General features: G+C 38.9%; 4 protein-coding genes across 13 annotated transcripts in view; 3 read left to right on the top strand and 1 right to left on the bottom strand.

Moving 5' to 3' along the window:
- The window catches only part of LOC130579001 (uncharacterized), an 8965-nt gene extending 2620 nt beyond the window's left edge, over positions 1 to 6345 (top strand). For 2 of the 4 annotated variants that reach the window (XM_057375480.1, XM_057375479.1), the window contains 3 exons: positions 1 to 81; positions 184 to 345; positions 3762 to 5241. The exon at positions 1 to 81 is cut by the window's left edge and continues 15 nt beyond it. In XM_057375480.1, the coding sequence (XP_057231463.1) occupies positions 1 to 81; positions 184 to 345; positions 3762 to 4164 (646 nt within the window). In that variant the 3' untranslated portion in view covers positions 4165 to 5241. Of the gene's footprint in view, positions 346 to 3761; positions 5242 to 5783 lie in introns of those variants that run through there. The other 2 variants (XR_008965938.1, XM_057375481.1) reach the window with 2 other exon arrangements.
- Positions 6346 to 11029: 4684 nt separating this feature from the next.
- On the bottom strand, positions 11030 to 26034 carry EIF2S3 (eukaryotic translation initiation factor 2 subunit gamma). The gene is made up of 12 exons (XM_057375469.1): positions 25906 to 26034; positions 23637 to 23700; positions 23042 to 23169; positions 22805 to 22926; positions 21363 to 21457; positions 19986 to 20144; positions 18638 to 18772; positions 17641 to 17735; positions 16602 to 16746; positions 16009 to 16178; positions 15050 to 15222; positions 11030 to 12878 (listed from the first exon to the last, which is right to left on the bottom strand). Exons 1-12 carry the CDS (start codon positions 25972 to 25974, stop codon positions 12815 to 12817), a joined length of 1419 nt encoding a protein of 472 aa, XP_057231452.1. The 5' UTR covers positions 25975 to 26034; the 3' UTR covers positions 11030 to 12814.
- Positions 26035 to 26092: 58 nt separating this feature from the next.
- KLHL15 (kelch like family member 15) lies at positions 26093 to 49139 on the top strand. Of its 5 annotated transcripts, XM_057375465.1 has the most exons (6): positions 26093 to 26305; positions 27187 to 27271; positions 29275 to 29371; positions 31082 to 31192; positions 39213 to 39924; positions 47985 to 49139. In XM_057375465.1, exons 5-6 carry the CDS (start codon positions 39220 to 39222, stop codon positions 49092 to 49094), a joined length of 1815 nt encoding a protein of 604 aa, XP_057231448.1. In that variant the 5' UTR covers positions 26093 to 26305; positions 27187 to 27271; positions 29275 to 29371; positions 31082 to 31192; positions 39213 to 39219; the 3' UTR covers positions 49095 to 49139. The 5 variants fall into 5 exon arrangements, with proteins under 5 accessions (XP_057231448.1, XP_057231451.1, XP_057231447.1 ...); XM_057375468.1 differs by lacking the exon at positions 31082 to 31192 and having other exon boundaries at positions 39213 to 39564; XM_057375464.1 differs by lacking the exon at positions 31082 to 31192.
- Positions 49140 to 64801: 15662 nt separating this feature from the next.
- APOO (apolipoprotein O) overlaps positions 64802 to 71749 on the top strand; it is a 27864-nt gene continuing 20916 nt past the window's right edge. For 2 of the 3 annotated variants that reach the window (XM_057375472.1, XM_057375470.1), the window contains exons 1-3: positions 64802 to 64855; positions 68766 to 68873; positions 71106 to 71225. In XM_057375472.1, the coding sequence (XP_057231455.1) occupies positions 64847 to 64855; positions 68766 to 68873; positions 71106 to 71225 (237 nt within the window). In that variant the 5' untranslated portion in view covers positions 64802 to 64846. Of the gene's footprint in view, positions 64856 to 66973; positions 66995 to 68765; positions 68874 to 71105; positions 71226 to 71749 lie in introns of those variants that run through there. The other variant, XM_057375471.1, reaches the window with a different exon arrangement.

Raw genomic sequence — 71749 nt, 5'->3', positions numbered from 1 at the left:
AAAGTGTAATGCCATTAAAAGACAAATTACTGGATGTTTTGCAAGACTGAATCTTAACTTGCCTGGCTGGCAATTCATCCGGTTTGCATATATCTGTTTCACCTTTACCCACTTGTTCTTTACCACTCAGGAGCAGGACACCAGCTCATTTTGAGTCATTTGTGTAATTTTTGTCTTGATCAGGCCATTACCTCAACATTGTCCCCAGCCACTCTGGTTTCTAATAGGCCACAAACACCCTGGTGTGATCAGAAACAGGGTAACTCCCATGGGTGCTGCTGCCAGGAAGGAAGCCGTGTTTGCTGCTGATATTCACAGCTCTTTCTGCTGCCACAGTCAACTGAGGTAGGAAACACACTGGGAAACAGCAGGTACCATGGGTGTGCTGGCATCTTTGGAACAAGATAGGTTAACTTACCCACAGAAATGKTTTTGTAACTTGTGCTTTCTGGAATTCAATAGGCAAAGGGTAAAATGCATTGTAAGCAGTCGGATTTCTGGTGTTGATTGGTGGTTAGGTTGTGTCAGATTTGGTGCAACAGAGACAGAATACAGCTTGTATGTAGAAGTTTATAGCTCATTTGTTCTCAGTACAGACCCCTTGCAGTCCAACTCTAATTTTATTTTTGATTCACTGTTCCTTTGTATTWTTCCCTAGAGTTTGTTTTGGTGCCACTTAGGAGTAGGTAACTGTGCTCTATCTTTTTCCTCACAAGAGCAAATGAAGTTGGTGGCTTTTGCTGAGTGTCCTCTTCAAATTTGACTTGAACTTAGCAGTCATTGAGGTCTGGAGACACCTGCTGCTAATTTCATACTCAGACACTTAATTATCACAATGGCTGTTACAATGTTGTGATCAGATTCCATCAGGTAATCTTAAAAGGAGTTTCTATGTCCGTCAGGTCATGAAAAATGGCCACAGCTCCAAGTCAGAATGACTTGATAATGTTTTCATCCATCTCGTTGATAATTTACTCCTCAATAAATTATAAAACTTTGTAAMGAGCCGTTTTCAGTCACAGTTCCTTCCTTTTTGTCTTGCAGCTTAAAAAGAGCCCTTTCCAGGTATTGGCAACATGCATAGCAAGCACCATTGTGCCGAATAACACTCCCAGATTTCTCAAACTGGCCTTTATTGCTAAGCCCCAGCTTATAAGAGAGCAAGCTGAGGTTTGTCAGCTTTATGGTGACTGATCTTTAAGTAGAAATGTGTTTTCTTCTTGATCTGTGATGACCTAGAGTTATTTTACCATCCAGTTACCTGATCATGTTTCAGTAACCATTTTTTGACCCTGACAAACACATCAGCTGGTGATGAGGGTTCAGTGTGAGTTGACTACATCACTGTGCAGTGAATATGAGCCTGCTGAAGTGATCTGTTYGTGTTTTTCCTATGCAGCCACAGTGATGGAGGTTGGGTAGGAAAAAAAGTGAAGGGAGATTGTTCTAATTTCTCCCAGAATAGTCCTCTTATTCTCATGGAAATTCTGGAATAATTTTTCTGTCTTCCAACTTCTATTTGAAACTTGTCTATAAAAAGGGAATACTGCCATCTTRTCCAAGGATCTAATGTTCTGTAATGTTCTCTTTTGGTTGTTAATAATATTGCAAGTGCACCAATATTTACCTGCAGTCATTGGACTAAAAATAAAGGAGTAAAGAGAATTAACAAGATTTCTCCTAGCAGTGGTAAAAAGTTTACTTCATGGCTATAGTAGCTGCTGGCTTTCAAACCAAGTGTATTCAGGACATTTACACTGAAATGGAATCCTTGTAAAAATACGCCCCAAAATGAAGGAAGTGCGAGTGATAAGCAGTCATTCTATTGACAATTTAATCTRCAGGTCCAGATAACCCTGGAGTCTTAAAATTGAGTACAACAAAGGAAAAGCTGTCAGACCAAAAGTCTGTTAGAGCTCATAAAGTGTTTCTGGTCACTAATCAGTAGGAAATGCCTAGAGAGAAGTAAAAGTATAGGGAAATGTAGAGTGTTAACATGCTTTAAAATGCACTCCTGCCTGCCTTCTGTCAGCAGAAGAGGTGGCTGGTTCATTTACAACAATAAATGTAAATATCAAAAGGCTTGAGCCACTTCAGAAAGGGTGATACTGGCCAGTGCCCATTTGCCAGAGCACATAAGCCAAGATGAGTTGGGTAATAAGTTAGCTGTCTTGTTAAAGTCAGTCCTGTCAAAATAAAGGAAAAGAAAACATGGGATTTCTTTAATAAGGAATAAAAGGGTAGAAATATAACTAGTACCAGTAAGTGTGGGTTAGGGAAAAGTGATCTTGACAGACACACCAAACTTCATTACTTGAGTAAGATGAGAAGCTTCAGCTGAACATTAATTGCATAGATGGAGCAGACTTGGSTAAGGAGCTTCAAGTCTCCCTTGTTTTCGATATCAAACGTTAAATGGTTTAAAAGCTGATGGACTGACAGTTCTGAAGAAATACATAACATTGCAGAAATAATTGGATTGTTCACAGAAGTGGAACCTTAGCAATGGCCCAAAACTTTGATCGTGGTTTGGAATTCATCATAGAGTCACCCCTGTTTTAATTAGTGGCTGTGACAAAGTTTCTAGGGTAAGTACATTCAGGTGATGAGGAAAAGACAATAATGAAGAAACTTCACACAAACTTTGTAAATTGAACCACTATCTTAGTCTGTCCAAATGCAAAATCGTGTCTAGGATGAATGAATGCAAATCATGTACTTAGAAAATATTCCTGAATCCTGGAAAGCAGAAACTTCAGAAAAGATTAAAGGAACACAATCACAAGACTCCTCAAAAAGAGTCTTGTATACACATGGGGTAGAAAGGGCTGGTGCTGTTTGGGGATGCTCAGRGTAGAGTAGGTGGTAGAAATAAGGTGAGTGGTATCTGCTGGATCCTGTTTTTTAAATAGACCAAAAACTGGAGACACCACAATTCTAAAAGTATTTTGATGCTTAAAATGTCTTTAGCTTTAATACCAACAAGAACAAAAAAAAATACACATTAATTATATAGTGCTTTTCTGGTAATGGAGAAGTCTTCAGTCTAGAAAGAGAGACATGGATAGCTGGAATTTAAACAAGGTGGATTCAATCAAAAAACATAGACTTCTTAAATGATAAATCGTGACCAACCACAAGCAAAAAATAAGAGATAGGACAGGCCTTCCTCCCCTTGATGCCTTCACCTCCAGATTGGATGTCACTGTCCAGCATTTCTGGCCAAGTCCTTTGGTTCACAAAAAAGTGAAATTTGATGGCTAATGCCATAGAGATGTTGACATTAGGCCATCTTTCACAATCCCTGCCCGGCCTCCTTGAAGTGAAAGGAAGCAGAGCTATCTAGAAAATATAGTTTCTTGAAGTACTATTTTTAGTAGACTGATGTTTTCTATCTAAGAATAGATTCAAATAATTCCTTTTGCTCTGTCAAGACATGCCCTGGCCTAGTTGCTGTTAATAAATAGTAGATTTTCTTGTCCATTTTGTAGTCTTTATAGCGCTATTCAGAATTTCTCAAGAATTCTCCAGACATTAATTGGTGCTTGTAAGTTAAACCACTGTAATTATCCAACACAAATCTGTGGAGACAGTGAATTCTGTAGAATCCTCTAGTGTCCACACTGYGATGCTTGTTCTCAGACAGCAATGCCTGTTTCTCCCCTCTCTTTTCATTCTCAAAATTGGTATTTCCAAAAATTGCCCATCCTTTAATGGCAGACTGACATCCTGTTCCTGTTGGTTGTTGTTGACTGGTTTAGGAAGATGTCTTTCTATGGCCACCACAAGCAAATATTGCCATCACTAGTCCTTCACTATCTCCTGGCAATTACCTGGTCCTTCATGAAAAAYGTTCTGGCTACATGGTCTCCAGGGTTTCCATGCAAGACCAGTGAAGAATGGGCTCTGACCCACAGAAGGAAATATGTCAGGAATAATGGAATCACAGCCTCTGTGCCTAAAATGGCTCTGAAAAGAATGTTCTTGAACTCCTCTCACTTGGGGCAAAAATCATGGTTTTTGAAAAAGAGAGAGAGAAAAGGGTTGTTGGAACCTCCCAAAGTAGCACTGRTTATTGCTGTCTGCTGCGACAGAGGTATATGGCCATGCACAAAATCTCAGTGCATGAAGCAGATCCCCATGAAACTCCCTACAGAAAAGTGAAGACAGCTGAAGTAATCTGGAATTCACAAGATATTTTATCCACAGTATGAAGCATTATATCATGCTATGGGCAAGGAACCAACATTATGGAATKAAGCAAAATCACCACATAGAAGAGGTGCAGTCAGAACAAAAGGACGTAAGATGCTCCAAGTTGTGAAGCGATGTTATGAGGAGTCAGGCCCTGGCATTCATGATGGACAGGGGAATGAGACCTACATGATTAATCCTTCTGGTGGGTAGGAGATCCCAAGACTATAAAACTGCCCAGATCTCAATCAGTGTATGTGACAAGTGCTTTATAACCTTGCATTCCTCTCCAAAGGCACAGTTCATAGAATCATAGAATGGTTTGGGTTGGAAGAGCCCTTAAAGATTATCTAATTAATTGCAACTCCCTACCACAGGCAGGGAATCTTTCACTACACCAGGTTGTCATTATTGGTGGCAGGCTGCTCACAAGTACAAGCTTGCCTGTTCTCCAGCCTTCTCTGTTATCTGCCTCATTGAAGATACAGAACTTCAGGACAGTCACCTGCTGGTCCCCTGGCTTCAGCAACTCCCAGTCCTGGCTTTGCTGCAAAACCTGTTCCCAGCAGGCAGTATCCTCACCATGGAGCTCGAGCACGACACTGCTGGGGCTTGGTGTGCTGCCTGTCACCATCCCCTGGGAACTGTGGAGGGGCTTTGACCCATCCATCTGCACTTTTCCAATTACTGCTGGTGTTCAGGATGCTYCCCGAGAGAGTTGAAGAAAGAACTGTCTTGGTGTTGGCAGGAAGCTTCATATAGTTTCTGGGAAGCAAGGCTTGGAAAGGAGCCCAGGCTGTCACAGTGCCCGTGTTTTGGGTAGCATCTGGCCTGATGTCTGACAGAACAAATGGCTGGCCACCAAAACAGGCACGTTACAGCCAACACTAACACATGCAGACAAAGCCACCGACTCGCTTCAGCCCACGATGCTTGGGGACAAAAATGCCATATGCACTTGTCCCCAATTCTAGGGTGAGTTTAGACAACCAAARTTGGGATGCTCGCTGAACTGCCCGTGCACACAGGCAGCCACAACACTTGGGACCCAAAGACTTATGGGCAAAGAAAGACTAATGCATAAGAAATACTTCATTTTGATGAGAAAACTAGTTGCAATGAATTAAGTAATGAAACAAAGATTGACCTTTACGATCGTGTGTTAGTACACAAAATTATTTTGAAGAAATTACCTTTAAAAATGGTCATTWAAAAAGTAAAAGTATTTCAAAGATTTTCATGACATTAGAAAACACAATTTTACCTAACCTCAACATAGACATTCCTGGGATCTGTGTAGCACTGAAAAATAAGGTGTTGGAGGAATATCTGTGAAACAACTGTGGCAACATTAATTTGGAGAAATTTCTTCATAAGGCTGGGATATTGATTAGCAAAGGAGTGGGAAACAAACAACTGTGAAACATGATCTGAGAATCTTACTTGTTGCTTGGAGTCTGAAAAACATATTTGAATTTAAACCTTCTAATGGTTCCTACTTATAAAAAAAAGTATTTTAAAAATGTGTTCAGATATAGCAGGCTGATGATGGACTGACGTGCTTTTTATTCAAATATTATGTACCCTAGAGAACCGTGTCCAATGTAAAGAATCCTGTGTTTGCTGGGACCCAGAGGAGGAATGGAAGACTCTCATCTTTGGTCTGCCTGCACTTTGCTACACAGGAAAGTTGTAAAGAAAGATCAGAAGAGGGTCCAGACATTCAGTCTTTGTCTTTTCCACTTATACAAAGTCTTTAGTTTGGAACTGACCTCATAGGTTTAAATCAGTGAAAAYGGTGTAATGCCAATATGAAATCTCTAGAGCTGTGTATCTCTCAGATAATCTCTCTACTTAAAAAAATACCAGCAATGTGCAGTGTAGTGTCACTTACTTTGAAACTGTCTGACATTTTGCATTGTACAGGTTTTCAGTTGCTCGTAAAACTTTGCCAGCTTTCACAAGTCTGAAGTTTTCCCTAAGGGGTGTTGGCTTCAAACTGAATTTTTTTTTTGAAGATTCCAGGCACAGTTTTTTCAGCTGCCTAGGATCAAAATGCAGAGTGTTTGCCCTTTTGGAGAGAAGAAAAAATAGAAGAAAAAAAAAAAGGAAAAGAAGAAAAGGAAAGAAAAAGAAGAAAGCAGAAAAAAAAGAAGATGAAAGCAAAGCAAAACAAGATAAAAGAAAAAAGAAGAAAAGGAAAAATGTAAGAGGATTTTTTTTTTAAATTGAAAAGCTAGATAAAAAAACAGATCTTACATTTAAGCAGCAGGGTGGTCCTTGTATTGAGCAGGAGTCCCTTGTATCCTGTGGAGAACTGTCTACATTAAAATCTCTGAAATGTCTTGGTTTACAAATATTCAGTAGACTTCTTAATACTTAGTTTTTAAAGAAAGGCTTTCACAGGCAACTTTATTTCCAATTCTTCCTGATTAAGTGCTGTGCAAGCTTAAAGGAATTTTAAATTAGGTAGGATGGTTAATTATTTATTCTGCAATTTCAAATCACATCTCTTCGTTTCAACTCTCATTGTTTGTGGGGGGGAGGACATTAAAACTTTAATTTACTCTGTAATCCTGTAAGCTCACAATTCATTTGCCTTATTTGCTGATGAATCAGAGATACCACCTAGAGTTGTTGGTAACAAAGGTAAGAGGACCAGTAAATGTTCAACCCGATATGTTGTTGGAAATCAGCACTGATGGATCTTGGAAAAAAGTAGAGAAGATTCAAAGTGGTAAAAATTCCTTTTCTCTTCTTGGCTCATAGAGCTGTAGGTGGCCCTGAGGGTTATCTGTTCCAGTGACTATATAAGCATCGTGTTTTGAAATACGACTGTGCCAGCCCCTCCCTGTTTCTCTAGTAAATTTAGTTGAACAAGAGAGCAGGACATTACAAAACAAACCATTCCACTGAGGGACCAACCTTCTTTTTGGGGAGACTTTAATGGGACAACACTGCTTTTTAGGGTTGTATTTGTCAGTTCAAAGCTGTGTTATTGGTCTCTTTCYAGCAAAACTCTTCTGTATATTTATTACCTGTACTCCCCTTAAATTGCTGGGAGTTGGTGATTGCTTCTATGTGGAGCTGCTTTCACCAGTCCATAAAGCTGCCAGGTTGCTCTGGAACGTACCAAGAGTCCACTTTCCTGTGATGTTATGTGTCAAAACAGACACTTTCCCTTATGGCTCCAAATGCTTTCAAAGGTAAATGTCAGGTTTTAACTGCAAAAATAAATTCCCAGCATGAGCACACAGATTGGTAGAATAGCAACRGCATGAAGTAGCAAGGAATTTACAGGAGGAATTAAGCTTTCAAAAAAAAATGGAAGTAATTTAAGATACCAGTTTCCATAACACTTAAAACACAACCTCACCTTCAAGTACATAATGGTCCCAGCAGTGCTAACAGGACAATTTGTGTGCTTGAAGCACACAAGTACATGGTTTGCAGGCTGTACCAGTGTTTGCTGGCTCATCGTGTTTCATGTGTGCTAACAGACAGAGGCAAAGAGCCAAAACCATATGGAGAATATGTGAACRCTTGTGATTGCTGTGGAAGGGCTAATTACACCCCCATACCTCTTTTTGCTGTGAAGAATGGCTCCACGTTAGATTTTTAAAGGATTAAGTTGTATTACTGCCTATTAATGCCAAAGCAATAAATAGGAGACATTTAAATAAATAAAAATACTTATTGCTAAACTTTGTTATCTATAGCATCTTGGCTGTAGCCAAGAAAAAGCAAAAAAAAAAAAAAAATTCTATTTTTGTATGGCCAGGGCTAGTCACCAAGATAAAAACAAAGCTGTTTTGATGAAAACTTGCAAAAGTTGCAACTTAGTTCTGTTGTGTGGTAGTTAGGATGATGTTSCAAAYGAAATATTTTGAGATACATAATAYATTACATAATCAAATAGATGATTAAGCAAAACCAGGAAGACAAAAGAGTTAAGAGAACCTTAAGGCACATTTGCAGGAGAAAACACCTTTCAGGTCTTCATTGAACACTAAATAAACCAAARTAACTAAACATARAAGGATGTYATGTTTGGCACAGAAAGGGGCTTTCTWAGTAACATCATGAATCCAGTCTCATATGTTGGATTTCTTTACAAATATCCACACCAAGGCAAAAAGGGAGAGCTGATTCAATTGAATTGAATCCTTAGGATTCTGTAACATGAGACTTAATTAAGTGAATCTTGATTTTTTTTTTTCCCAACTGTCCCGAAATATTTAAAAAAGGCTTTAGAAAAAAACTTGGAACGAATAAGTTGATTTATAAATGTATATTCTACAATTTCTTAACRAAGCCTTCCTCAACACAAGTAAATAGCATATATATTAACATTACTTTGACTAAAATATTTCAAGTTTYCATCTGTATTTAATCACAGTGTTCTAGTTCCTTGTTTTATGGAAGTTTTTAAAAGTAATTGAAGAATATGTATTTATTTAAATATTTGAGATAATTCCTTGAACAAGATGTGTGTTCCTTGGCAACGAAATTATCTTGCTTATTCTTTCTCTCTTCATTGCATATATAGTGCCCATGTTTGGAGACTTGTTTGATTGGTTTTTAATCCTTTCAAGGCAAGAAAGGAGAAGAACTTATTTACATACTTGTATTTCTTACATGCAGTTTTTGACTGTCACAGCTGCTATGTTATTCACCATATACCAAAATCTCTGTAAAAATGTTTATTCARCCTGGGTTTAGTCTGGAGAGGTATGAAATATGCACTTTTACTACATCACTGGGACAGACTGGAGAGGTATGGAAGATTCCATGAGCATGTACAGATGTAGCTTTACAGAAACAAAAGCCAGAGCACATCAGTAATTTTAGCACTATGTCAAGAGAACATAATGAATGTCAGCCATCCAGCCAATTGTGCCAAAAGAGTTGTGGCAGTGGAAGAACTGATGAACGAGGAGTGGTGTCCACAGGGTTTGGTGATGTCAAGAAAAGGCAACTACACTTGCTGTGGATTATTTTGTGCTAGTATATACAAAATCCAAAAACATWTTAAAATTATGATTTTATTGCATTYGTTATGTAGCACGTGGCACGGCCAGGAGAGGGGCAGGGGCTGGGAACCAGCAGTGGTTGCTCTGTAGTGGAGTTGTGCTTAAGGGAGGGCAGGAATTTGAAACTATAAATGTTTAGCCCCAGCCTGGCAGCAAGAAGTGACCCAGAACGGCAGGGGTGGCACAGCTGGGACTTTACACTCACAGGAGCACTGGTGGGAAACGGAGCCGGGGCAGAAGTTTAAACCTTTCCTGCAGGCAGTCTGGAGGCTCATCCACATGACTCAGCATGGAAAAACAGTAGAAACATTTCTGCAGCAGTGACCTAGAAGGAAGCACTTTTTAAAGTGCTACATAAAATCATAATTTTAAAATGTTTTTGGATTTTGTATATACTAGCACAAAATAAGCAAAGATGTTAACTGAAAGTTCATTCTTCACCCYTTCAGAACAAAATCAGGTATTTGGCTGGAAATGGCATTTCCCAAATAACACATTGAARTCTCAGGAATAACTACTGACATACYACTTMAACTTTGTACCACWGCACAAGATATCTACATATTTGTGTTAAAGCAGCACAATGTATTCATCATGCTGTCTTAATTATTGAAGTAATGCATGGTAGAGCCAAAGTGGTTGAAGAAGCAGGATCTTTTGGCCTTTATAGTTAAGATTACAAATCAACTTTTCCTAAATCCTGTTCTTTTAAAAGTATACAATGCAACAATTTTTCTCAGTCTAAGYCTACCCATCCTTTTGAATGACTGTATCTTTCTTTATAGCTGTTTCTTCAAAGAATGAACCTCAATAAACATCATACAGAAGTATAAGCTCTTATCTCTTTTTATTATCACAGAATTACTCTATTTAGTTTCTGCACAGCCATTCACTGATAATTTTCTGCTGAGGTAGTGTTATTTATATGCAACGATGTAAGTAATGTATATACTAATGCCTTAGAGAAAACTTCAGTATGAATTAATATGATTAGTCTTCCCACATTTTCATGAAACCAGGCTTTTGAAAGCCAATATTGGTAACAACAAAGAAYAAAACCCAACCCAGTAGGAGTTGTTAACTTGCACTAGTCTGGTGGATTTCTTAGATGCCAGAARTCTTTTGTGAAATATTGAGGCAATACTCTTTGCTCCCAATAGCAAGGTGATACCACTGTACTGGCAGTCTCCTCAAATCAGGTTCTGACAGATGATGGAAGAGGTGCAGTGACCAATGTGTAAGTGCTGGTTCCACCAGCTACTGACCCAGAAAGTGGCAAGGGTGACACGTGTGCCCTGGCTACCAAACCATTTGAAATGCAAATGTGCACCTATGTTCAGGGAGCTAAATGTGACCTACAAAGGGTAAAATAAAAATATAATTGTCACTCTGAAGCAAATCCTTGGGAAAGTGAGAGACCTCACAATGTATCTGTCACTACTTTCATCCTGGTCAAGAAAATCAAAATAATTTTCAGCTTCCTTAGCTGAAAATGATCCTGCTTTCTCTTGTCATTCAACATCATCTCAGCATCACAGTTCAGTGACATCAGCACACAATGTATTTGCACTTACACTGTTCACACTTGGTTCTCTAACGCTGCAGAGACATGTTCCATGTGTTCAGCAGTCTGAAAATCCCATTACTCATCACTRTATCAACAGTCAAAGCTTTCCATCAGAGGAAATTTTACATTTTGGTGGCAAAAAAAGAACTCTGTAAGTGATCTTCCTCCCAAGCCCTCAACCTGGTGTGACAGGATCTACAGCACAGTGGAGGAGCCTTGTGAGAGAGCCACTGTGAAAACAGGCTGATGTGCAACTCTGGCACRATTACTGCACTTGTGTTTTTTAACTTCAGGTCAAGAGAGACCYAATCTCCAAAATATCTGAAAGCCTGAAAATGTCTGTGGGTGCTTAACCAGTTTCACAGAAGCATTTCAGCGTGTGTTTCATCAGACCCACAGGTGCAGTGCACTGAGGAAGGTCTCTGGACCAGATTTCACCCTGGTGCTGGTGCCATTCCAGCACTCTGCTGTAGCTTAAGTGCTCTTTTGTGCTGATCCTCACACTCCCAGACCAGGTAAGTCTTAGAATTCAAGTTCCTAGAATTCACAGAATTATAGAAATGAGCTGCCAAAGCATGCAAGRTTCAGTCCTTGAGATAGACACATTTAAAATTTTACATTGATCAAGTACCTGGAGAGTCAGAGAGAACTACAGCTGACTCTTGCTTTTGAAATGGAAAAGCACTATACAAAAATTAATGTATTTACTCTTAACACCATGTGAGGTAGTACTTTACAAATGGAAAAACTGAGTACAGGAATGTAGACAGAATACAGTGCACAACCAGAACAAAATGCAAACTGTTTCATCAAAGTCCAATTTGATAAGTGAAATAGCTTTTACCTTTAGTAAGCCCCTGAAGATATTGAATAAAACCGAAACCAAGCTTTGAAAAACAGAGTACTTTGTATGAAAATATGTTAAGTAGCATGACTTGCTAAATAGTCTAGTATATAAAATAGCTAGAACTATATATATATTAGTACAAATGAAGAAGTAAAATCTAAATGSATTAAAGTATAAGCACCCTACAGTAAGTTTATTACATTATGTTTCATCCTGAGGCATGTGATTCAGAGTAGCTAAGCAAAAGTGGTTTTACACCTTTTTTCCTCATCCTATTCACAATTCCATCACCATTACTCTGCCCCCACCCCAAATCATTCCTTTCTACAGCCTCTTACAGATATTTTATATTTCCTCAACATAACTTTGAAGCAGTTTACTCTTATGTATAAAGAACTCCCAGGTCACCCACACAGAGTTCCATGATATTTCAAATGAATCTCATTCTTTTCATAAATCCAYACTAAAATAGGCCAAAACCAGTACTGCCAGTTCAGATCCAGTTTACTTGTGGTTTTCATTTGGGGGTTTAAGAAAACATGTAGTAATATCAGAAATGACAAATTTAAGTCAGTCAACATTGCCATCCTAGTTACAAAGTGTAATACTGTAGAACCCTAAAATCAGAACCATAGAAACAAAGGAATGAACATTTTTGTTGTAAACAGCWGTCTAAACAAAAGTTGTTGTGCAGAAAAGGTACTAGTCTTCCAAGAAGAGTTTGGTTGCTTGTTTTTAATTATTWTACTGGTTGAACAATCACTGCAGTCTTTTGTTACTCAGAAAACCTGTATGAATTAATGAAAATAAGCAGTWTTTTATTTCAATACCAGATTTATGGTTTGTGTGTTACACTGGGGCTGGTTTGACTGATATTGAACAGATATGTCTGAAACACAAAGTAACATAAATTAGACATGCCATGAGACATGTACAATTAATTTCTACTAAAATRTGGATAATAAAACCCATTTCTATGCCAATTCTTTTACACTTTTAATGGTGATAGTGACTAGTATTTTAGTAAGAGGGTAAAGTTCAATAAAACATACAAGGACAGCCATACAACTCTAAGATACAGTTTGCACAGCTTCCAATTCCACTGTGAAAATACACCCCCTCCAAAATAGAAATAGGCACTTCATCTTTAAAAATGAAGCACTCTTTTGTTCTTCAGTCATCRTCAACAGTTGGCTTGATTGTCACTCCTCTTCTGATCTGACCCCAACCAATTAAACTGTAAAAAGAAAAGATTTATATTACATTTAATAGTAGTCAGAAATATCCTGGATAAGTCCTTCTGTCCTTCATATGCCTTCAGTTCTTACATTTTGAATTTTCCACACTTGTCTCCCACCCAGAACATACTACAATTAGAACTGCTTAGTGGAAACACAGAATAGAAAAGGGTGAAGGACAGAGGACATTTATAACCAGCTAAGGGTATACTCCTGAACAGTAAGCTGAAAATCTGCAAATGTTCTTATGTTGTGTTGGTGGATGGTAAATCTATTCACAGCCTGAACTCTTTCACCTATGCCTGAAGTGTTGCAATACTTTCAAAGAAAAATGAAAATTCAGTAAGATTACAAATAGCTGTAACACTCAACGAACATGCAACCTGTGACAGTAACTCAACTCTCAGGTAAGTGCTGCTATTTATATCAGAAAAAATCAAGGACTTTTTATAGGCCTTTATTGCTGAATAGAAAAATATACTTGTAAAAAGAAATTCAGATTATGTCATTTCCAAACTCATTTCATGTTATTAACAAGACGGTGTTCAAAACCTTTCCAGTTTCTGGTGAGAAACCACACGTGCATCTCAATTTACCTTCCTAAGCAGTACAAACTGTCTTGGGACACCAGAAAAGGAAAGTTTATTAGCTCAGCACTTTCCACATTTTGCTGTCATACCCAACATCATAACTTGTCCATCTTTGAATTCACTGATCCTCAGAATCACTGCTGTATCTGATTTGCTGTCTAACCTCTCTTTATGCCTCTGTAACTTCCTTTTTATTTTATACTTCCTTTTAGTCTTGCTTTATCAACTTTCTTTTGTATTTTCAGCACTCTCACTGCCTCAGGCTGCAAGTTCCTTTTCACAGTACCAACTGCATATTATCTTTACTTCAACTGGATTTTATGATGCTGCTCTTCCCAGTTTGCCTTCTTTCCCTTTTCTCAACTTTCAGTTTCCTTACATTGTCTAGCTTTTTAATACAGCATAAGAATCAACTTTTCACTAACTATCTTTACAGCAGGCTGCCACTATTTGCCCACCTCATAATCCAGAGACAGGTGGGCTTTTGGGCAAAATTTGGTCAAGTTTTTCAACTGGGAAGGAATCTACAGAGCCAACAAAAGACACATTATAATTTGCACAGGCCATCAGTCTACAGCTAAAAAATAAAAAAGCATTATTTCAAATATAGTTTCTCCTTTCCTTCTTCTTTACCTGACTTAATTTGGGTGCTGCTTTTTTTTTTTCCTCCTGTTCAAGACATGGTATCTTTTGCCTTGGCTTTTTTTTTTTTCAGAGAATAATCTCTTCCCTAATTTGTCATCTTGATCTGAGACAGCAAGCACTAAATTCCTGTCTACACTTTCTTGTCATCTGAAAAAGAAACATGCATCCATGGATATTTAAAGCTTGCTTCCTTTCCATACAAAAGTACAGACTTTTTGTAAAAATGGCTGTGCTCTCTCATACTACAAGGGTTGTGCAGAAACAACAAATCTAAATACTCTTATATCCCTATCAACAGAGTCTTGTGAAACACRTAACAGGTACAGAATGTGTAATGACCTAAAGAGAGTCTGGCACTATGATAAAATGAATCACCAACAATTCTGTTCATCCTTTTTAGCCTCCAGATGCTTTTGTGCRGTCAGAGATTTTATATTTGTAATTTGAATGGATCAATACAATTGATACWTCATTCTTTCCTCTCTGCTYRTAGCACATAAAACATTCAMAAATCCCTTCTCTGTTCCCCTGCTATTACTTCCAGGTTGCCCTAGAAATCACATGCAGCTCCACAGGTAGAAAACCACTGAAGTGCACATAAAGACAGGTTTTGGCTTAACATTGTCAGAATTTCCCAACCCCTCTGCCAAGATTCACTACTATTTACAGCTTGGCAGTTTTGGCAACAAACCACAAACCTCAGGTTTCCTCRTCTGTTAACCAACAGGTACCCTCCCAATCATAGTGGGTGTTTAAAAAAAAAGGCTAGCAATGAAATGAAGCATTCCCCAACTACGTTGCCAATGTGTTAAGGGAATCCAGAGGAATTTTAAAAACACACATACACTTACCTATTCTAGCACAAAATCAGATCCATGTATTCCTTTGTTAACAGTGTAGCAACCAGGTACTCTACCAACCCTGCACCAACTTACCGCCAGTGTTTCTCAACTCTTCGACTCAGAGCAATTTTCTCTCCCACTTCTGTGCATACAGGGTTGGTTAGCACAATCTTCCCCAAATCAGCCTTTACAGCACTGACTCTCCCTCCAGTGGATAAGGATCCTATGTTTACCATTAGAACTTCATTCTTCGATAATTTTTGTACCTGAAGAGAGACATGCAAAACTCTGTAAGCTTTAGTACTAAAAAAGTACTAGACAAGAACCTTCTGTTGCCTTCTTGCCACACAAAAAGATATAGCTGAGAAATATTATAAATATACACACAAAACTATGGGAAACAGTGTCAGTAGATAAAAGTTTTATATAGGAAAAATACATAAAGATGTGTGTGATGTTATACATATTATTTACAAGAACGGTGTATTCTCATTTCCYTTGTGCCTACATATAAAAAAATCAAAAATCACAGGATAAGAGTGCTGAGTGCACTTTACTTACTGCTGGCATGAAGCAGTTTGTAGATTTAAATGCTAATGGGGGAAATTATGATCTTTTAGTTGATTTGTGCACACAAGTCTTTGTTGTGCTCCAAGTTCAGTTTCTTTTCAACTAGAGTATTTAGCAAATACTTCACTTAAAAAAATCTTAAGTGAAAWAAATCTACAAAAAATATGTCAGTAGGAAGTAGATCAGTACCACTGTAAAACTAATTCCTGTACAAATGAATAGGGTGATAGCAAAGGAAAACAAGTACCAGCATGTTTAGAAGAATACCTGACTTAATAAATAAATACTTCATGCTACTTTAAAGTACTCTGAYATGAATTTCTACTTTGAAAAGCATTCTTCAACAGTATTAAACAAGCAGGTAAATTTAGTGATAAGTTCACATCAACAGGGAGACAAAATTTCTACATATGAACAAAGAAATATATTAATTAAAGAAACTTAGAAGCAAAATCAGGAATAACAAAAGAAGGGGAACAGACCTTTGCAGCTTTCTTGTCTCCTTCAGTGCGCACACCTAGGAGTCGTCTCAGCAAGAAGTAGGAAATTTCTAGCTCTGTAAATATTTCTGGCAGTGCCCCAACTGCACCAAGAACTTGGCCCACCATACGGTCAGCTCGGCACAAAGTGGGATCAATCTTAGTGCCAACACCTATAACACAATAAGGGAARTCACAAGGAATAGCTGGAAGGTAGYTGTCATTTTGATGTGCTAAAATATTTGAAGACAATCTAAAAAAACAGAGAATGTACTAGGAATTCCCTATGAACTGGACAGCACTTTCAGAATGTCAGCAAGACTGTGAGCTCTGTCTAAACAGATGAAGAAACATTCTACTCTTAAAAAATGGTACAATTAACAGTGCAAATTGATCTGCATTGGCCAGTGACATTCAGAAAAACTACTTCTTAAATATCCATTTTTCACACCAACCCTGTCTCTCTCTACGTATATAAACTATCTAAAATTGCTCATTGTATTTTTGTCAATTACACTAAAATTTGTTGCTGAATGAAACCAACTGTTTTCAATAAGCATGAAGGAATCAATCTTTTCATAAGAGAATATTCTTACCTATAAGGCCACCTGGAGCAGCATATTGTAGATCATTGTGTTCAGCAAAGAGTGACACTATTTTGGAAAAGATGGGCTTGCACATGAGTTTTCCTTCACTGTCCTTGGACACAATACCAGGCCGCACCTCAATTTCCTGGCCCACCTAATTACAAAAGTGCAAAAGTAATTAACTGGTTATTCTACAGGAAACAAAGCTGACTAGTCACAGATAACACATAACCCAAGATCTATTTTTTATACAAGTCCTTGGTTCTGGGCTGTAGAACTACTAGGATTTATGTTGGACCGTTTACTGCAACTTGAACAACACTTAAAGCAAATGTCACAACTGATTTTCTTCTCACTACAATTTGAAAAACTGCTTTAGCAAAGGATCTTTACCAGCAAAAAATTCCAACATTTAAATTTCAGTGTAATTTTTAAACACTGTATTTCATTTAAAAATATTTCAGCACTGAGAAAAATTAAGTTTATTCAATCAGTGTAATTGACTGACATCACTAAACTGTAAACCAAAGAAAACAGAAGCTGTATAAAGATTCAAAGATGTAGTTTGCTCTCCAGCCTAGCAGAGCAACTTTTAAAGTTTCCATCTATTGCTGGCAAGCAAGCAAAATAAAAAAAATCAAAATATAGAGAACAGTAAAATGTGGAATTGGGACCTATGAGAACCCACAAACACTTCCAAGGTGTTTCTAAAGTTCTTTTGCTCTCCTCTTCCCTGCAATAGTTCAGCAAATAAAAAGTGGTAGACATGAAGAAAAACAGCTTCTTCCATTTTTATAAGGGATTAAATCTGTTATCAGTATTAGCAAAAGTTAAGATTACAATAGTATATAAAAAAATTAAAACCAGTGCTCCTTGTTCTGGTATTTTAAAACTGTAACGTAAAAATGAAGTACAGACAGAAAGGATAAGTGCCTGACTGTATTTAAGTTTTAAAAAAATCAGTTATATAGATACATTTTGTAGTAAGCATGGCAAAACTCCACTCATTGTCATTACAAATTTCCAGTCAAGGAGGAGAAATGGTTACCTTTAAAACACCCTTTAGAATACTGCCACCAGCTACACCTCCCTTAAGGTCATCAACTTCACAGCCAGGCTTGTTGACATCAAAAGATCTAATTACTGAAAAGAAGAGACCATAACCAGATTTATATTTAATATCAGATTTTTAAATAGTCTTTGTTTACAAACTTTGACTGCTTCTCTGTTCTTATGGAAGTATACACATATTTGAAAATATAACAAAAACATAACAATCAATATTTTATTCCCAAATTTTAGGCATACAGTTGATTTTATTCTCAAAACCATTTAAAACTGCTCATATTTGGAACTGTTTTTCAAGACCTTTTCTTCACAGAAGAATATAACTTAAAGATCTGTATCTAAAAMAGAAAGCAATGATCAACCATTTTACAAAACCCCTTCAATGTTCACAATGTTAACAGTGAACACTGGAACCTTGTCCTAATGTACTCATAGTTGGATACTGTAACCTTGTTGTAATGTGGTCAATTTTTATGCATTTATGCAATGTAGGACTCCCTTGGTTTAATTGGAAGAAAAGGCAAACAAATTCATAGTAGGAACTGCATTTCACAGTATGCTTGACAAGAACTGAGACTTTGACAATTACAACCAGGAAACAGGAGACTAACACAAAAGATCTAACCAAGCTACTCAAAACATTTCCATGAACATAATGCAACTATCAAATTCATCAATTTGTCAATATTTTGTTAAATCAAAACTAAATTCATAGGAGCTAAAGGGATGTCTTTAACATACAGATAAATTTCTCATTTTTATTGCATTTTAGTGCTGTCTTATGCACAGAATATACACAAGACCAACAGCAATTAACACTGAAAAAACAGAAACTATACAAGTTTTAAAATAAGAGCACCCTAAATACTTGTTTTAAACCCACCTCTGTTTAGGACACTCAGTAATGTACTATTCTAAGTGCACACAAGCTCAGAAAATGTTTGGCCACAGAAGCTCAGGCCTGAGCATTTACATACCAATGAGCCTTGGTTCAGATGTGAAGTCTCGCAAGGGGACTGGGATTTTCTTCACTATGTACTCACAAACCACCTCAATGTTGTATTTCAGCTGTGCTGARATTGGAATTATTGGAGCTCCTTCTGCAACTGTACCTAAAACAAAATCAAATTCAGCCTYAAGTCTTAATAAGGGTACAACATGACCAAGTGTTCTGTCCTTCTTAAAAATATTAATGAATTTCATGGCATGTTCTATGTGTTTCCCAAAGCAATATCAGAGCACTTATCCTTCCCTTCAACATTTTAGCTCAAATAAGCCACACCTACTTTTTTAAGCATTATGAAAATGCGCAAGATAATCTTCCAATCTAAAGAAAATTCACTTCCTACACTCTGATCAGAATTTTTTTAGGATTTCCTAAGAGAGATTGGWTATCTCAGTATTGGATACATCAGTATTAGTTTTACAGTCACATTTCATTATGACAAACCGAATTTCCTATTAAATTAATAATTTGTGTTTTTTAAGTTTTGCAATACAAATAAGTATTTTAGAAAAATCCTAATTTTACAGAAGAATGCATTTAGTTATCCAGGTTTCTTAGACATAATTTGTTTTTATTATGTCTATGCTTCTTGTGGTAACTCCAGCACTAAAACTCCAAATTTACACATCAAAACACTGTGACAGAGTTGTTATAAACAGCTTCTGCAAGGCAACAGTGAATTTAAAAAAAAAAAAAAGGAGAAAAAAAAGAAGGGGAAAAAAAGACTAATTGGCTACTTCTGATGGTGACAATCTAGCTCTGCAGCTTTCATATGCCCCACCTACTGCAGATAAATAGRGAAAACAGTGGAAGCTCCTGGGAAAGACAGAACTTGAAGTACTATAAAAGTAAGCAAACTTTACAGACAAAGCAGGATAGCACTGCCCAAACTGGATTTACACAGACAGATTAAAGAGCAATCTTTTGTCATTAGACAAAAAAAAAAATTAATGTATTTATACCTACAAGGTGTCCCTAACAAGAACAACTTCCTTCTGTCTTGCACTGCAGTAAAATTACAGTGAAATCTCTACCCAAAGAAGCAATCCAGGAAGAAATCACAAATCTTTTGAAAGCTACTACGTAAGAGCTACTGCTGTTAGTTTTACATCTARAGCTCTGACCAAGTGCCATAAAGCAATTGTGTGTAAGCAGTTTGAMACAGGCAAGAGTCACAACTCACAGGGTATAGTTTTGGCATTAACAGACCATGTACACCAGCACTAAGACAAGCTTTTCCATGAATCTACAGAAAACCACTATRTCCATGTCTCTACACTGAACTTCCACCACTAACTGGATTTTTCTTGAAAACTTACCCTGTACAAATGCAAGGATCTGTTCATACTGTTCTTTAGCCTGGCTCTCCTTCACCAAGTCAATCTTATTCTGAAGAATCAAAATGTGCTTCAGTTTCATGATTTCTATAGCAGCTAGATGTTCTGAGGTCTGAGGTTGAGGGCATGACTCATTACCAGCTGAAAGAAAAGAAGTAACTGGAATACACRAACTACAAAGATAGATGAAACTCCTACAGTTAGGATATCTACTTTCATGTATTATCTTTGTATATAAAAAAGACAGTTGTCTCCCAATAATCTATATGTGAAGCAACCAAGTCAATAAGCATCTTTTCTCCCTCTTAACTGCTGGCTGTAGCCTCCACARAATGTAGGACAGATGAGAGGCTGCCAGAGAGGTTCCCCCATTCTATTTGCTCCCAGCAGGAACATCCATGTGAAATTTCCAAAGATACCAACTGCTAACTTATGTCTACTTGATTTAATCCTTTAGCTCTTGAGACATCTCAGTACTGACTGTAGCATAATGAACAAATCASCTTTCAAGAAATACCATAAAATTKTCTTATCAGTAMAGTTATAATACCAAGATCCCCAAACTCTGGAATATTATCTCAAGTGTGAGAATAGGGCTGCTATCAGTATAGCTTAGATTTCAGCCATCTAAGAAGTCAGATGTGGCTTGAGTGCCATTATGGTGGTTAATCTTGCTTGAAGTTTGGTCTMTCACACTTTCTAGAGATAAACAGGCAAAATAAATGACAGCTCATCATCTATCCCAGACTGTTGAGACTAAAACATCTGAAGCTGTTTCTCTCTTTTGTTGACATGCCATATCTAGGTAAGATAACTGCTATTTATCTCTCGAGAACACGATAATTTTTTATACATGTACAAAAATTTGTTTTAATTACTTCCTGTTGCTTGCAAATCAGAACAAAATTGTCTGAATCATATTAAGCCCCCTGTACTTTGACTTAGCTTTTTTTATCTGGGTTTACTGTTTGTACTGCTGTTTGTGAACTCTCCTATTTGGCAAAGACTACATGCATAAAGGAAACTGAACCTTCAGAAACTCAAAATGTACTTGCAACTAATCTATTTCCATAAAGTGATCACAATTTTACAGTACTATACTACTACAAGGTTTCATGGTACCTATCTTGCATCAATGGGGCCAGCTACCAGACTAGTGGGTATAGCTAGCCATGTCTAAAACAACCCAGCCTGTTAGAGTACAYTGCCATTGATGCAGCACTTCATTTTCTTTAACACATCTCAAAAGCATTCACTTGTTTTAATTGCTCACCACATCCCAGGAGAATTTAAAGCCCATATAAAGTTGCTTCATGATACTACAAAAATGGAGCTCTGCTTTTGGGTAGCAATTGTTACCTATCAACAGTAAAGCTGCATCCATTACTGCTGCACCGTTCAACATAGTAGCCATCAAAATATCATGGCCAGGACAATCCACAAAAGARACATGCCTGTTGAAGGAGAAGGTGAAAGAGAAATCCAAAAGTCCATTATCAACAATTCCTCTGACTGATTTATGTCAATGAGTAGGCAGACACAGAAATTAAAAGCATCCTTAAAATAGATAGATACTTTGAAACAGATGCTGAAGAGCAATATGTTAAAAGTATTTTCAAAAAAGTCCTAAAAGAACACAAAGACTTCTGAACAGCTACCAAATACTTTTTCTGAGTTATAAGATTTAATATCACATATCCATTTTATGTACTGTTTTAATATTTCACCAATTCACTAGTAAATTAAACTTGTAAATTAGATTTAAATGYACCAGAATAAAAAAATGAAACCAAACCAACCCACTACCACTACTGCAACACATCACATGGGATTTCTTTTATCTCTTTTAAAAGGCATCTCCCATTCTCCAATTTTAGGAAATTATACACCTTTAGTTACATGGTTATAACTGCACTTCAAAGACTTGTCAACAGAGATGATTTTCCAACCTCATGATTTTATTATGCAGACCAAGACAGTTGGTTCTATATTCTTTCCTGAGCCTATCTAGTGAAGAATCCTTGTTTCTAGTAGCAGGCCACCAAAAAGCAAGGGACTAATTTGTTGCTTTGCTGATGATGTTAGAAATCCACTACAAGCAGACAACCAGTAAGATAAAGAATGCAAAGCTCTTAACCAGTTGTTTCACAATGGCTGCCTGCCTGTCTCACTCCAACAAAGTTAACCTTAGTAAAAGTGCTCTGCTCAACTCTTCTTTGAGTCTGAGTCATCATAAACACGAACTAAGAAACTTTACAACAGTCTGCATGACTACTCTCATTTGAGCAATTATTGTGCAGACTCACATAACTGTTGTGRTTACTAAGCTTCCATAAGCACCATGCTATATTTTATCAGCTATCAAGTAAACCAAAAACACTTGGCCTGCAGTGAGAGACCTGATCTCACATTATGCATCAGGCTTTCATGCATTCATTTAAAAAAACATTGAAAACTCTGCTTTTAGGARGAAAAAGTTTAACAAAGGTCACCCTCCCAAAAGGAATTTTAAAAATGCRTTTGTGAGGTCCACATTAGTTCTCAATCTGACAGGTTTCAAATGTACTTACAAACAGCAGAAATATTTCACTTCAAAGTCCTGCAAGTAGTTGATGACAGCAGACACAGCTGTGCTGCTCAACACCACCAATGAATTCACAACAGTTTAGAGAGCATCTTAGCTCAGGGGTGCCCCATCTAAGAATGTGTSATCTGTCAGAMCCCATTSAGCTMACAGCTCAAWCTTGTTCYCATACAAAGGGARGCARAAACAATTTATTCCAGTCACTTAAMGCAGTTACCTGACTAGTTTGAAGTTCCCTTTGGTGCCAGGAATATCTGTAGGGAATTCATCTGGGGTGCTACTTCCACAGGATCGGTAACACTCTGGTCGAGAGCAGCTTGGGTCATCCAGCTTGTAAATCTGTGATTTTTTAAAAATTAAAAAAATGCTTAATTCTTCAAGGGTTAGTTACCTGTAAGCTTACATCCACCCTGAACTGTATTAGCAATATGCTAGATTTACAGTAATGACTCACCTTTGCATTAGCATAACCCAGCTTGATTGTGATATTTCTTTCCAGTTCATTTTTAAATCTGACAGTATGAACTCCAGATATAGCTTTGACTACTGTCGACTTTCCATGGGCTACATGACCAATTGTACCTGTGTTTTAAAAGGAAAAGTTTGTCAATAAACCATTGTTTAATTTTGTGCAATGCTTTACTACAATCAACACACAATTACTCCAAATTCCCCAGAGCCAGTAAGTCCAGAATCCCCATCAAAAGTACACATGGAATTTGTAATCCTTTTTATTTAAACTAACAAGATCTGAAATTGAGCTCCTAAGGGACAGATCTTTGTATTTTAATGAAACTCATTTCAATGCTTAATTTCAACRTAAAACAAACTTCATTTTAGCAACTATTCCCCATGCTATTCAACTGTGTTCCTGAAGTAAAACTGGTGCTTTCCAAGTCAAAGGGGCTTGACAAGTCCCTAAGACTACTATTTAACTGTTTCTGCAGGAATTTCTTGAAAGTGTTATCACATAGGCATCATCTGCTACTGCACCAGCACCAAAAAGAGTCACCTTAATACACCCCTCCTTTTTATAAATTTGTTTTTACCTATATTAATTGTTGCTTGTCTGCTGATGACTTCTGGTGAAAGAGGCGTCAGCTTGGTWACATCCTGTATAAGGGAGATTTTAGAATTTATTCATCTTGTATATAAATGTTTAGAAAATTTTAGAAATTTTAGAAATTTGAAAATTAACCAATAGTTCTATTCAGCAAAATGCAGTTATATTATGGGTATTCCAGTCTTTTAAGGGTGTGAAATATGACCAAAAGTCAACAAGTCCTGGTTGTGAATCAGTACATGGTACAATTCAAAACTCAGACTGTAAATCAGTATTGGCTGCATGTGTTAAAGATGGGAGTAAACAAAAATCCTCCAAAGAAGCTCCAACAATAAACCCCAAATCCTTACCTACCCCTGAACCTAAATTATACATAACAGGCAAATAAATTTTCAATGGGCTAGATAATGAAGTGCACCAATATTTTTAAAACAAAGCTTTATCAAGAAACAGTTGTTTAATTGGTGTAAGGTTCCATTACAGCCAGTATATAATTACAACTAACACCTTGGAGTCAATAGGTCCAGAGGTTTTATTAGCACCACGGATTTTTATTCTTTTTAATGGCTATTTTTTTCCTCAGATACTGTTATTGCTACTTTAAGTACCTGACAAAAATTCTACTGTACTAAATTAGTCTGTTGTATGAACTTATTGATAGCCACTGGCAAAAKCAAAAACTCACAAATATGCCCTATATAGATAAAGAAACAACTCTGAAAAGAGTTGTTTAGGGTTTTTTTTAAACTGTTTGTCCAAATAATGGACAAGTGTTGAAAACCACTAAAACGTTCCTCTCTACAGCTGATTTCCATCCTGCATTGAATTCATATGGATGARTCACTCCGTTCAAGCAAAGATTTATGAGGCCAAAAGAGTCCTTGATGGAGTTTAAGATATAAATATTTTGCTAAGATACAAATAAGACACACATTAAATCATATACTATTTACACTGTTACATGAAGGTTCTGATCAAACCTCTGTAAAAACATAAGCTCACTCATTCTGCTGTCGGGTACAGCATGAATAAAACGTTCATGTTCCATACAAAACAAGTTTTGAACATCTAAGACACACAASTAAATTTGTATTTCTTATATTTCGAATTTAAAATGAATTCCCAACAATGGGAACGTGACCTGCAGATGGCACCATGTGGCCAGGCGACCAGAACTTCAGCGTGATGCAATTCCTGCCACCAGGAGAATTCTTCCTGGTGCACACAATTCTGCACGCATGGGAGTTTTTTCCTCAATAAAGCTATTGCTCAGCAAGTAGCTCCACTCAGCCATAAGCATTCAGAGGCAGACAGAACAGGCCTTAGAGGTAATTGCTGCTGTCCTTCMAGCTCGTCCCTCTCTGTGCCTTTTCCCACTAGGAAATGCCATGGTCAACAATGAGAGGAAGTAAAGAAGCTATCTGAAACAACTGACATGTAACACAAAAGGAATTCCTGTGCTCAAACCTGAGGAACGCTGAACATTAATACTGGAAAGACAAATGAGCTGTTCCAGTTTGAACACCTGGAAACAGCAACAAGATTTTTGGCTGGTTTGACAGATACATTATATACGCACTTTTACTAGCATATAAGTGTAATACGTGAGGCAGCCCAAGGCGAGACATTTAACAGGCGAGACTACCGCAGAGGGAGACCACTGCAAGCGGTAGGTAGAACTGGTATTTCTCTTTACTTGTTAACAGTCAAGGAAATTTTCTTGGCATATCAACCAAGATAGGGCTGGCAGCCAACCCCTCCAGTTTGCTGGAGAAACACAGCGCCAATTGATTGTTATACCCTGGAAAAGGAAGGGTCTTTAATACCACAGAATAGGGCAAACCTTATACCGGGAAAACTGTTCCCACCAGTGAGCCATAAAAGCTTCAGCCGCCCAGGCGGGACACGGACTGTCCGAGCGTCGCTCTCACCGGGAAGAGAAGCGCCTCGCCCGGGCTCCCCACACCCATGAGGACCGGCAGGACCGGCTCCCTGCGCCGTCGCTCTGMCCCGCACCCGCGTCCCCCTGCCCTCGGCTCGACCCCAGCGTGCTGAACGCGGTCTCCCGAAGAGCCATCCCCGCCTCCCGCGTCCCCTCATCGCACACCGGCCGAGCACAAGCCTCGGAGACCCTCGGGCCGCACCCCCCACCCACCTGCCCAYAGCGGCCCGCCCGCCCCCTCCGCTCCCGGAGCGCCTCCGCCGAGCCCCAGGAGCCCGATCTCGCTGCCGGGTGTCCCGCGGGCGGTGCTCACCAAGGTGCCGAGATCCTGCCGGCTGAGGTGCGGCTGCCCCAGAGTCACTCCCGCCTCGTCCCCCGCCATCTTGGCCCGAGTAGGAAGTGAGGAGTCCCGCGCAGCCGCCTGACCGCCGGCTCGGCTCGGCACCGCCGCTGCCGCCCCGCAGCCTCCGGCACCCTCCGGCGCACAGCGCGGCACCGGCCGGCCCGAGGACGGATACCGAGCTCCGAGAAGAACCGCGATCAGCACCGGAGAGCAGCCGTGGTGCTGGTGGCGGCGCGGCCGCGAGTCAGGCGTGCCGTAGGGCAGCCCTGCGAAGGACCCCCCCGGTCGCCCTCGCGCCGGATGATGCAACCGGGCCCTGCGGCGGGGCCGCGCGGCGTGCGCGTGCACAGCGCGGGAGCGCGGACGGCGGGTAACGGGCGCGGGAGCGCGCGGGGCGGGAGCGCGCAGCTCGGCCGGTGGCGGGAACCCGCGGGGACGGGCGCCCTCAGAACCCCCGAACCACCGAGCGACGGGAGCCCAGCACAGGCCGCCCGGGCCCGCGGGGACGGGCGCCCTCAGAACCCCAGCACAGAGTTACGGGAGCTCAGCACAGGCCGCCCGGGCCCGCGGGGACCGGCGCCCTCAGAACCCCAGCACAGAGTTACGGGAGCTCAGCACAGGCTGCCCGGGCCCGCGGGGACGGGCGCCCTCAGAACCCCAGCACAGAGTTACCGGAGCCCAGCACAAGCTGCCCGGGCCCGCGGGGACCGGCCCCCTCACAACCCCAGTACAGAGCGACGGGAGCCCAGCACAGGCCACCCGGGCCCGCGGGGACGGGTGCCCTCAGAACCCCAGCACAGAGCTACGGGAGCCCAGCACAGGCCGCCCGGAACAGCGGGGACAGGTGCCCTCAGAACCCCAGCACAGGCTGCCCGAGCCCGCGGGAACGGGCGCCCTCAGAACCGCACCACAGAGTTACGGGAGTCCAGCACAGGCCGCCCGGGCCCGCGGGGACGCCGTGCTGGTGCCGTGCGGGACGGGGAGCGGGCTCGGTGAAAGACACAGCGAAGGCGGAGGAGAGGCTGGTACCGGGTTCAGGGTTTGTTGCTGTGCGGGTTTATTTGGGTGTGATGCACAGCTGGGGGGAAGACTGGAGCACGATGTCGGTGTATGAACTGAAGTGTCCACATGGAGCGTGGTGTGTGCTTGAACGTTTTATTCACCCTGCACCTGTTACAGTCGCTGCTGGCAATCGGCTTAAGRAGATCTCTCTAATTTCAACCTTTTTTTTCTCGTTACTGTCTTTTCTAGACTGGGCGGTTACTGTTAGGGAGACCATGTGGATATGAGAGCCTGCCCCAAGWTAMGAACAACCTGAATGTCTTGTACAAAACAGGTAAAAATCCCACCAAACACTTGCTGTTTCCAGAGTTGAGTATGACATAAGTGCATTAAAAATTTAATAAAATACCTAATCCAGTGGTGCGAGGTAGTTTAGAGGTTCAACAGATAGTAAAGGCCAAATTCCCAACCCTTCCCTGTGGGAAATCAAACCGACTTCTCCATGGGAACTTCTTGGAGGCTGTTCCTGGTAGTATTTCCTCCATGGTCAGGGAAACAGGTTTCAGTGAAGGTAACCAGTCTAATATGTGTGTGTAGGGCCAACGACAGTGGCTTTGTCTGCTGGAAAACATGTTTGTTCTCAGACTTTGCCTGGTTTTGCAGGTCAAAAAAGCAGGTTTGGGGCAGACAACCACGTGATTGAAATGTGATGATAGAAATTCGTGTGAAACTGGTATGCCTGGTTTAAAAATGATTATAATCTCCCACTTTTGCAAATGCTGCTGTTTCCATGCTTTCAGGATACAAGAGTTAAGAGTGAGTAGTGCTGGATATACCCAGAGCAAACATGTTGCCAGTGTTCTTGTTCTGAAGAAATTAACAGGAACACATTGTAAAAAACCTTCCAGTATCTATGATGGTATTGCCAATAACAAAAATGTATTCTGTCTTGCAACCCAATCATTTTATACATTGATCTGGAAAACAATTTTTTATATCTAATCTTTTATTAGGCCACATGGTGTTTTCAATTTTGTATTAAATATCTCACTCTGAGAAAAACAATTAAAATTCATGAAGTGTAGTGGGAACATGATGCAATACTTGGTTAGAGTTGCCTCTATGTCCAGGCATGTATARTCCCTCTTTTATGAAAATGAACTGAAAATACTGGACTCTGTAGTTAYTTAGGTGTTTAAATTATRCARTAAATGCATTGCAGTGTARAATTATGGAAATWGTTTTTGTCCCATTTGAAACAGCCTTTRAAAAGRACTTAATCCTTGTCAAACAYTCTGTCAGGGATATGAAAAAAATACACAAACTGTTGCTTCTATTTCAACAATGAGATTGTACATTTTCCATGTTCTGAGGTAGTCTAGCTATTTTGATTCACTTACTTGAAAATACTTGTAATATAAAGAAAAGCCAGACAAGTCTTAAGCCTGCAAATGTGTAATTATTGTAGGATTATAGAATGGTTTGGAAGTGGCCTCAAGGATCACTGAGTTCAAATCTTCCTGCCTTGGGCAGAAACACCTTTCAAAGAGCCATGTTGCACAAAGCTCCACCCAGCCTGGCCTCGAACACTTCCAGGGTTGGGGCATCTGCAGCTTCTTTGGGCAACCTGTTCCAGAGCCTCACCACCCTCACAATAAAGAATTTCTTCCTAATATCTTATCTAAACATGCCCTCTTTCAGTTTAAAGCCATCCCCCCTTGTTCTGTCACTACATGCCCTTGAAAAATGCCTTTTCTAGCCTTCTTGTGGGCCCCCTTTAGGTACTGGAAACTTGTATAAGGTTTCCCCAGAGCYTTCTCTTGTCCAGGCTGAACAACCCCAACTAAAATAGGTAAGGACATTTCTAGGAATTGAAATTGTGTCTTATGTCAATATACGTGTATTGTACGTGTATGTATGAATGAAATAAAATTTAAAAATACTAAAAGTAAATGGTAACTATATATGTATTGATACAACTCAAAAAACCTATGTCCAGAGTTTTATTCATTGCAATAGTTTCATTTAAGCCAGTGGTAGCTACTTAGCAACTCACTTTGTACAGATGCCTATATCAGAGGGGTCAGCCAAAATCTCCATGTAAATTAAWATTAAGTAAGATAATGGTGATACCAGTGGTCATTGTTAAGAGGCCTAAAGTAAGTTTTATTTAGGACACTGRAATTGAGACATTATTAGCATATTTTGATTTTTCAGTAGAAGCAAATTGTTCAGTGTGAAGAAGGGGATGGGAGGGGGTTTTTAATTATGCTATTATGCTTTTAAATGTTGAGATGCTTAAATGTCAAAGCTRTTGTGGGTTTGTTTTGTGGCTAGGTTTGAGGTCCTCTTCTGTGACAGTGTGTAGGAGAGACCTGAAGATCWTCTTACGCCTCAGCTTGACACTAACTGCAGACAGCAAAATGACAGTCAGGTAAAACATAAAGTCTTGCTTAGCTTGTTCCATCCTTGCTGATCTATGAAGGTGAAAAGTCTGAGGAGTGGAGCAGGATGCATGAAGTTTTGATTGTATCATTTCTCTATATGAGAAACGTAGTTTCTCAGTTTTTTCTTCTTAGTTGAGATATTAGATGTGGGTGGGTACATGCTTGGTGCAGCAGGAGATGTACCCTTTGGAAAAGGGAGGGAATGTCTTTCCTTTAAGACATAGGTGGCAGGAACACCTGCTGTCTTGGCAGGATCCATCTGTGAAGGCCAGTTGTTTCACTCTAAGTACCACAAGTAACAGATTTTAAAACAGTGGCTGGGGAGACTGGGTAAATTTACTGCATGAGTGAGTGAGATGGAATAGTAGGTTTTTCCAGTGGAGAGGTCTGGCCATCGGAATGAAGGAGTGAATGGGAGGTTGATTGTAGCACGAGGGAGCAGTAGGAGGGCAGTTGAACAGAGTGGGAATAGCATTGCTACCTCTTTGTGAGGCACTGCATGGAATGGCTGGTTTATTGTGTGAGGCTGTGATAGGTGGGAAAGACATTCAGCTGCGGGGTGGCTGCTATAGAGAAGGTACACTTGTTTTAYATATCAAGAATGGGGAGGGGGTGGTAATGAGAGACTGAAAATAGGCTGCGAAGGGGATGGGAACAGCAGTAAACAGGGAGAGGATGGCAGCCTGTGGCCTACTATTTAAAGCAGTGAGTGACACAGAAGGTGACGGGGGAGGTGCGTAGAAGGGYTGCAAATGGTTTGGGGGTGGTAGTGGCAACCCAACGGTTCACCTAGGTTAGTTCCATCTCTTACAATAAAGTCAGAGTTTGCCAGGCAAAGGCGAAATGGAGAAAGCAAGGGGATGATGTTTGTACTAAGGCAAAGCCCTGCTCMCCCCAGCCAGGGCTGCTCTCCCTGTGTGTAGTTTGTTCGCTGCTCAAAGGCTGCTCCGCTGACCTCCGCGGCCCTGACCCTGGGGCTCTGGTGACCCGTTTCCCACGCCGGCTGGCAAGGAGAGCAGGGAGCTGGGATCAGCCCACAGCTCCTGCCGCTGGCCGGACTCCGGGGAGGAGCTCAGCCRGCGCCGAGCAGGGCTTGCTGTAGCCCGGGGCGAGATGCAGCGCTACACCGGGCATCTGCCCGAGAAAACCGGGAGCCGCCACAGCCTCGGGGAAAGGGGCCGCGGTCTGGAGGCAGAGAGCAGCGCGACCCTGACCCTCGGAACGCGGACGCGTGCGGATGCGTGTCCTCGCGGGCCGGACCCACATGATGCTTCTCGGTGTCGCTTTTCGCAGCCGTGCTCCTCGGGGCGTGCCAGGGCTCCGGCGTTCGGCTGACCCCCRTGGGGCGCGGGGTGGCGAGCGGGGCGGTGCCGGGTGCCGGGTCCGTTCCTCAGGGAACCCGGGGCGGTGCCGCAGGTGCGGCGGAAGTGACGGCCGGCGCGGTGCTGCCGGGGGAACATGGCGCCCGCGGCCGCGCGGGGCAGCGCGGAAGGTAAACAAGCGTGAGGGCGGCGGGGACCCCGGGGGCGAGGTCGGGCCGGGCTGGGAGCGCTGGTGCCCGCGCGGCGCGGCGGGGGCGGCTCCCACCTCCCCCCCGAGCGCGGACGGCGGGGAGGAGGGAGCCCAGGATCCCCCCTTCTTCCTCCGCCTCCTTCTCCTCCTCCCGGCTTCGCCTCAGCCATTGCCCCTCTCCGCAGCCCCCCGGCGCCTCCCTCCGCCGCCCCCGGCTGTATGGTACACGGAGCGAGGSCCCCTCTCCGCCGCTCCAGCGGGAGGAGCCGCGTCCTCAGCGCCGCCGCTGCAGAGAGGTGGGTGAAGGATTCCCTGGGCCCTCCCGCCGCCGCCGCCCGCCCCATCGAGGCCGGCCCAGGCGCCCTCCTGGCTCTCAGGAGCCCTCCTGGCTCTCAGGAGCCCTCCTCCCCGGGCTTGGGGGCGGCGGGCGGGGAGCAGGCGGGCTGGAGCGGGGAGCGGGCACGGGTGAGCGTACCTAAAGCCTGGCGGGTCCGGGACGGCCGCAGCCCCGCCGGGCTTCTCGGGTTCCTACGGACCCCGGGCCTGCCGGCCCCGCTCCCCGGGAGCTCGGCCTGCGAGCTCTGCTCACGGCGGAGCGGGGCGGAGTGTGCGAGTAGACAGGCTGAAGTAGGTCAGCTGAGTTCCTGCCCCGAAAATGACTATTTCTCCCCCAGCGTAGCTGATGGTGAAAAAAAGTAGCCGTGATCTGAACGAGTAGAGCTACCCAGAAYTGGTACCAGAGCTTTGATCAATTTGGTAAATAGTGAAACGTCACTTAAGAATTTGAAGTTCTTGCCTTTTTATTGTTTGGAGTTTGGGTGTCCCTTCCCCCCCATTTAGAAGAGGAATAGGAGAACCATAAAGCTATTACTGGATAAAAGATCAGAACTACTGAAGCATGTTACATATACTTGCCCGTAGGATAACCCACCTCTTGCACCATCATTGCCCCAGTTCATATTCAGATCCCCTGAGCATACTACCATGCACCAACATACTTCCTGTCTTTTCCCTTCCAACACCTAGCAAACGTGTTTAATTTCTACCACATGTCCTATAAACTTTCTCACTGACACTCATCACCTTTCACTTTCCTTAATTATACCCTGTGGCTGGTTTGGATCTACACATGTGTTGATTTGCCTTTCAGCATGCAGAGCACAGCAKATAACCATTGAGCTCACTCTGGAGACATCAGACCTTTTTCATTCATCTAGCTGTTAGTTTGGAGAATATGTGTAGAAATTAAACATGTTTGAGATTTCTGTGTTTCTGACAAGTGAGTTTGACATTTGACAGTGAGGTCAAAACCTGAAGAAAGGGCATGATTAGTATAATTTTATCAGAAGATGCTCGGAGCATTRACTAAATGAGCAACATAGATACATATAACAAAAAGACAAATGGAAAGGGTAGTTTAACAGTCCTAATTGAGATTAAAAATATTTTTACTAATATAGTTCAAATACTACTTGTAGCTCATTCTTTCTTATGCTTAAAATTTATGTGGTAAGTCAAAAAAGATAGGATTAGATTTTCTGTAACTGAGATACTTGTTACTTTTCTGTATAAAATACAGATAATACTATAATTTTCTTAATATCTTCACAGTGAGAAAATCATGGTTTACTCATGCCTTCTTACATTTGAAAAAAAAWAAGTGATTCTATAAGCCAAAAATACATATGTATAAGAACTGTTGTCACTCAGGGAGTGCAGTCCACTTTGAGAGTAGTAGCAAATCTGTAGTTTTCAACATCATCATTCAGCTTTTGGGTATTAGTAATACAAGTTTTTCTTGTTAAAGGCAATTCTTATTTATGTGGATGTATCAGCTATTTTATACAGGGCACCTGTTCTGGTGTCAGTAAATGCAATTGGAAGAGCTTTGAGCTGAGCTTGCTCTGTGTTTGGGAGCAGGTTTTTCTGTACAGCTGTCATGTGCAATGACCCTTTAGACAGATGGTTCAAGCTATCTTAGTGCCTGTGAAGTGAAGTTACCACTTCTGGCACCCTTTGAGTGAATAATAACTGTACTGAGCTGAGGCACAATCCATGCTGAGATTTGGTAGATTTAGTTGTARCTATTTCTGATAATGCTGCTGATGGCCTCAGAGAGCACTGAAATGAAGTGCTGCTGTTGCTGTGAACTGATTCAGATTGCTCCCAGATAACAGCGTTKGCAGAGGTTATCAGAGGAGCTGTCCTGATCAGCTCTGTGCCCCAAGAAATGGAGCATGGACAGTTTTCAGAAGCAGCCACGTTGTAGTTACTGGAGTTCTGGCAGTCTGGTTCCTCTGACAGGTAGTGATTGGTAAACTCCTAACTTTTCGCTTCTCAAGTAATCCAGTGCTTTTGGAATTCACAAGATGAATTGTCTGAAGTCTTAAACATGAACATACCAATGTGTTTAAGATAAATTTTTTTCCCAAATTTAGTGTATTCAATATAAAGTATTTAAGATAAAACACATGGAAACTGGATGTATTTCTTTGTTCCCTACATTTGCCACTGTTGTAGCAGTGGAAAGTTTTGATAGCCACTGGTTATTGATCTATCCTACATCACATCACTCCTTCTGTTGCAGTTAGTGGGAAWTTATGATGAAAAATGGTGGACAAGGTTTAATGTTTTTAAACCAGTGTCAAACCATGTAAACAAAGGTTTAATTWGGGGAATAAATTTTTACTTTATATGGTATAATTGCATTCTTACTCAATACAGTTCACTGCATTCAGWGGCCCAGCCTTCAGCCATGTGGGCAGTTGTGGATGTTTGCTAGTGTGCTCAAATACATTGTTTGTATTGTATTTTCCTATGTGTGTATAACATTTGACTGCAGAGAAATGTCCTATTCCTGCAGAAAAGTGTGTKAAGAAAACTAGGGCCAAAGAATTCTGCTCTGGGCAGCCTTTGCTGCACACCTCACCAAAATAAAGCATGCATAATGGCTTTAAAATTTATATTTAAATACATGCATTTGGTGGATGGAAGAGATTATTGCATTTTAAGCTTTGCTTTAGTACTTTGTATGACCAAAGCATGGTTGTGTGTGTCTTGTGAAATATCTTCCAATGTGTAACTTGTACATAATAGTGTTTTATTATGTGAAAATTTGTTGTTTGGCTTTTTCACATAGGTGATTTCTTAGAAAATCTATGGGATAGGTAGAATGGGCAAGTACTTCATAATCAGTAAACAAAAGCAACTTGATAGTTCTGTCTCAGCATCTCAAATAAGTTCCTAATGAGCCATAGAAGAGGAAAGCATAAATTTTCCTTTGAGCTGGTGTGCTAGACTTGGTATTGTCAATACTTTCCTAGAGCAATATATTTCTGTCCCTAGAAAGTGCATATAAGCTTGTATATTACATAAAGACTCTTGCTTAAAGGGCCCTTTTTCRGATAGTACCACTTTTGGAGAGATTTTAAATCCAAAAGCAGGACATGAGTCAAAAGCAGGTATTCTATAAATTGCTTCTCAATAGCCAGTGCATTTAGACTCCATTTCTTCAGCTTGTGACTAAGAGTCTCAGACACCCTGAGGAAGGAAGGTTCTCCTTGTTTAGCAAGGAAAAGCAGTCTGGAGTAGGGTTTTCAGACTTTTTTTTACGTCTGCAGAATAAAGATGAGAAATCAGTGTTCCAAGTAAGTGGTTTTGCAGTCACAGCACTGTAGACTCTAATGCATTATGTGCTAAAAGACGAAGAAATGTCAGGAACAGCTAATATGGTTAAATGTATTTCTCTTTTGGCTTTTCAGCTGAGTCTTATTTCCTGTGCTGCATTACCCTGATCAGCTCTAATATGTGCAGAACAATAATGGGCATCAATGTAGATTGCCCTCCACCTCCCTTTCATTGTTTATACATTGGAATATTTTTGTTCCAGTTTTCCTACAGATGACTGCAGGCTCCATGTCTTTCTTAGGATTAAGTGTGCTGCTGTGATTTGCATGCATGAAGGAAATCTAACTGAATTTTCCATTTTTATTGAAAATATGAAAAAAAAAATCGTTATATATTGTCCTCTGGGAAATAACTGCAGCATTTGAATAGTGCATAGAATTACATCAAAGATTGCAAGTGTGTGTGTGGGTGGAATGGCATAGCTATGCTTTAGAAAAATTACTTCATTTGAGAGTATTTTGTATTGCTTTTTTTAATGTTTGAACTACAAYATTGCTGTTTGCTTTTGATGGAGGATGTTAGCTTTAGAAATGAAGATTTTTACCAGTTAAGCATAATAGGCATTTACTTATCTACTTTCCCAGTTTTCATACTATTTTAACTCCTTTGTGTATTTGCACTGGCTATGCATTTTTTTGTTTTTAAGAAAGATTTATCTGCTGGTAATGGATATGGCTTTTTGCCAAAAAAAGGATATTTTCTCCTTTTATTTAATGCAGGAGCATAAATAGTCCATTTGCTTTTCACTCACAGAATTCTGAAGCTTCTTTAGATGGTGTAAGGAGAAGTCTAACTGGTTTGGTGTCTACTTAAATAATCCATTAAATACTCACTGCTGTTTGGGAGGAATAATATTTTAATGTTGAAAACTGTAGATTAGCTAAAAGTAGCATCAACAGGAATGTGAAAAGAAGGATTAGGTGACTTAAACACCCACATTTTTAAAACATTCAGAAATMATAATTTCCAAGTGTTGACCACTTYGTTATCCTTGTGGAGATTTGTGGCTAAGAGTTTTAWTTTTWTTTTTGTTTTTATGGAATAGCCAGTTGCAGGGAGATGTAAAAATTGGTGTCCTAAAAGATGTTCTGTAAACACAGGTGGTTTTTATTTCTCAATATTTCAGTGATTCCTGCCTTGTTAGATTTAAAATTTGAAGGATAGTAGAATTTGAAGGATCATAACATGATTTTTTTTGTGTTTATGTTTGTCTTACTTCTATTTGATCAGAATTAAAAAGGAGGTTGTAAAAAAAAAAAGCCCCACATCCATGCACTGTTTGTGTAAAAGCAACATGATCACAGATACACAGACTAATTGAGGTTCTAAGGGACCTTTGGAGGTCATCTGGGCCACCTAGAGCCAACCAGTTGCCTGTAACTCTCTGGTGCTGGTTTGGTTGGGGGTTTTTGTTTGTGTTTTGTTTGTTTATATTTTTCTTTTGTTTGGAGGTTTTGTTTGTTTTGGTTTCTTTCTTTGAGTATGATTTGTTTTGATCCTTGAAAGCTACATTGGAGGTGTGTCTGCCATGTCTCTGTGCCTAACTTCGCTTGCCAACTTTTCCTTTTTTGCTTCTTGGAGGATGGTGGAAAAGGCTTTTCTTTTAGGGCCATGCTGTGTACAAGTTAATTTGTCTCCTTTTATTTGTGGAGTACCCATAATGTAATTATTTTTGTCAAGGTAATGCAAAGGTCCTACTATCTATTTGGACCTTGCTGCTAGGGATTTTCTATGTTGTTCAGGTACACACTAATGCATGTTTTGAAGAAATSCCTTCAGTAGGATTGCCTGTGTGATGGGACATCTCATTACTTCCAGATGAATATATATTGTTTCAGTCACCTGGGGAATGTTGTTTCATTTTTTAATTGAAACAATTTTTCTTTTTTGAGATTAAATATTTCATTGTTTCTTTTTTTTTCTCCCAATACATTCTTGTGTTATTCTGTTCATGTTCTCAGATTTTCAAATTGCAATTGTCCTTTTCCATTTTTAACCCTCACGGAACTAAAGCTGAGCCAAATCTTAGCTGGTTTCCTAAAACACTGTAACTTACACAGTTTTACTGTCTGAGAGTCCTTGTAACCATGGAACCTCTTGGCTGATTTCAGACAGCAGTGAGAGTTGTTTCAAGTTGCTGTATGTTTTATGAAAATGAGTGGCCCATTTAAAGACAAGTGATCGTTAAATCTCTTGAATGGGAAAGACTGAGGCATGAGCTCAGCTATTATTAAACATCAGAGAATGGGGATGGGAGGAGATGAGTTACAAGTACTCTGATGAAARAAGAAAAAAAGCTGATATTGGTGCTTACCTTTTTATTTGATATCAGAAATCCAATTAGAAAACAAAATCCTGTAAAGTCAGGCTTTGTGCTTCCTCTTCAGTTGGTTGCTTCTTTTTGAGGTTGTACATTAGTGAAGTGGTTGTTTCCTYATCTGCTTTTGTGTAAGAATTGGCAACAACTAAGAAAAATATCTGATGGTAATTTTTGTTTCTGGTAGGCATTTAATATTGAGAAATAAGAGACTCACACTATGAGATTCCAGAGCAGTTTGCATGTTTCTCTTTGTCTTCACTGACATTGAGGGGAATGTGCTATCTTGAATACTGGTAAGAAAGCAAATGGATTGTCATCTTTGTTCTTTTGTTCCTGCTCTAACTTTCAGGAATTTATATTTTGTGAGAAGGCCTTAATTGTRATGAACACTCCCAGCATTGACTTTATTATGAGAACCCATCGTCAGACTTCAACAGTGTGGGAGTGGTGCTAATTCCWWGAGGTGTGGCTACAAACACCCACTCACCASTGTAGTTTCACRCAGACAAAGGGTGTCTCCAGTTTGGTTTTCCAGGATGTGTGCTGAGGAGTGAAGGAGAGGAGATGTTTATCCATTGATGGATTCTAATAAAATGCATTCCAGTTACAATGGCAGCAGCTAGAAAGTGGTGTTTGATGAAGTRGGGGKAAGTTGGGTAATGAAGTGGGGGTAACTGCTCTCTGAGGCTGTGAAAAATGGGGTACCCTTGAGTCACTTCTGGGTTCATATACTTGKGTCAATGTTTATGACCTTSAGAATCTGCAGGTTTTTCTAATGCGTTGGTATTATTTAGTTTTTCATGTGGGTTACCGGTACCAAAAACTTAATAGTTTTATTTGTTATAGGAAATTCGGAGTTAAATGCAACAAATACCTGAGGGAAAGTTGCAGTGTAATTTAAGGTGGGATGATGGAGCAAAAGTAGCTGAACCAATTCTAGTAGTAAATTAATGCCAAACAGGGAAGTTATTGCTCTTTCTCTGTTCCTGCTCAAGTATATGTCCTGCCCTCTGCATTAGGATGGTTCTTGTGCCAAACCCCACRGTGTCAAGTTGGAAGTCAGCTCTGGGAAAGAGAAAGATTTCTAGTTTTGAGGTTTTGTGTGTGCTGAGGAGTGGGGGTGATCATGTTTGTGTCACGTGTCTTTTTTGCRTCTGTCCCTTCCTGCACTTAGTTTATTTTTTAGTCATGTTTATTAATTGAATTGACTTTCTGGGGAAGCCAAATGAACCCCAGAAATGGCTCAAAGTAGGCAGCAGGAACTCAGGTCCTGGAATGAGACTTAGAAGGAGAATGGAGTGTCCTCTTGTCCTTTGATAAATTAATTGGTTCWAGCTGCCTTCTGCAACTTCACCCTGCTTAAACCCAAGGAAGTTGAACGACATTTTGATACATTTCTGGATATTGAATAGGTTTTAATTTTGATTATTGAATATTTATCTTCCTTGACTTYAACTGGGTAGGATCCTACTATTCTTAGATTTCTTTTTGGTTTATTTGCAGTTTAATCATAGTTTGCATGTAAGTAACGCTGTATCTGCAAATGCTTAATGAGAAATTAAGCTTTGTTAAGCCCACTATACAGAACATTATTTTTGAGACCTATTTTTGTYAGTGCTTCTTATTGCCTTAATGTTTTGTGCCTCATAAATCTCGTAACCTAATATTTATCACTGTAGTAAGAAATGGGGTGGGACCTGATGGGACTGTGTTTTTACTGAGGTGAAGCACACAATCTCAAACAGTATCTCTGCAAATGTTCATTTTCACAAATAATTTATGAGTAAATTAACATAGATTTTTAAAACATAATAAGCAAGGGAACATAATAAACAAGGGAATTTTTTTTAACATACCATGTACAAATCTACTGAAGCTTGTTTCTGAAGTTAAGGAAGTTTGGCTTCCTTTCTGAAACCTTTGATATTCAAGAGTGGGTGTTTTATTGCTCCCTTGGGATAAATTCTTTAGAATGATTGAGGGGGGAAGAGGTAAAAAACTATGACAACCTTTTTAGTTCATTATATGACCATGAATTAACTTAAAGTAAAGGATAATTTTGGCAGTGTTGCATAGTTATTCTTATTCATTACCCTGTCTTTAAAATGAGAATGGTTGGTTGGGGGAGAAATACTTACAGTTTGTGTTTTAAGTTATGTCTTAAGTTGATTTTTCAGCTGGAGAGAAAACAAAAAGGATGGTGAAGACTTTTAAGTCCTAATAAAAGCAATCTCAGGATTTATCTGGTGAGGAAGGGCTTGTAATATGTTATTAGATATTACAATTTACTTTTTTTTTTTCTTCCTCAGGTGATTCATGGCAGGGGACGTGGAAGGGTTTAGCTCCTCCATCCATGACACCAGTGTCTCTGCAGGATTCAGAGCACTGTATGAGGAGGGATTGCTWCTTGATGTCACACTTGTCATTGAAGACCACCAATTTCAGGCCCATAAAGCACTGCTTGCCACCCAGAGTGATTACTTCAGGATTATGTTCACAGCTGACATGCGAGAACGAGATCAGGACAAAATCCATCTGAAAGGTCTGACAGCTACAGGCTTCAGTCATGTCCTCCAATTCATGTACTATGGAACAATTGAACTGAGTATGAACACTGTTCATGAAATCCTTCAGGCTGCCATGTATGTCCAGCTTATAGAGGTGGTAAAGTTTTGCTGCTCTTTTCTCTTAGCTAAAATCTGCTTAGAAAACTGTGCAGAAATTATGAGACTTCTGGATGATTTTGGTGTAAACATCGAAGGAGTCAGGGAAAAACTGGATTCCTTTCTGCTAGAGAATTTTGTGCCACTCATGTCCAGACCTGACTTCCTTTCATATCTGAGCTTTGAGAAGCTCATGTCTTACTTGGATAATGATCATCTGAGCAGGTTTCCAGAGATAGAGCTGTATGAAGCTGTTCAGGCCTGGCTGCGCCATGATAGAAGACGCTGGAGGCACACGGACACCATCATTCAGAATATCAGGTTTTGTTTGATGACACCATCCAGTGTTTTTGAGAAGGTTGGTGCATTTGAAAAGMAATAGGTAGGATTCATCATTTAGYTAGGGCAGCATGCCATTAAATAGGTAAGATTCYGAAAGCCATGACAAGGAACAAAGTGATAGCATTTATTTTTCTAATAAAAGCATAGAAGGCAAATATCTGAAAGTATTGTCTTTGGTTATTAGACAATAACACCTACAGTGGCTGGAGAACAGGTAGGTTTGCAGTACRTGTTTACACGTGTTTTTATATGGAAAAGACATTTTGAAATAAGGTCACTTGTCTCTAGTTTGACTTCAAACGTTCTTAACTGTTTTCCACAAGTTGCTTCTTGTTTTCCAGAGGCTTTAGACCTGCACATAATATGTAGGGTGTATGTTACGAAAATTGTTGTCAATATAATAAAAAAATAGTGATTGTAGATCTTATGTGGCTTAAGTACAGGGGAGGATTATTTACTAATGAAAAGCAGCATCTGCTTTTTAATCTGCAGAGTGTTTTTGTTGTTGTATCTTCAGTGCTTGTGCTGTTACAGAGCAGTTAAAGATCCTGCATACTCTTGGTTGTACACAAGACATAATACAATCAAAAATTATTGAAGGTATCAAATGTGATTATTTACTTTAAATCTGAGGATTCTTTGTAACAGGTGATCTTACAGTTCAACTGTTCATTGTATGTAGTAAGAGTTAAAAGAGAACTTGCTGTTTCTACTCTTCTGTTGAAGAACAGAAAAAAATTATTGTTTTCTAGTTCATGAGAATCTCTGAATACTTGTTAACAGTAGAGGATTACMATACTTTGTAAGCAGTTCTCTTACAGGCCAGTAACAAGTGTTCAAGTTAGAAATTATTTATCTGTGCTGTTTTAACAATGTTAATTTTGTGTGATAAGATACARCTTCTGTATTTTTCCTCTCAGCAAATTAGGAGAAGTTCAGACCCTGTGTTTTTGTTGTGCTTCTTACAAATTAATTTCCCATATATTTTTACTTGAGTATGTAGTGAATACACGGGCAAGGTTTTATTGRTTTTGGTGGTTTTAAGGGCTACTGGATTGTCCAAGTAGTAATTCTTACACTTTCTTGTATTTCAAATTGTAAGAGCTATTAATTACTTCAGACTAGTGAATTTTTATAGTTCGGATTTCTTTCTGTGTGTGTGAATTGAGTATAGGAAGTAATACGTAAAATATATTTATGATGTTATACTAGACTGTAGACATAAAATTAATACCTAAACATATTTTAAAACACTAATGTAATGTTTATATTGTGTTAAAACATTTTTAACTAGTAGGAGCTGAACTCTGCAGGATCCTGTGTAGTGTCTTGTTTTAAATAGCACTTCTACCATATTACTACATCATTTCAGCCCTTCAGTAATAAAACTTACAGAATTCTCAACTCTTTTTTTTGAGGTTAATCTAATAAGGTAGGATTTGTGCGAGCCTGTTTCAGCTCTTTGAGTTTCAGGGATATAAGCTCAAGCASCAAGCTGTCTTCAGTTAAATTTCTGTAAGTGCAAGTGAAAATAGATGTTGGTCTTCACCATATTTAGGTATAACTCCTGGAGCTGGTTTTGATATCACTGGTATAAATCCTGCATGCAGTGCTTCTCATGTTTTATCTTGACAGCTACTAAATGGCCCAATAAGTACAACTTCAGGAGAGAAGTTGTGTTCAGCATGTAAAAACTTTCTCAGCAAATACCCTTTCTGTTAAGTGTATGTAGAAGCAGAGAAAAGCCAGTGCAGATTATGGAGTGRGACAACTCAGCAGAGAGAAGTAGAGCTAATTATGCCATTTGTTACTGCAGCTAGGAATGCATTTGAATTCTACCCTGGCTAGAGAGTAGTAATGGACAACTGCAGTTGGAGCCAGCATCAGAATATAGAACACTTGATTTTTTTTTTTTGTAAAAGAGTATGTCTGTTCACTGTTCTGGCAGTAACCCAGGGAGAGCCCATTTCTGTGTGTAGAATGGGGAAATAATGGTAAAACTGCCCCGTTTTTGGAACCAAGATCCACAAACAGAATTCTACCCTCTTCCTGAAGCCAGCACATACTGAATACCTGCAAAGGTATACCAGTACAGTCTGAGGTTGACTCTTTTAGTTCAGCAAACTCTGTATTTGCTATACACTGGCTGTCTTGTCATATGTACTTYTATGTAATTTTTCTAATACACATTTCTCAGATGCTTATCATTGTAGTTTATAAATAACTTATATAACTTTGCAAGACATAGTAAGGATGCTTTTGGCCTTTTAAGCCATTCTGTTCCTTACATCATTTTTTTGAGAGGTGTACAATTTAAAGTTTAAATCAGTGCCTGTAGTTCCAACTATATTTCATTATATAGGTACTGGAGGAAACTATATAATGATACAATGATTTCCTTGATACACTGTTTAAGCTCCATTTAGTTTCTGTGTACTCTTCAGATTGAAATGTTTAAAAAAATATTTTTTTTAGTGTCCAGTCTGTAAGGTTTGTTAGGACTAGCCCATGCTGATTTATAAATTACCAACTTAAATCAAAAACTTACTAATCTCTAGGTTCATCAGCTTCTGCTGTAGAGGTAGGATGCATGGCACATTATCTTTTAATAWCTGCTGTCTTGTGCCTAGAAAACAGTGATTTTTGAGAAGATGTCATTTATGCTATTGTGACTTTACCTTTCATAAATGTGATGAATTAATTTTTTTTCTGATTTACCTCTATGTCTTATAGTAAATGTGTATCTACTTAGACAGCTTTGTTTGCTGAAGCTTAGAATAAGAAGGTAGGGTGAGGTTAGGGGRCCCCTCTTATTGTATGTGTTGTGCTTAGTATTTTTGATTGTTAAAGTTATTGTTGATTTGAATACATTTGCCAGCAGTATTTATTATGTGCTGAGCTTCTTAATTGTGTCATATAGATGATTGATTCCACTCTGGTTTGACTCCAGCTTGACTTTGACAATTTCTCTTGCTAGTTTTTCTAAAAAGGAACAGCCAGAAAATCAGTTTGAGGGCATGATTTTTGTTGCACGGAGGGTGTGCCTTTCTGTGGTTAGGCTGAAAACACTTAAGTGATTTGTAGCCCTTGCAGAATAGCTCTTCAAAGCCTTTTACTGGTACTGACCAGTTCTCATACCAGCTTWTAATTGTGATTAGAATATGGCCAGAGATACGTAGATGTGAAAATAATAAAGATCCTTGTTAGCAGAGTTGAAGGATCTTTAGTTTTGATTCAGGTTAGTATCTATTAAAATAAGCTGGGTTTTATTTTTTGGGTAAGGGTAAGAATTTAGTCTTTAGCAGTCTGATACACATGCCATYATTATTCATTGAAAAGATGGAGCATTGCTTCTGTACTCCTACTATCTGAGTTTGAGGTGCATCTCTTACACATTCAGAATTGGCAGWTTTAGAAAACTTAAGCACAATAAGTTGGAAACAGAGAACTATTTTAAAGCTTCTGTTACTAGAGATGATAAAGTTACATTATGAGGCATCCAGATTTTTCTGTGCTTTTGTTTTTGTTTGTCTKTGGAGATTTTTCACCAATAACATGCTACAGTTCAGTTACCAGGTGCAAAAGTAATAGATGTTTAGTTTGGGAAGTTCAAAAGAAGCCTTTATTTCTGATTTTGAAAGCTTTTTCTTATAAACCTAAGTAACAAGAACACAAATAAAGCAGTATCTATAAGTGGTTGTATGAGGAAAGTTTTATTTTTTAAATCTACACTGAAGTCAGATGTGTTACAGAACGTTTACCTTGCATTTCATTGGCCTTCCTGTAGTTTTTTAAATAGTGTAATTGTTTTGAGGGTGGGGGAGAGTTGATGAAAATAATATGGGATACAGCTGGTCTTTAGTRAGGATCACCTTTCAAATTAGAAATTAATGGCTTAATTTTTGTTTTACTTCTTCATATAATATAAATTRAAGATTCTGAGACTTCCATAGCTGCTACAACTAGAAAGCATACATTGCAATACAGYAGAAAAATAGGCAATGATTAATAGCTATGTTAATTTGGAAAGCCAGCAGTTTTAATGGAATGTTTCACTGATTTAAAATGAAGATGACAAAATGCATTAAAGCTCAAATTTACTCTAGAGGGATGGTGATTTTGGTATTGACTGCCAAGGGGGCAAGTAGAGGGGTTGGTGTTTTTAGTTATTTTTACATSTTTTATTATGGAATGACACATCTGATTTTGTTGCCATTGTTCCCAGTCTGTGTAGCTAAAAGTCTGACTGCAAACCACTGTAACTGGTAGATACATTGACATAGCTCTCATCCTCCATCTCTGGAGATGTTGAGGAAACTCTTAAATTAGGGCTGTGTCTCAGCATAACCTCTTTAAGAAGATTTTCTCCAGAAAATTAAAGAGAAAAAATTGGAAAGAATGTAAAAGAATCACATGAACAAAGCTTTAGCACTTGGATTAAATTCTATTTTTTACAGTAAGACTGGTGTTGATAAGGAAGTCCAACTTAAATTGGCTTGGTGACCTTTCAGCAAGATAACAGAATGGTTTTTCTTTAAACTTTGAAAATGCTTTGAAGCATTTATATATTTTTATCAATTCAGAGTGCATGATGTACTCTTTAGGAATGCACACTCATTTTACTTCAGGGTCCATCACAATTAATATACGTTTCCATCTGTTTTGCAGAAATCTGTGTGTTCTGCTTGAGTGTTGGAAATTATGGACACATTCCTTCCAGAGCTTCTCTCTTTGAACTTAACAGGAATTCTGGTCTGTTGATAAGCACTTAGATATTTGCTGATCAGTAACTTGTTGCTACTTAGAGGTAGTGGCAGAGCCTAGTTTTGAAAGCTTTTGAAAACTGAGGGATTTCCTGCATGTGTTGGATGTCAGGTAGAAATTCCCACMAAAGGCCATGTGCTTTCATTGGCTGACATACATGACTTACAACTGTTTTAAATACCAAACTACCTAAATTTTAATGCTTCTCTTTTTTGATTATACACACAAGTAATGAAAATTACTGTGAAATTATTTGAAAGTGTAGGCAGAGGGTTTTCCTTATTGTGGGCTGAACAGGGCTTTCAGATCATTCTGGAATATTTCTGTGTGCAACTGAAAGTGGGCCAAATCACCTACATTTGCCTTGTTTTCATTTGCATCAAGCAAGTGTGAGCAGTCTATAATTTTCCTGTAGGCATTCCCTAAAATTCATTGTAGCCCATCCTCTGAGCTTCAGGTGAGATGCTGCTCCTGTATGGTAGAGCTTATACTGGTCAAGGCTGGAKGGCTAAAAGCAGGGATATTTTTCCATGACAGCCAAGTCTAGGAATGCTCCAATTACCTTTTCTTACCAGAACTGAGGTAATCAATCACTACAGGGATTTTCTTCCTGCGTATTTTAAGAATTGCTAGTTTTCATGTTCAGCTCTTCAAATTTGTGTTTGTTGAAGCTTCTGCACGAACTTCAGTCACAGAGGGTGTTAATAATGGGGTGTTGGATTTGCTCCTTGGTGTCTTTTTCGTTTAAAGTAAGAACTTGAGGCTTTGCTTTGTCGTGAGTGCCTTTGTTGAGATGAGCAGTAATAAATAGGTTGATTCCTTGATCTTGAGGGCCTGTCTCTGGTATTAGACACTTCTTGCTGCCTTTGGCATGCACTCATGGGATGAGATTTAGGCTGTGTGAAGGAGTAGAGTGGTGAGGATGTAGGCTTATTTTAATTCTAGTTTCTGGCTGGCATTTCAATTTCTAGATCTAATGACAGAGTTGTAAATGTTGAGGGAGAAAGAAAACAATTTTCCATCTCTGCCAGATTTTACTGGTATGCTTCACATTGTAAGCATGTTGATCTTGTTGTCTTCCATGATTATCCAAGAAAATCTGAACTACATATAGGTGGAACAAAGATAATATATATTTTTATTTAATTTCAAAGATGATAGCTCCAATTTGGGAATACCTWAAGTAGTCCTGCTGTTTTAGAATTTGAAAGTTCCTTTTAAGGATAAAGTAGCCCAGCCATGATTCTTTGTTATTTTAACTTCCTTTTTCATTTTTTGTAACCTTTATATGTTAGCATTKTTCTGTGCTGTGGTTCTCCATGTCAGCATATTTTGTGTAATTWGTATTCAGTCTTTTCAGTCAGGCAAGGTATATGGTTTATTCTAACAAATACCATATGAGCAGATTTTTCTTYGTATGATGTATTCTTTATTTGCAACAAGAAAATGGAGCTGTTGTTCCCAGAAGAGTTGGGCTTGCTGTGGGTGATCTCTTAGTACCGTACCTGAGTAAACCTTTTTGCTCCAAAATCACTTCTGGTAAAAACAGTAGAAAGAAGTTGGACAAAGGTGCAAGAATAATATATGTGATCTTCATGTGACCATCTTCTTTTTTTCCAATAGAGATAAGTTGAACTTGTCAAAATTAAGTGAAGGAAAGAAAAAGTGTAAATAAAAACATCAGGTCACTGTCACTCTTGCGCTGTACATTGCTTTACAATAGTAGGTTGCTRTTCAGGGTTTTTTTAAAAGTCTGATGTGTCAAATGATCTCAGAAAATGCAAATTACATTGAATAATAACAGTACAAAAGACTTTTTTTAAAAAACAATTCTTTGACAGCAAAATGTCTCAATTACTATACAAGGAAGAGATGTCTAACAGAAGGCTAACAACATTTAAATAGTACRTGTTTATGGAACAAGCAACTACTTCATTGACAGGGTATAAAGAACATTAATTTCCAAATTGCTTTCCATATACATCAAAATTCATACCACCACCCTTGAGATGAGTGATGATACAGGCTTTTATTCTTTGGGACAGAGAATAGGAGGAGGTGGGATAAAAGATATTTAAAAATAGTAGCTTCTGGTGTTACCTTCTGGTCACTTGAAATTCCTGAGTGACCTCACATTTTTTCAAAGCATTACTTCTTTTAYTTGGAGCTGATGGGTACTAAAGGCATTCAGACTGTGTGAAAGCAATCCAGTTTTACGTGAAAGAAACTAGGACTTAAGATCAAATCGGATTGAGGATTTGTGGATTTGGCAACATSTAGCAGTTTTTTGTTTGTTTTAGAAGTGTGATTCAGGATGCTGTGTTACACCTGACTATACAGCAAGAGTGAAGCCTCTAAAGAGATTCCCACGGTGAGCRGAGAACTGCCTCAAGCTAGATAAATTAAAATATTCAAGACTGAGATGTGTTTTGGAATGGTCTCAGGAGCAACCTCAGCAACTTAAATTGGCTTAGATAGTAGGAACGATCCTGGAAAGGAATTATTCTTCTCCCTTGTGCCTACAACTCCAATAAAACTGAGCAGGCAGGGCTCTTTTCAAATTGACTTGTCACTTCACTACTCTGGTAATTCAAAGGTTGTAACTATCACCTGGAAGTGGAAGTTTAGTACCTCTGCAGTTTGCCAAAGAAATGCACAACCAAGTTGCCATGTCTCCTTCTTGTGTTAAAGGCGTTTTTTAACCTGTGGAGACTCACAGAGGGGAAACCCTAAGGTGATCATCATGATGAGTGGTTGGTGTAAGCACATATTCTGAAGGAAGGGGAATATGTACCTTCCCCTCCCCTCCATGGCAATTAAATAGCCCTGCGAGCAGAGGCTAGCATTTGGGAGCTCAGACTTCATTGTGAGAATTCAGAAAAAAAAAATCAAACTGGAGTAGACCTTGGTAACCACAGAATGGGTGTGTAGAGTGTCTTTGAAACCCAGGAAAARAGTGAATTTTTAATTTGGGTGCTTTTTTTGATTAAGCAGAAGATGAAGAGGAGTTTTTTTTTGGAAGAAGGAGTAATGATTTTTTAGACTTGGGGATTTCAGTTGTGCCTAATTCCGGCATAAATTCTGCATGTGATTATTCTGCTGAAAAAGTGAGTCACTGCTCTTAATCACTAAATTGCCTTCTGGATTTTGGATAACAATATATCAGTTTAAACCTTCATGCATAAATGCAATTGCTCTCAAGATTGCCTGAATGAAACAAAGTAAAATAATTTCTAATGACACGTAGTGGTTTAGGTTTTCTGGATTGTTTCTCTTGGTCAGAATTTTAATGTCTTTTAAATGTATTCRTAGGTAAAAACATCAGAGTTTTATCGATACTCCCGGCAGCTGCGACATGAAGTTGACCAAGCCATGAATTACTTTCATAGCGTTCACCAACAGCCTTTGATGGAAATGAAATCGAACAAAATTCGTTCTGCCAAACCCCAGACTGCAGTATTTAGAGGAATGATAGGACACAGTATGGTAAACAGTAAAATTCTTCTCTTGCACAAACCGAGGGTCTGGTGGGAACTAGAAGGTCCTCAAGTACCTTTACGACCAGATTGCCTTGCCATTGTAAATAACTTTGTATTCTTATTAGGTGGGGAAGAACTGGGGCCAGATGGTGAGTTCCATGCTTCATCCAAAGTGTTTAGATATGACCCAAGACAGAACACTTGGTTACGGATGGCAGACATGTCTGTGCCACGTTCTGAGTTTGCTGTTGGAGTGATTGGGAGGTATGTTTATGCAGTGGCTGGGAGAACCAGGGATGAAACGTTTTACTCAACTGAACGCTATGATATTACTGAAGATAAATGGGAATTTGTGGATCCCTATCCAGTCAATAAGTATGGACATGAGGGGACTGTGCTTGGTAACAAGTTATATATCACTGGTGGAATTACATCATCCTCAACTTCTAAGCAAGTGTGTGTGTTTGATCCCAGTAAAGAAGGGACAGTAGAGCAGCGAACAAGGAGGACTCAAGTGGTCACTAACTGTTGGGAGAACAAATGCAAAATGAATTATGCAAGATGCTTTCACAAAATGATTTCTTATAATGGTAAGCTTTATGTCTTTGGTGGTGTCTGTGTGATCCTGAGAGCCTCATTTGAATCTCAAGGRTGTCCATCCACAGAGGTTTATGACCCCGATACTGATCAATGGACTATATTGGCTTCTATGCCAATAGGTAGGAGTGGTCATGGTGTAGCTGTTCTGGACAAACAGATAATGGTTCTTGGAGGCCTTTGTTACAACGGTCATTACAGTGATTCAATTCTCACCTTTGATCCAGAGGAAAACAAATGGAAAGAAGATGAATATCCAAGGATGCCRTGCAAGCTGGATGGGTTACAAGTGTGCAGCCTGCACTTTCCTGAGTATGTTTTGGAGCATGTCAGACGTTGCAGCTAAAATAGAACAAACAACCCAGTGAAATGCAAAAGAGTTACACTAATTTGTTAAAAAAAAAATACAAACCAGCTGAATTCCTTCAGAGACATTTCCTTGTGTGTAAGAACAACTGCTACGGGATGTACAGGGAGTGTACTTACCAGTTTGTTGGAAAAGGTGATAGTTGGTCTGACCTTGTAAAAACTTCGTTGGTTTTTTTTAAACAAGTGTAATTGTGAGATAAAAATATATTTTTGAGTCTGCTTATTGTTTTTGCAATATTTTATGTCCACGATGTGTTCTTTTTTTTTTGATGGCCATTGTACCATTATGCTTTTGAAATAGGTTGAGTTTGACAAAGTATTTGTGAAAGGAAGAGAAGAAAGATGTTTTTATTTTTTATTGAGCATCAAAATACACCTCATCATCTGTACTAGGGTACAACCAAGTATAAAGTAACAAAACCAGACCATTTCTGTATTTTACATGGTTCTTTTAAATGCCTTTCCCATTACCAGCRAAGTACTCTCAAATCTTCTAGGTGTTTTTGTTTTCCTTTATTTACTTTGAAGAAGAATTTTAATCCCTTTGCATGACCTTTTTCCTGGTTTTGTACAGTTGTACCAGTGAGTCTGCCAAAATGCAAATTACACATTTTCTACTAATTTGAAAGCAAAGCATTTTTATATTCAAAACACTTATTACTATGCTGCCTTCTATTGTCTCTATTGTGTTTGTTGGTGAGTAAAAAAATGTATACACACATGTGCATACACTGTAAAAACTGTATATAAATGCATCTTTTTATGTGCAGTTAAATATTATATTTTAACTAGTGCACAGACTCAGCCATATCTGTCGAATTTAAGGTATTCTTTAATGAGCTAAAYAATTCAAAGTTCTTAAATTAAACTGGAGGCCTCATTTGGTATCAAAGTACCTTATCTTTAGTATATACTGATGGATTCAGTAATCTTAAACTCTTTATATTGTTGCTACATAATGAACTGTTGATTATTTGTTATTTTATAAATTATTTTTTAAAAAGTAAACTCATTTTACCTGAGTTTCTATTTGGTTTCAATGTGCTGCCCAGTTTTCTTTTTTCATTTAAATGGGAAATATCAAGAAGCAAATGCACAGTGCTGCTGCACCCAGCAGTTATTTTTGGAATTGGATACTGGGTATAMTACAGTTTTTTGTCAGTACTTGGCTTATACTCACACTTCAATATGAGTACTCATATTAAAGTGGTATGATATTATTATTATTTAATTATTAACTGTTAAGAACTACTGTGTTTTGAAAATGTGGAGCTAGGTGATTGATTTTAGTATAATTTCTGTTTCTTTTCTAAAAATTTACACAGCTATGGCTACTGACCTTGGGGTGCCTGAAAAGAGATGGGTGGTCCAAGAGGGCTTTGAATATTCCATTGTGTTAACTTGCAGGTATAACTGACAGTAGATTGGTAAGAATTATCTGCCAAGACATAAATRATAACAGTAATTACATTTTGACTACCTTTGTGGATGTGAAATTAGCCACTGCTAGGAAAACGTAGAGGGGAGATCTGGGGAAGCTGAAGGCATAGTTCAGATGCTGAAACATGCAGTTGCATRTTTTGTAAAATCTTAGGCTGCTGTGTTTCATTCTAAGACTTCACTTTATATGCAGCAATGCAAAACCACTTTATTCACCATCTTCCAGTCARAAATCACTGTAGGAAAGAAATGCATGGTACTCAGGGAGTTCAAAAGAATGCACTTACAAAGGGACCAAAATCACCCTTAATTTTCCATGTTAAAATGAACACCYACCTGTCTAAATGATATTTGAAATAATAGAAGTTAAAACAATGCGTGAAATTCCTCGTATTGTGTTCTGATATCTTTGTAGGATTRGGTTCTGGGTTGAAATGTGGGTATTTGGAGCTATATGGCAAGTCAGCAGATTTTTAGAGTTTGTTTATTAGAAATTATTTATTAATCGAGTATTTTCATATGTTTTAAAAGAGAGAATGTTTGCCATCATAGCTGTAGTGGTAAGTTATTTATACTAGAAGAGACTGGACCAAATATTGATATTCAGCCTTCTGATGCAGACTAGTTTGCAGCTAAATTTTTAACAAGAATTCAGTTTACTGAATTAGAAATCTAATTTGTTTTCTGGATAGCTTAACTTAAAGCAAATGTGGTTTAGACTAAAAACTGAGTTTCACTGTGAGACTTGTGTGTACATCACCCTACACGGGTAGAGATAAACTGACTCTGGTAGGTGCTGGCTGTGCTGATTGTACATAGTTCATGGAATATTGGAGCACAACAAAAAAAGGTTGGTTTTTTTTTTTGTAATATATTTTAAAAATTATTCTCTTTGTCATCAGCTCATTTCTCAATAAGTTACTGGGGCAGCAAAAACTAATCCTGTGTGAGCAGGCTGCCATGGGCACATTACAGAGTCAAGTCCTTCACTTTATGTGGGTCACTACCAGTGTGRGGAGCTGCTGTGGCTCTGGGTATCTGGTGTGCAGGAATCAGATGTCTTTATTAAAAAGACATGGCCAAGACTTTATTGAAAGTAATGGAAAGGATAGGGGTGGCTCAAGTTACTTTTTTGAGTCTGTATTTAAGCGCCTTCTGAAGTTCTGTGCGCTCAGCAACTGCCCCAAAATCACTGGTGAGTGCTGATACTTGAAAAATGAAGAATCAGATCAGTTTTGGTGCTGTTTTGTAACTCGTATTTATCTTCAGGTGTCCAGTTCTGAAAGATCTTGTTCAGGATTGTAGTAGTAATTGTTCTGTGAAATTATAATTGAACTGTTGGTTTCAGCTTCCCTGAAGTTGTGCCTCCTTTGAGAGGCTGGCTGTAACCTTTCCASCATTAGGGATGGTTGGAATTTGCTTGGGATTAAAACGGTGGGGATATGAGAGAATGTTTTGTCAATTTATATTTCTACCATGCTTTTATTGTTTCACACCTGAAATATAAAAWTTAGCTTCTATTCTGTTCTATACTGCAGTGGAACTTCTAATGCAGTTCCTTTTGTTACTTAATATATTGAAGGGAAATTTTCTTAACTGAAATTTTTTTATGTTTGCTTTTAGTATTTAGCTCCAGATAAKTTAGTACTTAAATGCAAACAAACCCTAAGATGGCTAATGAGAATTGGCTATTACTTTCAAATTTTGAGCATTATGGTCAGATTAAGATGGCTTTTTAAAAACATTTAAATGCTTCTCATTAGTCAAGGAAAAGGTAAGTTATAATCTTTGGTTATTAGGTATAGGGAGGTTCTCCTATTCCCATCCCATAATGGAATATCAGCAAATCTAATGTCGCCCACATATTTAAAATTCAATATATGACCTGCTTTTAAAAGCAAGTGTACTTACCTTTTTTTAAAAAGGTGGACACARTGAGTTACAATCTAGGGTTTTTTTCCACATCTATAGAAAAAATTATCAGCTTCATTTCTTAAGTTAGCAGCCAACTTYAGGAGGAAATTTTCTTTTCAAACAAGACAATGGACAAAAAGCACAGCGCTCCTGTAAAGAGACTGGATACTGCCTGTTCCCATTTCACATGCTGCTATGTCTGTTTTTAGAGGACAGATATTTTTTTTAGTAAGTACTACATGAAGAAAAAATAGCTCATTTTCTGCCACAAAGTGTTGGTAGTTTCATTGTGGGAGGTATCAGCTGGCAAAAAAGAAACTTCAGAATTTTTTTCCCCATGAACTCYGCTGAAAGAAGGCAGTCCTTGGTTTTGCAAAGGTGCAGCTGCTTCAGAAAACACTGTAGCAAGTGGCAGCATTATGAGCTACCTGGCAACCTGCTTTTATGTTACTTKCTTTTGAAAAATGTGGATGCCCTACTTTCTGCAGTATGACAGCAGTCCTGTTAGAACTCGCTCCAAGGGGTTGACTTTAATATTTCCCTGGTTTCTGAGATTTGCAGCTATTTTTTCCTGCCTTAGAAACCCAGGAGCTGCATTTCCTCATGCTGATAATATTGTGTCAGGGATGAAGCTTCACTTGACATTCAGGAAGCAAAGATAAAATTCAGCAGGTCCAAATTCAAACTTAACTAAAAAAACCTCATTGCTTAACTCATTATGGCCATTATTTAGCAAAGGGAGGGTAAGCATTGTGGGGACACACTAACAGTTCTTCAAAAATAAACTTGTTTGTGTCAGCCGACAAGTCTTTTTAGAAGTAGTTGCACTTGTAGAGGTATTTTTTTCCTTTTTAATATATTATTTCCTTTTTAAAAAATTGTTAATTTGGTCCCAGATTCTTTTAACACTTCAGATGTGTACTTCACATATGTGAATATTCCAATACAAAGAAAACTGTAAGGTACTTAAAGGAAAACATAAAAGCTCAAATGTTACTAAGCCTGTGCTGAAGAGTTTATAGGGTTGGGGCCATCAAAGAAATCATCCCTTCTGCTCTCCTAATAAAAATATAGAGAGATGGTGAAGGTACTTGAATAAATATCTGTCACTAGTGGTGGGGTTTATTGAAGGAGAGTGGAAAAGAASGTAACTGGAAAACTCGTGTCATCTATTTAAACAGAGCTTGCTGGTGTCCTRTAGTTAACATTCTGAGATTTTCATGTTTATGAGATTTTCATGTTTATTAAACAACTTGAAGCTGCTTAAATACTAATGACTACTTTTGCATCTGTATCCTATTTTTGAAAGTTGGTGAGTAACTTGAAAATTTCMATTTGTGTGGTGGGTAAACTTTTTATAAAACCTAGTTGTATGTGGCAGGTTGCAGAAAAATTGATTTGTTTTTTGAGCACAGCTTTCCTGTATGTTCTTCTACTAATTTTTTTACACTTCTGTAAGTTCAATTAATGTTTATGTCATCTTTTAAAAATAGCTTTCAAAAATCAAGTTGAAATACTATTGGATTAATATTAAGTTGGTAGCTAGGGAAAAATAATTTCTATTTGCAGATAGTTTTTTTATTTATGGCTCTGGTAGAAAAACTTACTGTAAGTCTAGGAAATGCAGTGTTCTGTAGGACTGTAAAGTTAGCTACATTTAGGGGGATTTTATTACCTCAGYGGGACCCACCTAACTTTTATGTCAGTTCTGGAGCTGGTGAAGGGAAGAGTGAACTATGTTTTTATTTTAAATATTTTTCCCTATATATTGTTATTTTTGTAGATCTTTTAAAAATAAATTATTATATGCTGAAGATTGCAATTCCACTATGGTATCCCATGATTCCAGTGTACAATATCAGATTGTTTGTATTGAAAAGAATGTATTTGATAAGTTAACAGGAAAAGTTATTTTCAAACTGTACTGTGTTTGTGTCTAGCTATTGGAAATACTTTTCCTATAGAAAATKAAAATTATATGTATATGACCTCAAATATGCATTTGGATTAACTGTCTAATGATTACCCTAGGGCTGCTATAAACTTCTCTAAATAATTTAAGAATTGCCTCTTTTTAACTGTTTTAAAGCATTTTCTCTTGTCTTTTTTTTTGGCAGAAAGTAATTTTCCCTTGCTATGGATACAGTATGCTCAGACTTGCATATGTACTCTGTTTGGGTTTCAAGCTGAAAAAAAATGTATAAAATGTGTATAAAGAAAAGTGTAAATAAAATATTTTTAATCTTTAAACACTCTTGTGTAAACTTTGTAATACTCATAGTGGATCTGGATTACTTTCTCCAAGATTTCAGAGATTACTCAGTTAAACAGCTCTTGAAAACTGTGGTATTGCAATATTTCTGAAAGATTTTATCAAAGTTATCCCATCAAGTTGAATGTGCCTATATAAGCAACATCAATCTCTTCTCTTTAGCTGKATTTTACACTCTCAATTTTAATTGTTGTGGTGCATTTATCTGTTTATATAAGTGCATTTCATGCTTGAATGAATGTTTGGAGTTGGCTTGGTTGTTACATTTGTGTCCTGCATGAATTTAAATTGCCAAGACTATAAACTATAAGAGACAGCATTTGGTGTTGGTCTGCAGCCAGGAGAGACCATTCCCTGCTGTCACATGAAACTCAGAGCTCCCAGACAATGTGTGTTCATCACATATTTGGACCCCAGAGTGCCAAAAGCCAGGTTATATTTCTTAGCATTTCCTGTAACAGGAAGGGGTAACCTCATTKTAGGATTAAAGTGTCAGATCAGCATTAAATAGTTGGGAGGGGGAGCAGGATGGGATGGCAGGTAAAACAGGTTTTATTCTCAAGTCTTCCTTGTCAGTCCATTGCCACACTTTTCCTTTCTCTGTTACTATTTTGTCAAGTCTCTCTCAGATCAAAGCCTCTGGCTTAAAAGTCGGCAATCAAGAATGCTTGAAAATAACTGCGGTGTCCTTATTTTTTTTTTTTTTTTCAATATTGAGTTCTAACATAGCATTTAAATTTTATTTTAATAATTCAAATTAAACTTTATTTGCATAAAGTTCTCCCATCCCCCCTTCTCCTTTTTTCTTCATCCTACACAATGTACTGTTTAATGGGATAGAGCTGTGGATGAATTCATAGGAGGAAGGRACACTTTTAATTGTGTCCCCATTTTGGATTCAAAAGAAGACCAAATGCATTAGACTGATACAGTGGAAGAGAAGATGACAACAAGCTCTTTACACTGTAAATGTTACTTAGATTTCTTTTTGTTTGCCTCTTCAATTTCTCTTCTCAGTGTGCCAGGTTGAATTTTTGGCAATATCTTTTTTCCAGATTGTCACAGTGGCCAACTTGACTTAGTTGTTAGCACYTCCATAGTTGATCAGGCATCTCCAGCAAAGTTTCCATTGTTTCACTAAGAGCTCTTGCATTTTACCTGGTTCATATAAAATTCTTCACTTTTCTTTTTAAACATGTGACCTTATTTTTTGGCAGTAATTAGTAATCTGTGTTTACTTGTTTTGTATGGTAGGAAATTAATGTCATTTTGGCAAAGGGTTTATTTGGTGAACACCTTCTATATTCTTTGCTATAAATGATCCTTGTTGACATGAAATTCTTAATTTTAATAGATGTTCCCCCTTTATGATAGATTGGGGTTTGGGGGTTCTCGTTTTTGTATTTGAGGGGTGGGGTTTTTGTTCATTTGTTTCTGTTTTGAATCCATTAGCTTCATAATATGGAAGTGGAAGGTGTTGCTTTGGATTGATACAGATTCTGTATCAGTTGTGTACCTTTTGAGTTGGTAATATACTTGTCAAATCTGGCTGATGATTCAGTGTCATCCTTTAACAGAAGTATCTCCTTGTCCAAAGTGACTTTCTTGGCATGTGCAAAAATCTCATTCAAGGGAGAAGGTAGGGAATATGTGTAAAGGCAGTTTCAGTTTATTGTTTTCATTAACACTTGCCACTTCTACATTCAATTCTATAGTTGTGCTGACAGGTGCTTTAGGCAATGTTTGCAGATAAAAATAAACTTCATCACGGTGTCTGTTTAAGCACACAGTGACTGGTCACTCATCTGTCCATTTTTAAGTAATYTATCCATTTGAATAAATGCCAATGTTAGGCATCATATGCTGAGCACCAAACGTTCTAGATTGATGGTATGTGGTACTTAAAGGAACTAAAAAAATACAATTTTTGCCATGTATCTGATGTCTACCAAATATGTGCTGGTGGTGTCACCCTTGGTAACATTTCTCCTGTGTTACAAATAAACGTTCAATAAATGATCCTGAATAAAATAACTTTTCTAATGAGATAGAAGGCTTTAATGGTAACCCTTTTATTGTACTATTTAATTTTGCTAGACAACTATGTCTGTCTTTGGCTTAAACTGGCAGCCTCCTTTTCCACAGCCATTTCAATATGTCCACAGGCTTGTTGTAAACCTTGGTTGGTTTGGAGTTTGTCATGTGGTTCATCTCASAAGTTTGAGTTATACCATGGAATTCCTTTTGCTGAGTGAGAATATTTTCTTTCCCGTGGTGAATTCTGCAYGCTGTGGGTCTGTTTATATGTACTTGAATGCTATTGGTGAGACTTTCTAACTTCACCATCCTTTCAAATGCCAGCTGAAACTAAGTATTTCCTCTGTGTTTTAAGTTCTGTCATCTGTGGGTAAAAATTCTAAGTTGATCAGTGTAATCATCTCGTGTTTGCCTTCCCAGAAGTCATACAAAATGCATGYAATTGTACTTCTGGTGCTGACACTRTGGTGATGTAAGGCATGGCTTAAGTGCTTCCCCTTGTTGGTGTAGTGATGACCTTTATTTTCACTCCTGGAAAGCAAGGAATTGCTCTATCATCTTCCACCTCTCAGGCCTCTTAGCAAATTTATGCCCAGGAAAGACTCCTATAAAGTTACATAGATGCCCCTGGCTGGCTGAGGATGTTCAATAGGATTTGCCTTGTGTCACACACGTGTGTCACACACACTTCTTCCTGGCACTTACAGGTAGTTCTGGTAGGGTTTTTTCATCTAACACAGAGGGCAACTTGATACCAAAACTTAATTTTAATTTACTATAATGAAATCCAAATTACCAAAGTTTCAGAATAAGACATTTCAGACGGCAAAAGCTTTTTTTTTAAAATGTGTGTATTTCTTCTCCTTATTTGGAATTAATTTATTGCAAGCAGGAAGTTACTGTCAAATAATAATTTTTCCTAATCTTTCTCCTGACAGATTATCCAAAGCAATGAAAAGCCTTATGCAGTCAGAAGAAAAAAAAGGTGATGATAACTAACTGAACTGTAGCTATTAGTTGAGTGACTTTCTGTGGTCCTAAACTTGGCAATTGATCCAATTAACAACCTTCTTGGAAGTGTTTTAGCTGTTTTCTAAAAGAGAAGAATTTTGGCTTAGTGCTGTTCTCTGAAAACAAAAGGAGTGAGACCGACYTACATAAGTTAAATAAACTAAATACCTCAGCCAAGGAAATCTTGTACAAAATTAACATCTAAATAATAACCAGCTGTACTCTGTAGAACTTATGATCCTTACCAARTGATCCCAGTTTCTCAGTTTTAGTTTTTGTCATAGCTTTGCTGTGCAGAGATTTTTATTTTTCCCATGATAAAAATTAATTACAAGAATGTATGTTTTGCTAGACTTGTTAAACCAGTGTAGGAAGCTYTCAGATCTGCAGGCTTGTTCAAAGCAGGGCAGAACACATTAAAGGGACTGGAACAGTAAGCAGTTTTCCTGTACTTTAACTTCTGGTGATTTATGCATCTGGTATGTATGGGAATCATCCAATATCCCCCAGAGATAATGTCTGGAACCAGACATACAGTTTACCTGCTTCATATTCCCATTTTCTGTAACAGTAGATTGATCCCTCAGGCTTTTCAATTCATGAAATTGCTATCATGATGTTCAGCGAAGTTGGTCTTTTTTGTAACACCCATGTAATACCCTACATGTAATACCCTACATTGTTAGATGCAGACTGGAGTAAGAACCTTTTGGTCATATTTGAGAAATGTGATATTTTTCTCATCTATAAGGCATTGTTTTTTAGGAGTGCCAGCACCGTATTGTATCATTTATGAGCCTGAGGAGGTAGTTTCAAATGCTTGCTCGATAGAAGCAGTTAAAAGTAAAGACTCTGTCAGGCTGTGTCCTATACCCTGTGCCCCCTCGGTTCCTATAAGATGCAACTATGCCAACTATATCCCTTCTCCAGAGGGAATGGGGGGTAAACATCAATGGCTTCACTTTCCCAGAAGCAGTAGTGATGACATTAAACATGTAAGGGATCATTAGGGGAAGTCTAAATGACCATTTTCATGAGTGATTGTGAGAGACCCCTGAAACTGTCCTAGAGTTTCCTCAATGCACTTCAGGATTAAGCTTGTGTAAGGTTGGGTGTTGTTCCTTTGTGGCAAATGTTCCCAGGAAGGCACCAGACACGATGGGGTTTAATGAATACAAGGCAAAGGAATGCAAAGGTACAAAACCAGCCCGAACAAATGGCACCAAAGAACAAAGAACTGTAGAAGGACTTCCTGGCTAATGTGTGCTTTGCACAGAAACCRGATTGTGTCCCAAAGAGGGCATTTTGCTTCCAGAAGGAATGTGTATTTTTAATGGAGAATTRTTTGGTAGACCTAGAAAMTGTCRTTTAGGTAAATAATGYACTACACGTAATATGCACAAAYRTTTATGAAGATATGTAAATKAATAMATTTATAGTCAAATGAGGTAAAGCTATTCACATCAACTTGCTAAGAAATTAAGGATTACTGTGAAAATAATTTTTAAGGTAAAAAAATTCATGTACTAAATACATAAAGACTGGAAACAAATGCAGGATCTTTCATCCTTAAGGTTCAGTTRATTCCCAAAATGTATCCTGTTCAACTGAAATCTGAGGTGCATTTGAATGTTGAAAGGAGTTGGGCTTTGTTGTGATGGGTGCTTAAGAGTATCAAAAAGGAGTTTCACTGCTACTGGTAGCCTGTAACTGTTCTTTWCTAGGCAATGCACACATCTCTGTTGGTGGTATCAACAATTTGTGGATAGAATGATAGAAGAATTATTCWTTGCAGCCAGAAGGAGTGACTGGAAAATGTGGAACCAGAGCTACTGGTAGCTGCAGAGAGAAGCCAAGAATTTGGGGTTTTAATCGTGTTAATAGCAAAAGTGAAATAAAGGCAGTTGGATTACACTGGGTTTGTTTTTTGGGTTTGTTTTTTTTTGTTTGTTTTTTGGGTTTGTTTTTTTTTTAACTGTTTGTTTTTTTGGTTTTTGTTGGTTTTTTTTTTTTTTCCCCATTATCTGTGTCTTTTTTCTGCCAGTCCTTTGTCTTAGATTATAGAATCTTTATTTGGAAAGCACTGAGTGTATTTTGGATGCTGTCAAAATCTGACAAAGCTGGTGAGACAACAGGTGCTGAAATTCAAGTCCTGGATTACCCCAGGAATTCAGTAAAGACTTTGCTGCAGTTAAAGGTAGGTCAGTAGGAAAGCACAAAGAGCTCTGCAATGGCATCTGTCTTTAACACTCAATTTACTTTCTAAATGTGTGACTTCAGACCTTCTAGCTGCTAATAAAGTGCCTCCTAACAAACTTTGAAAAACTACCCACCTCAAGTATGAAAAGAAAAAGCACAAGGTAAGTTTCACTCTAAATAAGACAGTATTATTAAATGCAAAAGCCAAACGATTTTGTTTTGGTTTGTTTGGTTTGTTGTTTTTTTTGTTTGTTTGTTTTGGGTTTTTTTTTGTTTTKTTTTTTTTTTGTTTGTTTTTGTTTTGTTTTGTTTTGTTTTATTTCGGAAGTGGATAGAGTAAGTATGAAGGAGTTTTCTTGTGGATATGCAAACTACTCCCCCTTCACAAAGGCACCTTGAAAGGTCCATCATCTGCACCCCTATGAAAGCCAATTCAATTAGCTGCTTAACAAATATGTGCTGGTATTTTAAAAACTCATTTGTTTTAATGAAAAAAGGTGCATTGAAAAACAAGGGGGCGTGTTGGTATTGTTTGTTCGTTTAAATATAAAAGATGATTTATCATGGAGGAGAACATCAATATAAACCAGCCTTTCAAAATTAAAATGTTTTCTAATGATCAGTGTGGGTAGGTAACTTCATTGGTATTTGATGGTCAGATGTTACACACTCACATTTTACCATTAATGTGTAACAAATGCAATTTTTTCCTATTACTATAAATCTATGTCAAAGGACAGTAATTGTGTTGCTAGTAAAGGACTGATTGTATTTTCCTGACCAAAAAATAAACTGTAAACAAACAATCTAATACAACATTGTGAAATCTCAGACTATAATGGCTAAGGCAGTGGATTAAACATCAAATTTCTTAAATTGTATTTCTGCCTGTGCTGACATAGTTTATGCACTGTGGCRACATTTGCAATCTTCTCTGAGCTGCAGCTTTCTAAAGGAAATGTGTCCTTAACAAATATTTAGAAAAGCCAGTTACCAAGAGAGAGGAAAATACTGACATGCAAAATAAATCTGAAATTTGCTAGAGGTTCTTACACTAGAAACAGACAGGAGTCAATCATGCCAAACCTCTTTATTCTGTGGCCTCAGCAGCAGAAAATTCAGCTCCTTTTTAAGCCTGTCTGACAGTGTTTTGGACTGTGCATAATCCATTATGGCATATATTATCCTTGTCCCAGGGAAATTTTGCAGACAACCTCCTCCAGCATRAGAGAACAATACACCTACATGAAAGCTAATATATTTTTATTGTTGTACTCTACAAAGCTTTTCCCATTTATTTTAATCTGTCATAGCAATAGTTACAAAGATTAACTTCCATATTAACAAAAAAAAATGCACTGAAGATGTCAGAGCTAATAAAATTATTTGGATTAAATTTTTTTTGAAATAACCATCTGTTCTTTAGATATTTATATCTGTGTTACATAAWTGTACTAATAATTGCTGTATAGCCACTACATATCTATTGATGACAAAAATACATATTTGTAACTTCTACACCATTTTATGTCCAGAAAGAATTGGAATTGGAGTTTTTTGTACTGTTCATGTACCAAACATTCGTAGAGAGTGTATTTGAAACATTCTTATATTTGCCCCCTGCAAAAAATGAGGAACAGTTCCACCCACAGCTTGGGGCTTAGTTTTGGTTGAGAACTAACCAGAGCAGGTGCCATTATTCACCTCGATGTCATCACTCCTCTTGTGGGCTCACCTGTAATTTAGAGATTTGAACATTTGTTTTCTCAAATTCCTTGAGAATTACTAATAAAATGCATCAAGAAATGCAACTGTTTTGCAAACTCCCCCCTCTCTCCACATCCTGACAAAACCTCTACAAAATGCTGCAAAATCAGTTTTCCTCACACTGGCTGCTTATATTGTGCAAATGTAACTGATTGTGCAAAGCACAGTGCAATGGATAAAGAGGCCAATGAGTGTTCTTCAGCCACGGCTCAGTTAGGTACATTTTAGGTTTAACTCTTCCATGTTAAAATCTTTGAAGCTCATCCCATACCATTTGTTCATGGGATTTCTGCTGTCCCATTAATTTGCCCGTTAAGGAGCATTGCTCAGTTCTGTATTGCAGTGGTTAAACATCCCCCATTAGTCTGGAAAATACTTCTGATACAGCTGCTTCTGTCAGGTCTATAAAGAGTCTGCAGTAAAGAAATGTAGGGATTTTAAGAGAGAACATTAAAAACTATCCTCACAAAGAAAATCATACAAGGGTGCATATCTCATCTGTCTCTCCACAGTGCTGATTAACTATTTGCTACCATATTCTTCAACTGATTCACCTTTTGCATTAAAACTCATTTAATAATGTTTTCTAGGATTAATAGGGTTCTATTCTAAAATCAATAGTAGCTGTTTTCAAGAACCTGTGTTTTTTGAACACTTCCAGGGATGGTGACTCTATCACCTCCCTGGGCAATCTGTTCCAAGTCCATTTTCTGACAGAAATGTAGCACTCCTCGTTTCTGATACTGATATTCATCTCCCACTGAATTACAGGGCAGTCACCAGGGGATGTACATAAGACACTTCCTTGCTGCAGATGGGAGCAGAAAAAACTTGTTGTACCTGTCCAACTCACTCAAGTGAGCTGGGACATGCCACAGGGGGTGCAGAGACCAAGGAGTGTGAAAATAGTGAGAAAAGGGTACTTGTTTGCGTTTCTTTTTGTTTGTTTTGTTTTGTTGGGTTTTGGGTTTATTTGGTTGGTTGGGGTTTTTTTTGCAGGGGGTTCTTTGTTTTGTTTGTTTCTTTTGAGTTTTCTGTTTTGGTGGGTTTTTTTTTTATATTTAATGAGATTAGAAAGGCACAGAAACCTATCCATACACTAGGCCCATTGTGCTGGTTTTGCTTGGGTAGAGTTAATTCTCTTCACAGTGGCTGTTTTGGGGCTGTGTTTTGGATTGGTACTGAGCACAGGGCTGGTAACACAGAGATGTTTTTGTTACTGATGAGCAGGGCTCACACAGAGCCAAGGCTTTTCCTGCTTTTCCTACTGCCACGCTGGGAATGGGGCTGGGGCTTTGTGGGAAGATGGGGAGAGACACAGCTGGGACAGGGACCAAAACTGACCACAGGGATATTCCAGAACATGGGACATCATGATCAGTGTATAAAGTCAAGGAAAGAAGAAGCAAGGAGGGGGCCTTTTGGAGTGATGGCATTTGCTTTCCCAAGTCACCATTATGGCTGATGGGGCCATGCTCTTCTGGAAATGGCTGAACACCTGCCTGACCATGGCAAACTGAATGAAGTCCTTGTTTTGCTTTGCTTGTGTGCATGGCTTTTGCTTTCCCTGTTAAACCATCTTCAACCTGTGAGTTCTCTAGTTTTTCCCTTTCCAGTTTTCTCCATGATCCTGCTGTTGGGTCAGTGAGCAGGCAGCTATGTGGGGCTTAGTTGCCAGCTGGGCTTAAGGCCAGAGTGGTTTATATAGAGATCATGATGTCCCATGGTCTGCAATATCCCTGTGGTCAGTTTTGGTCCCTGTCCCAGCTGTGTCTCTCCCCATCTTCCCACAAAGCCCCAGCCCCATTCCCAGCGTGGCAGTAGGAAAAGCAGGAAAAGCCTTGGCTCTGTGTGAGCCCTGCTCATCAGTAACAAAAACATCTCTGTATTACCAAGCCTGTGCTCAGCACCAATCCAAAACACAGCCCCAAAACAGCCACTGTGAAGAGAATTAACTCTACCCCAGCAAAACCAGCACACCCATCCAAATTACATGGCAGTGTGACAGAAGGGCAGTGAAGCTGGTGGAGGGTCTGGAGCACGAGTCCTGTGAGGAGATGCTGAGGGAGTTAGGGTTGTTCACCCTGGAGAAAAGGAGGCTCAGGGGTGACTTTATCACTCTCCACAACTCCCTGACAGGAAAGTGTAGCCTGGTGGGGCTCAGTCTCTCCTCACAGGCAACCAGCAACTGCATGAGGGTCTCAAACTATCCCAGGGAAAACTTAGGCTGGACATCAGGAGGAATTTCTTCACAGAAAGGKTGAGCAGACATTGGAATGGAGGTGAAGTCACCATCCCTGGAGGTGTTTAAAGAAAGACTGGACGTGGCACTCAGGTAGGACTCAGAGATCTTTTCCAACCTAACTGATTCCACGATCCTGTGATTGATTCTGTGACCTCTGAATTGCCGAATCTTCTTTAAAAAGGCTGCAAGGTGAAAGGAGAAGGGAATGTCTTTACAAACAAACTCTGACTCTAAGCTCTGGGGTGAGATAAAGCTGATACTGAAAAATAAAAAAGAAACAATAAGAAGGATTTCCATAAGAATTCCACTGATTGACTTATCTCAGACTATATAAATAAATGGATTGCAAACTCTAAGGCGGAAAGCTGACGGGGGGGGGGAATTTATGATAGAAGAGGGGTTTCATCAGGCGTTTTGGGGAGCCTGTAACTTTCAAGTACCTCAGCCAATGGGGAAAGAAAGAGGCACCCGCGGCAGGGAAATTGGGATAAAAGGAGGCTGCGTCCTCTATGAATTTGAGAGACCCCATGAGAAATGCCCATGACCTCTCCCTTTATTCATGAATAAAGTTGCGGGACTCCTCTGTCTCCTTTTTGGACATAAACCTSTGGTGCTTGTGGATTAATTTTCCTAACAAAGGTAACACACCGAGCCATGCTGCGGGTCTGAGCACCAGTAATCCCGTTCAGAACTCGCACATTACCCTTTAGTCCCACATAAACCTTTAGAGCCATTCCCTCCCCTCAGGTAACGAACACCCCCTCAGCTCGGTGGGCGGGGCCAGCGCGCCTGACGTCACGCCGCGCTGACGTCATCGCCCCGTCGCCGCGCGCCCGGCGCCGCCATGTTGAAGGTGAGGAGGGGTCTGAGGGCCGCGCTTGGGGCCGCCACAGAGGGTTCGGAGAGTTCTYCCCGTTCCGCCTTCTGCCGCTTAACTCTCTTCTACTCTCCTTGCACCTGCTTAATCGCTCCTTTTAGCCCTTCAGGACCGCGTGCYCTCCGTGTTGCATGAAAAGATACACATAAAGACCCCCTTCCTTACCGAAAATTGCTTTTAGGATATAGCACGCCCGGAGCTGTGTTGCSGCAGAGTTTGGATTCGTGCGTGCAGATCGCATTCTTTCTTTACAATTGCTTCTTGTTTTCGTACTGCTTCCAGCAGCGCGGAGCTGTGTTACCRCAGAGTTTGGGTTCGTGCAGTTGTTTCTTGAAAGTGTCAATTCTGTCCCTTTAGTGCGTGAAGGCTGTCAGTGAAACCTGCGAAAAGCACGGTTCGGGTCTTGCTGTCTCAAAGGTCTTTGATAAGAGCAGCCCCAGATGCYATCAGGTTAAAAGCATCTCTGTGTGGCAGTCAGATCGTGGTTATGTGTGCTCGATTTTTAAAAGTTCAAAAATCCGGCGGTGCTCGAGTCTTGATATTCATTCTCCTCGGTACCATTTTCTRTGTCAAATATTGATAACATATCTAGATGGCAATACGCTAAGCATAGTAAATACTAACATGTAACAGAAACACAAGAAGTTCCACCTCAACATTAGGAAAAACATCTTTAGATGGAGGTGGCAGAGCACTGGAACAGCGGTCCAGGGATGTCGTAGATCTCTCTGGAGATGTTCAAAGCCCATCTGGACACGTTCCTGTGTCTCCTGCTCCAGGTCCAGGGATGTTATAGATCTCTCTGGAGATGTTCAAAGCCCATCTGGACACTTTCCTGGTTCTCCTGCTCCAGGTGACCCTGCCTTAGCAGGATGTTGGACTGAATGATTTCCAGAGGTCCCTTCCAATCCTGCCAGTTCTGTGAGTCTGTATTATTGATGTGCTGAGCAGATCTAGCTTATTCTGCTCTTGTCACAACCATTTTTTCTTGTGCTTTAATGTCGTGACAGTGGTTGGAATTCTTTCATGCTGAGAATCATTGAGAATTCCCTGATAGATACTGGATTGTCATTAAAGAGGTTATRTGTGAACATTTAGGCACTATGCATGACAGTACTTTTACACAGCATTGAAGGTTTAGATGCTTCAGGCCAACCTGTGCCAAAGAGAGCCAAAGGGGAAGGTGGCTTTTTGTTTGGGGTGTTTGTGCTTCAGGGACAGGAGTGTTCAAGGGTTTGGATTTTGGGTTTGTGTTTTTATAGTTTAGGTTGAGAAATAGGAGGAAGAATGGAAAAAGCAGAAAGCATGAAGCATCATCCTACATTAGGACCAGTATCAGCCTTCTCAAAAGTATGGTCAGGCTTTTCCTATCTGGTGTCTAAAGATAAAGTTGAATTCTTCAGCTGCAGAGAGGAGTAAATATAACTTTTTTACTTAAAAAAAAAACTGCAGAGCATTACCAATAGAAAAGAATGTCAGCTCTGCTTTTCTGATACTGACTGGATGGCTGTAAGGCAGGCTGAAGGCACAGCTCAGTCAGTCAGAATGTTTTACTAATGTGTGATTAGTATGAACTGAAAAATGAGATCCTAAAGGGGAAAAAAAAGTACAGCAGTTGTTCTTTCATACTCCCAAATAAATATTTTTGTGTGTGCACATGCACAGTGTTTCAGCAGCAGTTCTGTTTGTCTCCTAAGGTAGCTGATGTAGGCGGTATGATTTCAACAGCACATTTAAGAAGAGATTCGACTTGCACTTTTAGTGGTTAATTTCATTCTGTTAAAAAGTAAAACCAATGGAAAATGTCTGCACTTCAGTATCTTGATAATATAAACAGTTGACATTTTCAGTCTGAGTAGTTTTGTGATCAATTATACTGTTTTGTAAAACCAAGGTTCTTCCAGTCTTGTGTGCTGCTGTTTGTGTYTTTATATAAACATCTCAGATACCTAAAGCATTTGGATTTACTGTTTCTGCTGGTGACAGCACCATTTACACTGTTGCAAAACATCTTTCGGAAYGAAAATGCATTTAGATTTTTGCCTTTTCAGTGACAGAACAATTTTGCAGTGAAAAAAGAAAATACTGAGGAAATAACCTCTRCTGCTGTTTATGGTTAGTAGCATTTGTTTTTGTCCTGGCTAATGGAAGTATGTGAAAAGTGTTTAAGCAAACACTATTAAAGATTTTCCATGTCTTTCCTTGGCTATGGAACAGCTAATCCAGTCATTGTGGTGTTTCACTTCTAGTGCTCTAGTAATGAATCCATAAATTCAGGTAAGGAAAAACTTCCATTTTAAGCAAGTTTTTCCGTACCTTTTGACCCATCAGATCCYTTGTGTCTTCCTGAAAAGCAGTCCTGCGACCTAGTTCTTGTGTGCTSTTTCTTTACACGTGAATGAACATTGTCAGGAAGTTTTGACAACTATATAGTTTAATTTTTTGTTTGASGAGTCTCTTGGTTACATTTAATAAACATTCCACCTATGAAGCAGTGGAAGAAATTTAAGCTGCAAATGCTTTTACTGCTTGCAATAAGCTTTTGTGGTCTGGATAATTTTAAAGCTATTTTCTGACAGTTCTGCAAGGGACAGAATGTTTCAGAGAATTGKGCCTGTTGCTGTCATCACGGCGTAAAGGATGAACTGGTTTGATCWCAGCCTCAGTCTCACAAGCAGCTAGGTCAATGCAAAGGCCCCTAATGTTTCCCAAAAGGAAGAAGCCTTGCTGCCTTTTCCTTTTTTTCATCCCCTCTTTCCTGGCCCACAGAATTCCTCTGGTGCTTGTCAGGCTGTTTCACGGAAGGGTTCAATTTCCTAAGCCCGCACAAAGCTCTGCGCTTCTCTTTCAGGATTAATCTTTTGTCAAATTGGCGAGGTGAATTGCCTCACGGTGGAAGCATCCGGCCACCAAAGCTAGGGCAAGGTGAGCAGCAGGATTTCTGGGAACCAGTGCTGGAGAGGAGCCAGACACCTCCAGTTTGGTGTTAGATCCACTCGTGCTGTAACCTGACCCTACAACACACCAGGCTCTTGTAACTGCACATTTCCCTGAGCAGTAACAGGACTAGGAGACATTGAAAGCTTTCTCATTTAAACTGATATATTTGGAGTTATGCTTTGCTGTTAATAAGGATGTGCATTTGCTGGAAAATACTTTGCTGGAAATACTAAGCTGAGATGTTCTGTTTTTTAAGTTGAAGCAGACTTTCCCATTAAGAAATACAATTTAGTATAGGTCCTGAATATTGGAAGAGTTATRTCCACTTAACACATAGTGGTTGTGTTGTGTGATGGGATTGAATCTGAAGTATTCAAAAAACAGTCAAGTAATTCATGTTCTCACAGAAAAGTAGGAGACATTCCTAAAATTCTTAGAAATTATTGAYTTTGTTCGGATATTTTCAACTGTAGGCCTCATTGTTTTCCTAAATCTAGATGCAAATATTAACTACAAATAAAACACTGAACTTCTTGGTACTAACTATGGAAAAATGGAGGTGYTATGGGCATTTAAAGTYGTTTGAAATACAAATATAATGTTGYTATTTAAACTGAGAAAGTTAATACAAAAGTTATTTCAAATGAGAGAAAAGAAGATCTTTTTTGTGAGATGAAAAACAGTGAGATTAGCATTTATTTCTGCTATCTTCTTTCGCCTTTAAGCTTTTCCAGCTACCATCTGAGTGATTTAGACGTTACCAGTTGAATGCCTGAGAGCATTGGATTGTGTCCTGCTGACCCYCCTTTCTCCTAATTTCCAAGCATCTCACTATATCACTTTTTACCATGTAGGGGGACATACCCATGTCTGCATGGATGTGTTCAAACATGTTGCAATTTTGTTTGCACATAATGATGTACTTGTCTTCATGTAATGTTTCCAGGTAATTCGGCTGGGGGCCACCCCTGTCAGCCTGAGCTTGCTCTCTGTCCAGGTTTATGCTGCTTCTCCAGAGAAGGCTTCCAAAAAGGAGCTGCTGAAAATTGAGGAGGTAAGTGTGGCTAGTCTTAGTATGCTTCTGTCTAAAGAATTCAGGAAAACATTGTTTTGATGTGTGAAAACATTTGGATGTCATCACCTTTTCTATTCTTGTCTTTAAATTTGCTTCTCAGTTTTCCACAGTAGAAACATCTATATAGTTTTGCTTATACCTGGACATTACATTTGATGTTCTTCACTTGATAGTGCTAGGCTTGCTTGTGTTTAAGATCTTTTTCCTGCATTGAAGCCTTATATTCTTCATTCAGAAATGATGTTTTCGCATTTGTAGGTTTACTTGTGATTGTATTTCAAATCCACAGGAGTATTTTGTTTACCTTTTATTCAGATAATATAATTTMTTTTTTACTGGAAGTACTGTTGGCAAATTCTAATAAAAATCCATTTATGTTCTCCCCTAAAACAACAAATCAGAATGTTTTATTTCTAAAATTACTCTCTTTTTATGATCAAAATTATTGTCTGGCAATACTTTCAATCCACCATAGTAGCCTACAGAATTTTATCACTGTTCCTTTCTTTACAGTATTTGGACCTAAGCAACAGCAAATACAAAAAGWAGTGGTAATAAATACCTGTAACCTTTTTAATTCTTTAGGATGTTWCAAATGTCTTGGTTATAAGTAGAACTTTAAAACACCCTGTTAAACTGAATCCAGCTTTATATCCATGAGACCGAGCAGTTGTTAAATTGTTGTTACATAAGCACYGGAACTAAATTAGACTGGTGTTTGTGTGTATTTAGGTTTTTTGGCTGTGTTTGTTCAAGGGCAGTTCCCTTGTCCAGGATGAGAGGGAGCTGCAGTGGTCTCCTGACCCTCCCCAGCCCAGGAACCTCAGCCTGGGCTGTCCCGTGCCCAACCTCCCCTGGCCTGAGTCAGTGGTGAGGCAGCAGCGTGGAGTTCATGTGAGCTGAGTAATGGGCTGCCCATCAACTCCAGCACAGCAAAATGTGCAAGCCATGGCRTTTTGGCTGCCTTTCTTGTCATTCATAGGCTGCTAGTTTGGMTCTCTACTGTGTCAGCTGTCTACTTTTGTAAAATAGATGGGAATTTCCTTATCTCCAAGACTTCTCTCCTCGTGCCAGACATTGCTGTTAGTTGTCCAACAGGATCAAAGTTCAGCTTGTGACTATGATTGCTAGGGATAACCACATTTCCTTGGGAAATGGGGCTGGAATTACTTGTCTTATGGGAAGTCCATGTATTATGGGAAATCCAGCTGCATAACTTATCAAATTATTGGACAACTTCTGTGTGGTTTTATGTTTCTTTATGGTTAGCAGCTTTTTTGATTATGACGGAGATAAATAGTTCTTTTCCAGCTGATCATGGTAGGAAGGTTTGCTGCATTTTAATGCACTTTGGTACTTATAATCATCAGTTGATAATAAACTGCTAAATGGAGTATAAATGTGGTATAAATATAAGCTCTTTATACTAAACATCTATGTAGTATATAAACTGCTAGAAATTTTAATAGGTTTTGTTTTGATCTGAACTTTGCTATTCATCTTAAACAGTACAGACTTTGGTTTTCTTTTTTTTAATGGAATACAATTTCAAATATGCTGAGGTAATTGCAGTAAACGTTGTGATTCTAACCCGTAAATAGGGTGGTTTAGCATTTAGTATTTGAAGATACCCATTGCTCGTTACAGTTCCTCTTTGCTCAGTGGCAGGATGGTATTAATGCTGTCAGTTGCTGATGTGGTTAATGACCAAAGGCTGGGAAGTTGTACCATTTTCCTGCTCAGTAACAAACAGGCACATTTGTATTGGATGTTAACTTTGTTAGAAGCTGCTTAGGCTCTTTAATGACGGCTTGTGCAAATAGAGAAAATGATTGATTATGATTTATAGTACATTCAGTATKTTAACTGGGGACCAGAAGTGCTGATTAAGGTGAGAAACATTTTTCACAATTATGTTGTGTGTTCTTATGAAACTAGTTTAATATTAATTTATAACTTGTGACTTGGGTCACATAGCAGCTGTGAATGAATTGTATAGCAGTTAGAAGTCATCTTCATCATAATTATGTGCTGTATAATTAAACTTTGCTCATAATGGTTGTCTCACCATTACTGTGTGAATTTTTATTATGCATTGTTTATATAGTTAGCACAGTGTTAGGTGTTCTCTGTTTAGACTGTTCATGCCCTGAAGACCTACTTACACAATTACACCTTTGTTTTTAACATCTTGTTTGCTAATATTCACAGCTGTCACTGTACTCCTCCCCAGCTCGTGAGACTAAATATGTGGAGAATCCCAAAACCAAATTGGAAGAGGGGGTTTCCAGTTTGCGGCATTTTATGGAGCCATATACATCCTGGTGTAAGGTATAATGGTTTGTATTGCAGCTGATGGTGGTTYAGGGATAAGCTCCACCTGGGATTATGGTTTGTTTTTTCAGAGTTGGAATTAACAGATAGCAGCTAAGTAAAAGTTGATAGCTGTAAAAGCATTTCTCAAAAATGCTGCATCACTTAAAGTTTTCTGCATTACTCTAAAATKTTCCGCAGTTTACATCCTAACCCCCTTCTCACACAAAACCAGTTGTGTCTTTATACTAATTTGCTGAGATAAACCCTGAGTTTTTTGCATTTTGTCTCATTTCAAAAGAATTAAAATTAACTAAAGGATGGAATTGTTTTCTGAAATTAACTTTAAGCCTAAACATATCTAGGGATATCTGATTTGGCACTATCCTGTGATTGAGGAAGAAAAGAGAGTGATACTTGCAGTTTTCAAGCTCAAGGAGAAGGCCTTAAATTATCAAGAAGTGTGTTTTGGAGCAGCAAAACCAAGTTGCCCTCACTACAACAGTAACAAAACACGGCTTAGCAAAAAATAAATCAGTATT

This window comes from Malurus melanocephalus, unplaced genomic scaffold, assembly GCF_030028575.1.
Source record: "Malurus melanocephalus ecotype Western Australia unplaced genomic scaffold, MMel_1.1 scaffold_250, whole genome shotgun sequence".
NCBI lineage: Eukaryota > Metazoa > Chordata > Aves > Passeriformes > Maluridae > Malurus > Malurus melanocephalus.
Note: the sequence above shows the minus strand (reverse complement) of the source record. Positions and strands in the feature narration are given on the sequence as shown.